This window comes from Thalia democratica, chromosome 1 (genome assembly GCF_965202585.1).
Source record: "Thalia democratica chromosome 1, ktThaDemo2.hap1.1, whole genome shotgun sequence".
Lineage (NCBI taxonomy): Eukaryota > Metazoa > Chordata > Thaliacea > Salpida > Salpidae > Thalia > Thalia democratica.
In genome coordinates, this window is record NC_139165.1 from 26,990,364 (window position 1) to 27,051,311 (window position 60,948).

The 60,948-nt window shown below is 24.9% G+C and overlaps 1 protein-coding gene across 2 annotated transcripts; it reads right to left on the bottom strand.

Moving 5' to 3' along the window:
- Positions 1 to 37,407: 37,407 nt before the first annotated feature.
- Positions 37,408 to 41,788, bottom strand: LOC145847846 (uncharacterized). Of its 2 annotated transcripts, none has more exons than XM_082953744.1 (7): positions 41,568 to 41,788; positions 41,339 to 41,443; positions 40,173 to 40,300; positions 38,916 to 39,064; positions 38,618 to 38,734; positions 38,393 to 38,497; positions 37,408 to 37,726 (listed from the first exon to the last, which is right to left on the bottom strand). In XM_082953744.1, the coding sequence occupies exons 1-7, from the start codon at positions 41,775 to 41,777 to the stop codon at positions 37,605 to 37,607; spliced, it is 936 nt and encodes a 311-aa protein (XP_082809870.1). In that variant the 5' UTR covers positions 41,778 to 41,788; the 3' UTR covers positions 37,408 to 37,604. The 2 variants fall into 2 exon arrangements, with proteins under 2 accessions (XP_082809870.1, XP_082809871.1); XM_082953745.1 differs by lacking the exon at positions 37,408 to 37,726 and adding an exon at positions 37,736 to 37,751.
- Positions 41,789 to 60,948: the final 19,160 nt, after the last annotated feature.

Sequence of the window (60,948 nt, forward strand, 5' to 3'; positions counted from 1 at the left end):
GTTAATATTTTAAAACAGGTTTTGTTACTTTTAATCGAAGTTTAAAAAACTGAACTTAAAACCACAAAGTTATTATATGGTATTGTAAACTTAAATTGCTTTTATAATTAATTTAAATAAATGTTTATTATGGTTCTAATTACCTAATAATAAAATAAAACATCAATCATATTATTTCTTTACAGTTAAACTGGTTTCAGAAATAATTTTATTTTTTTACCTTATTAAGTTGATCACTGTATTTATTAAAATAACGTAATGATTAAAATTATTTACTTTAAAATCATTTAGTTTATAAAGAAGTACAATAATAAAACTATTAAAAATACTAAAGTGGGGAAGTTTACACATTTGAAAATATACGCACCCGCGCAAAGTATTCTTTATGTTTCGAAAATAAGTTGTAATAAACTTTTGTAAAAAAACGAACTAATTAAAAATAGTAAAGTAATGGTGCTAATATTATGACTGGTGCACATAAACCAAAATTATTATTTTAAAAGTGTATTGATTTTAAACTAAACTAATATAGACCTCATAAAGATAGATAAATTTTATTTTATGTGAAAAAGTTAAAATTCGTCCCAAGGCTGTAAGGTGCGTATTTCACGTAATGTTTGTACTTTTGTCTGGATTAAAAATTTCATACCTTATTGATGTCCCTACTGTATCTACTTTATTATTACTTAAACTTACTTTTATTGACTTACTGTAGTTTACCGATCAAATAAGAACCAAGTGTAAAAATATTAACTAACAAAAGTAATAATCTATGTTAAGGTACAACAAAATAGTTTAGAGGCGATACAAAAATAAATGAACACAACATTGGTTGCAAAGTTTGTTGTGTTAAGTTTACAACCTATTGTTACCAAATTTAAATGATTGTTTAACTTTTAACTTTATATAAAAAATATAATAAATATGTAGCCCTGTTTTAGTTGTTGTTGGCTATACAAAATAAAAAACAAAATCAGTTTTGCGTATTTCATACCTCATTACTAAACGTTTTAAAACTAAAAATGTTCAAAATCTATAAAAAAATGAGCTTCAATTCATGTATGAGTAAGCATTTGGCTTTGCAAAGTAAAAGTTAAGCACAATTGACCAGGATAAAGATGGTTTACATGCAAATTTTTAGCCCTTAGCATATAATTTGCATCTTGTTTTAACTACAGGAAACGCTTTGTAGCATCACAGAAGCAATAATAAACATTTTCGACATTATTTTAAAAAGCTAATTAATTTTTGGATAAAGTTATGATGCGATATAAATGTTGTTTGGCGCTTATTTCAACCTAATGAAAGTAAACTTCTACTTAAAAAAAAATTGTGATTAGAGCATTAAAACAGTGTACAGTTAATAATGTTGAGCTGACGGTATTTTATGGGTAATTTATGACACGTTCAAGTAAGAATTTTAAATGCATTTAATTTATTAACATAGCAAGTACGATGGTAAGTAAAGAAAATACGTAATAAAAACAAGATTAAAACAAGTAAGTACTATTAAACTATAATATTTTTACTGAAAAAAAACGTATGTATCCAGAGATGGCTGTGAAAATGTTTATATATATTTCAAACTTAGTTCTACAGAATTAAAAACTAAACTGTTGTTTACCGAACTAATATTTTTCAAAAGGTTTAAACAATGCTATGGTTATAATTTCGTTGTTTTAATTTCAAACATAAAACAATGAAACGAAAAGGCTTGCACGTTTTTGGCTTGTGAAATGTTTACAAAATAACCGATTTGTATATTTTTCAGATTAAAACTTTGTTAGCAACTGTTTACTGTAGTCTTCTTATGTTAACTATATACGACTTACATATAAATTTAAAGAATGTTAAAAAGCAAAAATACCGTTTATTGACAAATTATTTCATTTAAAAATAATTTAGTTGTACTGTATTAAGAATGTCAGTACAATAAATTGTTAGTTGTAAATACTTAGAAAATAAGTGCGAGCTAAACTTACAATACACATTTACATAGAACAAAACAAGTAATAACACTTTTTTTAAAAAAAACACTTTACTCGTGTTTTGTATTCATTTCTCAATTTCTAGGCGTTTTTGTTCATTAATTTAATACACTTTAATTTTAAATAAAAGCTGTTATCAGAAACTACGAGCGTTAAAAGATCTAAATTGTTGTTACTCCTTCTTTACTACAGATTTATTTGCTTTGAATGATTCAATGAGATTTATAAAAAAAAAATCAACTTTCCCAATAAAAAAAATGTTACGTTGAATGTCATTTATAGAAAAAAAATAAAATGCTTCCCCTTACTGTTGACCTTAATATTAAAAATTCAACACATTTCAGCTACAGGATATGATTTGTTACTTCACAAAAAGTGTTTGGAACCTTGAAATTATTGAGCGTTTGCTGCTGCATTGTTTTGATAAAGTATTGGTGCAAAAAATAAACGTGTGTAAAACTAAAAATACAAATTAAAGCTTGAACAATATTAAAATTTAACGAGAACTTTTTATGTATATTAAGTAATATTAAAAAAATAACTTTTAGGGCAAACACTTTTTTTTCAAAACACAGTTGTATATTTAACCTGTTGTAATAAACATATAATCTTTATGTAAAATACGATGCTATAAAAGATACTTATTAATGTACTCAGTTTTTATATTATTTTATAGATATTTAAAATCATACTATGTTGTTAAAGTTTATAAAAAATTTATTAGTTTATAAATAAGCTAGTTTAGCATAGGTAAACTAAAAATTTAAGTAACTTTGGGGTTTATGAATAGAAAAGTAAACTTTATCAAAAAATATAAATTACAAAATCATTCTTAAGTACATAAGGACTTCATTTTGTATAACAAATATTGTGAAGTTGGCATAGAGAGTTTGTAATATTTTTAAATTAATAAAACAATTTCTAATGACTTTATTTTATTTTTAAATCAAGTTTATTGATAAAGATACCATGAAAACTTGATTTTTATTCAGTTTTATTTCAAACCTTGAACATAAACGGGCTGTTCAAAGCTCCAAAAACTTTTAAACGCTTATGTGATGTAACAAATTATATAGTGTAGCTTAATATGCAAGTAGTATAAATCTTAAAAATAGAATTTTTGTTCTGGTTATCGTTATCTACATCGTATGTAGAAAACTAGTTTTTGCAAAGCGAAAGGCTTTAAATAAATATTATTAACATTGTTAAAAAGTACTAGTTCGTTTTAATTAAAATACACAATACCAAACAGTCATTTTTTTCGTAAAAGGAAATTATTGCCAAGTTTACCATCAACTTTAAATTAAGCTCAATCATTACATTTTATTTTCATTTTATCGTAATACAAACACGGTATTTTAGCAGATAAATAAAAAACCTTGAATTTAACAACTTTATGAATTATATTCGTACGTTAAACATAAAACATTGTGTTTACTTAATATTCAATGACGTTATTCAAATTTCATAGGCCTCGTTGGTAAATACTTCTGAAGAGCCTAAGGCTTATAAAAATTTATCAACAATTAATAATTGTTTGCAAACATTTATTGTAGTTCTAAAAACAAATAAATTTCCATAATAAAAAAGAAGAAGTCATTGGTTTGTAACTTATTTTAAAATAAAGAAAATTAAGAAGTTATCTAATTTTATAAACTGTAAAAAATTATTTTATTAATTGAACTTCAGAAAACGTATTGTAATACATAAACTTACGTTACAGATAGTAAAAGCGTGAGTCAATTTAGAAAAATAATTAATAGAAAATAATAAATGAATAAAAAATATTTTATCAAACGCAGAAAGACTACGATAAAATGATTTTAAAATATAACTCAGTACTTTGTAAATTACTAATTATTTAATTCAATTTCGGGCGTTCAAATAATCTTAAAGCAGTTAAACTTCATAGTTGTATTTCTAAAGAAAGTTATAGTTTTGGTTTAATTTATAACCTCAGTAAACATACTTAAAATTACTACTTAAAAACTTTGGTCAAGTATTTGTTTTAACAATTTGTTCAAAGTTCGACATACTATGCGTTTGATCGCTGTATTGACGTAACAAAGCGTATCTTATAGCTAAAATACTTCAAAATATTACTTTACAAAATATTTTTTATATTAAAAACTTTCGTATTTATCTGATAGTTCGCTGAATTTTTGTAAAGCTTAAGGCTTTTGAAAATTTGATATATAGTTTTAAAACGGTAACTGAAAATTATTAATTGAATATAGTCAAAAATTAAAAGTAGTGCGTTTTGAGATTATTAAAAACTAATATAGTTTAAATTAAAAAAAATAAGTTTGTAAAATTTACCTAACTAAAAAAACTTAAATATTACTTGTATAACAATTTTTGGTTAAGAATCAATTTTAGCTCTCTTAAAAATTTTTAACTTGTTATAACTTTAACCACAACTTTTGAATCACTATCTTTTACTTGTTAAACTTCAAAAAAAAAACGTGTTTCTGAATGCTTTTGTGACGTAACATGGTAGCTAAAATCGTTTTGGTAAAATGAGTTGCTTGTTTAGTCTTTATGCTAAATTATAACTTTTAGATTCTGGTTGTTGAAATTAGACTGGTATTTTAAAAAGCGAAAAGCTTACTTAACTCTTATATGCTTTATTTTGTATCGGTTGCTAAAAGTGTACTGTTTAAAAAAAATGTCTATATTACTTTTTAAACAGTAATAAAAATAAATTAAGTAGTAGCTCTATGAGTTATGAATTTTTTTTTTGTATATTTCATTGTACTCGATTTAATATATAACGTACTTTATGCATTTCAACAAAGACTTGACATTTCAAAGCTGACACGTACTTAGTTAATATTTTTAAAACAGGTTTTGTTACTTTTAATCGAAGTTCAAAAAACTGAACTAAAAACGACAAAGTTATTATATGTTATTGTAAACTGAAATTGGTTTTATATATAATTTCAAAAAAAAAAATTATTATGCTTCCAATTACCTAATAATAAAATAAAACATCAATCATATTATTTCTTTACAGTTAAACTTGTTTTAGAAATAATTTTATGTTTTTAACTTATTAAGTTGATCACTGTATTACGGTCGTAATGATTAAATTTCTATACTTTCAAATCATTTAATTTATAAAGAAGTACAACAATAATTATTAAAAGTACTAAAGTAGGGAAATCGATAAGATACACATTTGAAAATATACGCACCCGCGCAAGGTACTCTTTAAGGTTTGGAATAAAGTTGTAATAAACTTTTGTAAAAAAACGAACTAATTAAAAATAGTAAAGTAATGATGCTAATATTATGACTGGTGCACATAAACAAAAATTATTATTTTAAAAATGTGTTGATTTTAAATTAAACTAGTATAGACCTTATAAAGATAAATAAATATTAGATATTATTTTGTGTGAAAAAGTTAAAACTTGTCCCAAGTCTGTAAGGTACGTATTTCACGTAATGTATGTACTTTTGTCTGGTTAAAAAATTTCATACCTTATTGATGTCCCTACTGTATCTACTTTACTATTACTTATTTTTACTTTTATTGACTTACGATCAAATAAGAAGCAAGTGTAAAAATATTAACTAATAAAAGTATTAATCTATGTTGAGGTACAACAAAATAATTTAGAGGCGTTACAAAAATAAATGAACACAACATTGGTTGCAAAGTTTGTTCTGTTAAGTTTACAACCTAATGTTACCAAATTTAAATGATTCTTTAACTTTAAGTTTTATATAAATTTTATGATAAATCTGTAGGTTTCTTTTAGTTGTTGTTGGCTATACAAGATATAAAACAAAATCAGTTTTGTGTATTTCATACCTCATTACTAAACGTTTAAAAATTAAAAAATTCAAAATCTATAAAAATTGAGCTTCAATCCATGTGTAAGTAAGCCTTTGGCTTTGCAAAGTAAAATTTAACCACAATTGACTAGGATAAAGATGGTTTACATACAAATCCATTAGCATATAATTTGCAGCATGTTTTAGCTACAGGAAAATCGTTGTAACTCACAGAAGCGATAAGAAACATTTTTGGCATTATTTTAAAAGCTAATTTATTTTTGGATAACGTTTTGATGCGGTATAAATGTTGTTTGGCGGTTATTTTAATCTAATGAAAGTAAACTTCTACTTAAAACAATAAATAAATATATTCTGATTAGAACATTAAAACAGTGTAAAGTTTATAATGTTGAGCTGACGGTATTTATGGGTCATTTATGACACGTTCAAGTAAGAACTTTAAATGCATTTAATATATTAACATATCAAGTAAGATGGTAAGTAAAAAAAAATACATAATAATAACAAGCTTAAAGTAATAAAGTACTATAAAACTATAATATTTTTTACTGAAAAACAAAAGTATGTAGCCAGATATGGCTGTGAAAATGTTAAAATATATTTCAAACTTAGTTCTACAGAACTAATAACTAAACTGTTTTTTACCGCAATAATATTATTCAAAATGTTTAAACGATGCTATGGTTATAATTTCGTTGTTTCAATTTCAAACAAAAAACAATGAAACAAAAACGCTTGCACGTTTTTGGCTTGTGAAATGTTTACATAAAAACCGATTTGTATATTTTTCAGATTAAAACTTTATCAGCCAATGCTTACTGTAGTTTTTTTATGTTAATAATATACGACTTATATATAAGTTTAAAAAAATTTAAAAAGCAAAAATACTGTTTGTTGACAAGTTATTTCATTTATAAATAATTTAGTTGTACTGTATTTTGAATGTCAGTACAATAAATTGTTAGTTGTAAATACTTAGAAAATATGTGCGAGCTAAACTTACAATACACATTTACATAAATCAAAACAAGTAATAACACTTTTTCAAAAAAACACTTTACTTGTGTTTTTTATTTATTACTCAATTTCTAGGCTTTTTTGTTTATTAATTTAACACACGTCAATCTTATATAATAGCTGTTATCAGAAACTACGAGAGTTAAAAGGTTTGAAATGTTGCTTCTCCTTGTTTTTTTGGGGTACTACAAGTTTATTTGCTTTGAATGATTCAATGAGATTTATAAAAGAATTTAACTTTCCCAATAAAAAAACGTTATGATGAATGTCATTGATACCAAGGAAAATAAAATATTTACCCTTACTGTTGCCTTAATGTTAAAAATTCAACGCGTTTCAGCTACAGGATATGATTTGTTACTTCACAAAAAGTGTTTGGAACCTTGAAGTTATTGAACGTTTGATGCTGCATTGTTTTGATAAAGTATAGGTGCAAAAAAAATTAAAACGTGTGTATTACTAAGAATAGAAATTAAAGCTTGAACAATATTAAAATGTAACGATAAGTTTTTATGTGTATTAAGTAGTATCAAAAATAACTTTTATGATAAACACTATCTTTTGTCAAAATGCCGAAGTATATTTGACCTGTTGTAAAAAACGTATAATCTTTATGTAGAATACGATGCTATAAAAGATACTTATTAATGTACTCAGTTTTTATAGTATTTTTAGATATTTAAAATCATACTCTGTTGTTAAAGTTTAAAAAAAAAGCTTTATTAGTTTATATATAAGCATAGGTAAAATAAAAATTTTAAGTAACTTAGCGGGTTTAAGAATAGAAAAGTAAACTTTATCAAAGAATTTCTAAAAAAAAAAAAAGAAAAGAAAATTACAAAACCATTTTGAAGTATATTAGGACTTAATTTTGTATAACAAATTTTGTGCAGTTGGCATAGAGAGTTTGTAATGATTTTAATTAATAAAACTATTTGTAATGACCTTAATTTGTTTTTATATCAAGTTTAATAATAAAGATACGATAAAAACTTGATTTTTATTTAGTTTTATTTTAAACCTCGAATTTAAATGGGCTGTTCGAAAATCGAAAAACGTGCTTTTAAATGCTTTTGTGACGTAACAAACCGTATAGTGTAGCTTAGCTTAATATGTAAGTAGTATAAAGCTAATGGATAAAATTTCTATTCAGATTATCGTTATCCACGTCGAATGTAGAAAACTAGTTTTTACAAAGCGAAAGGCTTTGTTAAATATAATTATTATTGTTAAAAAGTACTAGTTCGTTTTAATTAAAATACACAATACCAAACAGTCTTTTATTTCGTAAAAATAAAAACCGATGCCAAGTTTACCATCAGTTTTTATTTAAGCTCAAGCATTACATTTTATTATAATTTTATCGTAATACAAACACAGTGTTTAAGCAGATAAACAAAAAAATTTGATACCAACAACTTTGTGAATTGTTTCCGTATGTTAAACATAAAATGTTTTGTATACTTGATATTCAATGATGAAATTCAAATTGCACAGGTCTCGTTGATAAATACTTCTGAAGAGCCTAAGGCTTATAAAGATTTATCAACAGCTAAAAATTATTTGTAAAGATTTATTGTAATTCTAAAAATAATATTTTTTATAACAAAAGAACGAAGTCATTAATTTGTATTGAATTACAAGATGAATGAGATTTAGCAGCTATCTAATTTGATAAACTGTTAGTCATTAAGTAAGTAACTTCTCGTAATACTTTAATTTACGCTACTAATATTAAAAGCTTTAATAAATTTTGAAAATAAGTAATCTAGATGTTGGTATTTTGTCAAACGCAAAAACGACTAGCACACAGGATTTACTACTTCACAGCTTTTAATTTGTACTTTGCAAATTACTAAATCTTCAATTAAATTTCGAGCGTATACAAGCAACATTAAAGCAATAAAACTTCAATTTTAAATTTTAGAAAAAAAGGGTTAATAATTTTGTTTAATTTATAACCTTGGTATACATACTTATTTTTTACTGCTTTTAGAACTTTGGTAAAGTATTTATTTAAACAAAATGTTGAAATTTCGAAAAACACGCTTCTAAGCGTTGTATTGACGTAATAAATCGTATCGCGTAGCTAAAATATTTCAAACTATTACTTTCCAAAAATATTTTTTAATTAAAAACTTTCGTACTTGTCTGATAATTCGCTGAATTTTGTAAAGCTTAAGGCTTTTGAAAATTTGATGTAAAGTTTTAAAACGGTAACTGAAAACTATTAAAGGAATATAATCGAGAATTAGTGCGTTTTTAGATTATCAACAACTAATATGATTTATACTGAAAAAAAGTGTTTGTAAAATTTACCTTACTATAAAACTTATATATTGCTTGTATAACAATTTTCGGTTAGTAATCAATTTTAGCTCTCTTAAAAATTTTTAATTTGTTACAAATTTAACCACAACTTTTGAATCACTATCTTTTACTTGTTAAACTTCAAAAAAAACGTGTTTCTGAATTCTTTTGTGACGTAACATGGTAATTAAAATCGTTTTGGTAAAATGAGTTGCTTTTTTATTCTTTATGCTAAAATATTACTTTTAGATTTTGGTTGGTGAAACTAGACTGGTATTTTAAAAAGCGAAAAGCTTTATTAATTCTTATATGCTCTATTTATATATGTTACTAAAAGTGTACTGTTTTAAAAAAAGGTCTTTATTACTTTTTAAACAGTAATAAAAAATAAATTAAGTAATATCTCTATGAATTATGCATTTTTATTTGTATATTTCATTGTACTCGGTTTAATATATAACTTAACTTACTTTATTCATTTCAACAAAGACATTTCAAAGCTGACGCGTAGTCAGTTAATATTTTAAAACAGGTTTTGTTACTTTTAATCGTAGTTTAAAAAACTGAACTTAAAACCACAAAGTTATTAAATGTTATTGTAAACTGAAATTGCTTTTATATTTAATTAAAAAAAGTTTATTATGGTTCTAATTACCTAATAATAAAATAAAACTTCAATCGTATTATTTCCTTACAGTTAAACTTGTTTTAAGAATAATTTAATTTTTTTACCTTATTAAGTTGATCACTGTATTACGGTCGTAATCATTAAATTTCTTTACTTTAAAATCATTTAGTTTATAAAGAAGTACAATAATAAAACTATTAAAAATACTAAAGTAGGGAAATCGATATGTCAAATGAATTTAGCTAATATTAATGTAAAAACAATAGAAAGTAAATTACTTTGATATAAACCTAAGAGATTGCTTTTAATTGCTTTTGGAGAAGATAAATAGTTATACACACGTAAATATTAGTTTTTAATTTAAAACTAATAAATTTTACATATAATGATGTAATTTAGGTTTGAACTAGTTACGAAGTACAAAAGTTCACAGTTTTAATTAAATCTTAAGTTGCTAATTTTATTATTTTTACTTTAAATAAAGTGACTGATGGCTAAAACAATGCATTTAAAACAAAAACTTGAATTATAAACAGTAGATCTGTTAACCTCTAAAATTAATATAAATTAAATTTAAAACAGTACTCTTAAAGGTAATTGTAGGATCATCTACAGGTAAAATAAAATAGCATCCGAAAAATTGAAATATTTTGTTTAAATCTAATTTTATAACTATGATTTAGTTATAGCTTCTCCATATACTGGTTAAGTAAATTAAACAATAAGATCTAGTAACATTAAAATTTACTTTTAAAAAGTATCTAAACTACTAGCAACGTTAAAATGACGATCAGTTTAAAACTGATTTAAAATTAGTTTAGAATTTACGATGTGGACAACGACATTTAAATCATGTTTACTTTTGTTTTAAAAAACTAATTTTCCTGCCATTTCCTATGCATTAGTTTGTTACGTCAGTATTAGGTTTAGGTTACTAAATTTCAAAGTTTGTTTAGTTTTTAACAAAAAAGTCTTTATTTCGTTATGCTATGATTTAAAACTTTATTTTTTATATTTTGGAAAAATACTGATGTAAATGATTCAGAAATAACTTATTTTATGTAAATTGTTTTGTTATCTTTTTAGAGTTTATAAAACAAGTTCTGATTCTTTTACATTGCTATATAATTAACAACCTTTAAGTTTACAACAATTGAAATAAACTTTTATCAGATAATTTTCTAAACAAAAAACTTCAAATAAAGATGAAGTTTTTAAAATTCTGCTATATTTTTAGCTTAAATTTTAAAGCTTTGGATAAGTTTATCTTATAAACATAAAACAATAGTTACATGGATTAGAACTATATAAATAATGATTATTATCAAAAAAAAATACATAGTTTTTCTATTTTATTTTATCTGTGAAACTTTATATTTAAAAATTTTTAATATAAATAGTGAGTATACTAACTAAAAACTAATATGTAAATAGTTGTCTAAATACAAACTATTTAGTAAGGTTTTATATTTTTTTATTCTTTATTCAGTTTATTTGTATTGTCAGTATTGTAATTTTACGGGAATTGTAGGAAAAGTATTAGTTATTACTTTTTTTAGAGAGTTTGTTTCAGTATAACAAGCTTTGTTTTGTTTTACAAAGTTCCTTTCTCTGAAACTAAGTAGTGGCTAAGCTATTAAAAAAACTTAAATTATCAAATAAACTTTTAAGAAAAAAAATGAAATTTCAAAAAAATGAAATGATTTATAGTTGTCATGATTTGCTGCTTGATTTTTAGCAAAATATTTAAGTTCGTTTATTACCAACTTTATACTTTTTCTCTTATTACTTGTGAGGTTTATTTATTACTTAGTTTCTAGGCTTTTTTGTTCATTAGTTATAACATTTGCATTTTAAATAGAAGCCGTTTTCAGAAACTACGAGAGTTAAAAAATCTAAATTGTTGTTACTCCTTATTTACTACAAGTTGATTTGGTTTGAATGGTTAAATGAGATTTATAAAAGAATTTAACTTTCTCAAAATTTTTTTAACTTTCTTTAACTTTCTCATATCGATGAATGTCATTGATATCAAGGAAAATAAAGCATTTACCCTTACTGTTGTCCTAAATGTTGAAAATTCAACACGTACCAGCTACAGGAAATGATTTGTTACTTCACAAAAAGTGTTTGGAACTTAAAAATTTATTAAACGCTTGCTGCTGCATTGTTTTGATAAAGTATTGATGCAAAAAAAATTTAAAACGTGTTTAGTACTAAAAATACAAATTAAAGCTTGGACAATATTAAAATTTAACGATAAGTTTTTATGTATATTAAGTAGTATTAAAAAATTACTTTTATGATAAATACTGTTTTTTTCAAAACACTAAAGTATACTTGACCTGTTGTAAAAAACGGATAATCTTTATGTAAAATATGATACTATAAAAGATACTTATTAACATATTAAATTTTTATATTTTTTTATAGATATTTTAAATCATACTCTGTTTTTAAAGTTTTAAAAAAAGCTTTAATAGTTTATAAAAAAGCTATTTTAGCATAAGTAAACTAAAAATTATAAATAACTTAGCGGGATTGAGAATAAAAAGTAAACTTTATCAAAAAGTATAAGTTACATAACCATTCTTAAGTATATAAGGACTTCATTTTGTATAACAAATTTTGTGCAGTTGGCATAGAGAGTTTGTATTTTTTTAATTAATAAAACTATTTGTAATGACTTTGGTTTGTTTTTATATCAAGTTTAATAATAAAGATACGATAAAAACTTGATTTTTATTTAGTTTTATTTTAAACCTCGAATTTAAATGGGCTGTTTGAAAATCGAAAAACGTGCTTTTAAATGCTTTAGTGACGTAACAAACCGTATAGTGTAGCTTAATATGTAAGTAGTATAAAGCTAATGGATAAAATTTCTATTCAGATTATCGTTATCCACGTCGAATGTAAAAAACTAGTTTTTACAAAGCGAAAGGCTTTGTTAAATATAATTATTATTGTTAAAAAGTACTAGTTCGTTTTAACTAAAATACACAATACCAAACAGTCTTTTTTTCGTAAAAAGAAAAACCGATGCCAAGTTTACGATCAACTTTGAATTGAGCTCAATCATTACATTTTATTATTATTTTATCGTAATTCAAACACGGTATTTTAGCAGATAAATAAAAAACCTTGAGTTCGACAATTTTGTGAATTATTTGCGTAAGTTGAACATAAAATGTTGTGTAAACTTAATATTCAATGATGTAATTAAAATTTTATAGGTCTCGTTGGTAAATACTTGTAAAGAGCCTAAGGCTTCTAAAACTTTATTAACAATTAAAAACTATTTGTAACGAATTATTATAATTTTAAAAACTGTTTAATTTTCATATGAAAAGAAAAAAAACATTAATTTGTATTTTATTACAAGATCAAGGAGATTAAGCAGCTATATAATTCAATAAACTTTAAAACATTATTTAAGTAAGCAAACTTCTTACAACAGTTTAACTTACCTTAATTTAAGCTTATTGAAATAACGTCAACGCAATAAAACTTCATATTTAAATTTCAGAAACAGATTAAATGTTTTTCTTTAATTTATTACCTTGGTAAACATACTTATGTTTTACTGCTTAAGAACTTTGATAAAATATTTGTTTTAACGGAATTTTGAAATTTCTACAAACACGCTTCTAAGCGCTGTATTGACGCAATAAAGCGTATAGTGTAGCTAAATTATTTCAAAATAATACTTAACGAAAATATATTTTAATTAAATACTTTCGTACTTGTCTGATAGTTTACTGATTATTTGTAAAGCTTAAAGCTTTTGAATATTTGATGTATAGTTTCAAAAGGTCTGTAAAGGGAATATAGTCCAAAATTATAATTCGTTATCAACGTAAAAATACACAATCAAAATAACTATAATTGTCAAAAATAACTGTATATGAATTAACAGCTTTTAAGTTAGTTCTAAACACCCTATATGATTTATAATTGAACATTATTTACTCAGTATTAAGTTGTGTAACTCATTTACGATAAGTTAATAAAATTGCTTTATTTTAGACTTATTAAAACAGTATTAAATAAGTGCGTTGTTAGATTATTAGCAACTAATATAGTTTTAAGTTATTAACCAATATGATTGTAAAGTTTACTCAATTTTTAATAATATATATAATTTTAATAATAATTTTAACATACATGATAATTTTCAAAAAGTAATAAACTATAGCTGTGATAAAAGTTTTAATTTTGTCATAACTTTAAACACAACTTTTGAATCATTTTTTTTTAATTATAAAAAGCTCAAAAAAAAACGTGTTTCTGAATGCTTCTGTGATGTAACATAGTAACTAAAACCTTGTAGCTAAAATGAGTTACTTATTTAAATCTTCAGGAATAAAAAAACTATTAACTATAGTTGTTGAAACTGGAGTGGTATCTTTACAAAGCCAAAGGCTTATTTAAACTTTATTTACGTTTTTCTATTAATTACTACCTGAGTAAGAGTATAGAGATTAAAAAAAAAATTTATTTCTTTTTAAAGAGCATAAAAAGGCTCAATTGTGTAAATGTACTGTGATATCAATGTTAATAGTGTAGTAGTATTATAAAGATTTATTTTTATTTCAACAAAACATTGTACTCGGGTGTGTAATAAACTTTTTTTTTATGCATTTTAACTACGAACTTTATTTTAATGCTGACGCTTATTTTATGGAGATTTCAAAACAAGCTTGTTAATTTTACTTCAAAGTTATCAAAACTTTATTTAAAATTAGAAGGTTATTACAATTTATATAAACTAATATAGCTTTTTTAACTAGTTTCTTAAAAGGTATATTAAGATCATAAAAAAGAAAAAATAAACGACGATTAGGGACATTAGATAACATACGCACTTTAAGAGGTACGCACCCGCGTAAGTTATCCTCTAAGTTTAGAATATGAGTTAGAATAAACTTTTTGTACAAATACGAACAAGTTTTGAGTAACGAAATCATGAAGGTAGTATGGTCGGTACACAAAAACCACGGGTATTTATAAAAAATCATAGATTAATAAGTAAACTATTATTAAACCGAATATATCAAATAGGTATTAGCTATCGATTTGTAGTTAAAAATGAGCTTAGATTCATAATTTAGTAAGCGTTTGGCTTTGCAAAATAAAAGTTCACCACCATAGACAAAGACAATGATAATTTAAAAAGCACATTGTCAGCCCTTTGCATTGAAATTGCAACACGTGTTAGCTGCAGGAAACGCTTTGTTGCATCACAAAAGCACTCAGAACAATGTTTGCTAAACTTTAAAAATGTAAGTTAATGTTCAGATAAAGTTTTTATGCCATGTAAATGTTGTTTGGCGCTTATTTTAAATCGACAAACTAACTTCTACTTTAAAAATTTATTGCATACAACGTTTAGAAAATTAAAAAAAAAAGAATTAAAATTGTTAAGTTTACAGTGTTTTATGGCTTATTTTTAAGACGCTGTGTTAAAATTACAATTTATAATATACTTAACTCAAAAGTACAGCAAGTAACCTGGTAGAATAAAATCTCTAATAAATAACAATCTTAAATGTAATGCAAACATATATTACTAACTTCTAATAGTTATTAATAAAACAGGAATTGCGTAAAAACTTTAATTTTTGATAACTTTAGTTTACAGAGTTAATAATTAGCGGTCTTTTATCACATTTATATCAAAAAGAAAATTCATACTTAACACTAAAGTACAATATATATTTTGTATATGTATACTTATTTTTCCATAGACTTTGAAAAATAAAAAAGGTTAAGTTATATTTTGGTTTGTGAAAATGTTTATAGAACAACTGACTGATGTATTACACAAATAAAAGCTGTATTAACAAGTTTTAAATGAATTATACTTATGTTAAATATATACGATTTACATTTTAATGAAATAAAAAACAAATAATACTTTTTTTGACGTATCATTGTAGTTAATATAATTTAGTTTTACTGTACTAAGTATGTATGTACAGTAATTTGTTGGTTTAAATAAGTTGGAAAATCTGTGAGAACTAACCTTATATACAAACAACATTTACATAATATAAAGTATTAAAACACAATATCTCTTAATAAAAATGTTTTTAAATTTTTGATAGTTTTTAAAAACTATCATAAATCGAATAATACATAACAAGGTTTTGATCATACATCCAGCAATTGATAAAACTATAAATCATTAAATAATATTAAGACTTTTGTTATTCAATAAACATAGTCAGCCTTAAAGAGATTTTAACATAAAAAATTTTTATATTTAAGTAATTATAAATAACATAATTAATAATAAATAACTCGTAACAATTTTTATTATAAATAGTAGTAGTAATTTTTTTTTCATAATTTCAACAATAATTGTACATAAGAAGTATAGTGTTCATCTTAAGCAGTTTAAGTTGTCACATTGAGTAGTAAAACTGTTAAGTTTTATAAACTAAAAAAGTCTAAGTTTATGGTTAAAATCAAAAACTATCAAAAACTACTTAGCTTGTTTTTATACCTAAAGGTTATTATTGTGAGCATAAACTAGAGTACTTTTAAACTCCAAGAAACTTTTATAGGTGGATTATTTTTGTTGTTCTACACATTTATCAAAGATTTATTTATTTTGTTTAGTTTCTGATAATAGGCTTAAAAAAACTTTTTTGTGTACTTAATTGTCGGTAACTAACACAGTTTGAAAGAAAGACTAAAAAAATACTATTCATGTTTTGGTGATTAAAACAAATAAATTTAATGAAATGAGTTCAAGCTGACTAAAAAATTTTAAAACAAAAAAGTAAAACATATGTTAAAATTTTTTTAAACTGAATACTTATTCATAAAGTTATATGAGTCAAAAACAGTCTTAAACATTTATTAGCCTGTAGCTAATTTCAAATTATTTCAGCACTCACGACAAAGACAATGACCTGGCAATTGCTTTTGCTTTAAAAATCTTAAACAAATTTTTACCGCCAAATCCCTCATGCTTTAATTGTTACGTCACAATAGAGTTTAGATGAACTAATGTGAAATAAGTTTACAGCATTTTAAGCGTTTTTTCAACAAGTTTGTTTGTAAGTAAGTTTTAAGTGTTATTAAAGTTAATATTTATATATCAATCAACAGTTTGTACGCATCAAACTAGTTTTGCTATACTAACTCTATCCGAAAAGAGCCTACTAAAACTATTGTAGATTTTTTTATACTTAAAAAAAAACACATACCTTACGCTAGTCAAATTAAATACTATTGTTTAAAAACGTTAAGACTTCAAGTTTTTTAGATTTGTTAATTAGAATTTATTTAGTTGCTACTATGTATAAACTATATATATGCTTTGAAGCTTTTGAACTTTTAAAATACTCTAAGTTAGTTTTCTACTGTTATATATGATAATTTATATATATTTCCAGCCCTTTTGTTAAACATATACTTATGGTTTTGTGTCCTACATTTTTGAACTAGTTAATTTTAAAGCAAAACTAAAGTGTTTTAGAAATTAAACTTGTTAATAGATAATCAGACTTTTGATGTTGCTAAAACATTACTTGCATACGTTTTTGTTATCTTATTTGTAAACTAGTTTGGTCTTAAAGTTATGTAAATAAAACAGAGAATGCATGTACTATGTTTAAAAAAAATAAGATCATGTTTAGATTGTTTTTTTAAGAAGAAATGTCTGTTGCACGTATCTAATATTTTAGTATTTAGTGTAAAAATCCTTCGGACAAATAAAGTTGTTGATTATTTATTTTTAAACTATAATTTTTTTTCTTAAAAAATACCGTATCACATATAAAGTGTTTGATAGCTAACAAACATTTTTTCGAAGTCTTTTTTTATTCGTTTTAAAAAACTTTATTAGGATGTAAACACAAGTATTTCTTAATATTCATAATAACTCTTTTAGTGTTTTTTTTTTGACTTATTATTTTCTATTTATAAACTTTGTATGTAAATTTTAGCATGTTTTTAAAAGTTTGTTAAATTTTATTACTTTGACGTTGATCTTAAAAGCATAAGTAACAAAAACATAGTTAACATAGGTTATTTTTTACAACATACTACTAAACAGTTTTTAATTATCAAAATAGTCTAGCTAAACTAGTTCTATCAAAAAGCATCTTAATAAAACGACTAAACATTGCATTATAGTTTCTAAAAACATAACTTATAAGTTTAGCTGTTAAGTTTAATTATTATAAGTTTTAACATAGTTTAAACTTCACATGCTTTTGATTTGTTACTAAATGTTTCTAAAAAATTACTTATAAGTTAAGCTGTTAAGGATAATTATTATAAATTTTGATAACACATGCTTTTGATTTGCTGTTATGTGTAATTTATATATAATTATTTTCAAAATTCTCAAGTTAACTTTATCAACTTTATATGTGATAATTTATTTATTTTGACATTTGTTTTATTAAACAAAAAACATAATTTGGTATCCGACGTTTTCTGACTAAGTTAAACCATTTCTAATGAAAAACTTAAGTGTTATCAAAAATAAACTTCGTAATCAGATAATCAAACTTTCAATGTGCTAAAGAAATGAATGATTTTATTCACATAAGTTTAGTTATCTAGTTTGTTAATTAACTTATGTTTTTAAGCTTTCTAAATTAAAGAAAACAGAAAATGTACTATGTTTTATAAACTAAGAACCCAGTTTAGATTTGCTTTACAAGGAGAAAAATTGTTGTATGTTTATGAGAATTACTATTTCTCCTTTTATTAGCTTTAAAAAAATTTCTGACAGATAAAGCAACAAACAAATGTAACTCTATTTTCGTTATAATAGTTACTGCATCAAATGTCAAGTGTATGATAGCTAACAATTTTTTTTTTAAACATTATTAATATATTTGTAACTATTTTTTTCTCTAGTGATAACAATTCTTTTGATTTTTAGAAATTTTCTTAATCTTTTATTCTATGTAAATTTGTAGTATCGTTTTAGAAACTGGTTAAAACTTGTTACTTAAATTTCGGTTTAAAAGGCACAGGTAGAAAAAAGCTTCTGCTGCTTACAGAACTTGTGAAAAATGGATAATAGCATTAATTTTAAAAACTACCTTTCTGTAATTTAATTTAGTCGCATTAAAAAAACAATTAGTTTAAATGCTTATTTTTTAAAGTTGGCTTAAACAGCACGCGTAGTAGCTTATTAATCAAAAAAATCTTGCCTCTAACAATACTTATGACGTAACAATGCGATTAAAGCCGCTAATTTTAATGTGTAGTTACAAAGCGCAGTGGTTGTTTGTACTACCGTGTCCTGGTCAATGTCTTTAGTTGTGAAATTTTTTATCAGCAAATTGCTGTAGTACAAAAATAACGTGGCATTAGAAATTTTATAATGTAAGTTCGGTTGTATAAACATTAGCTTTATAAGTCATTCAAGTTGTTTCACTACTATCAAACGATTTTAATGAGATAAAACAATTAAATTAAACTAGTTTTAACAGATAATAATTACCATTAAAGCTTTAATCATAAATGTTTTCAAATAAGTTAAAGCTAAGAAACGTAAACACTAAAAGTTTTCAACAGCTAAAACTTTATCTGTTTGAAAGTAATTGTACACATGCTAAAATATTAAGAAAACTTTGATTATTTTTTAATAAGTATGAGTTTAAAACTACCCTCGTACATTATTCTAACTTTATTAAACAAATTAACTTCTGTTGGACATGTAGTGTATGACCTGGTAACTAAAAGGTTTTTTCGTTCACTAGGTCCTTGGACCAAATATTTTATGAGAACTTTTTATTTTTTCCCCTCATAAACTAATTGAATCATAATCGAGTTTATAATCGAAATCAAATTGTCTAGCCCGAAAGTCAAACTAAGTATGTGCGTATAAAATCATTTAAGTTTCATTATGTGTTTTTTAATTATCTATCATAAAAAACAGTAAAACTATGTCAAGCGTAAACAACAAGATAAAAAATCACTATCTAGAAAAATTAAATGATTGATTATTGTTGTAAGCAACAATTAAAAGAGTTTTTATTTTACTAACATTACTCTTTATACTTTTAAAAGCTTTATAAGAAGTTTTTTAGGTAAAACACCAAAATAAGGTTGAAAAGAATTTCATATATTTGTTATTTTTTATGTTATATAAGTTTAAAATTTTCTATTAAAACCCATTTTTGTTGTTTTAAATTTTTTTTATAATTCTCTTTCTTCATTTTACAAACTTTTTTTGTAATTGTTTTTTAACTATGAAATAGTGATTGAGTTTTGAGTTTATAACTTTAATTCGGGAAAATAAATATTTATAGACTTTATCTGCTTAGTATTATCATTTTTTTATAATACTACTTTATCTGCAATTTGTATAAGTAAAATTAACAAGTGAAATAAATCTTACTCCTCACAGTATTTATTTGTTTTTGTAGTTAAAATATACAATTTTAGCTGATTTTAACTAATTAAATGTTGTTTAATATCGCACACTGAAAAGTATAAACGCGAGCTTATATCAATATTTAAAAAGCAATCGTCAGATTACCAGCACTAAGCTGGTTTTAAATTGTTTCAGAACTACGGATAAGGACCAGGATGTTATTATGTTCAATGTTTGCCTAATATCAATTTAGCTTCATGTTGCAATTTTTTTAAGTGTAAACTGTTACGTCACAAACACACTCGCATGAATAATAAGAGCTATAAGAAAGTTTTTAAGTTTTAGTTAATTAAAATCTGTACAATTTCTAGCTCTGTCTAGATATCTTACTAATTATATGTATATATAAACATGCACCTGATATTGTTTGTGACGTAACAATACAACTAAAGCCGCTTAATACTATTGGTTACGCACGTGCTTCAGTGATTATTTATACTTCTGTCATTATCCCTGTCCCGGGTGCTAAATTACATTTATAACAGCTGTTTGCTGTATTACAATTATACCAAACATATTTTTAACATTAATCGATTCCGAAGAGGCTAAGCTTTAAAGTTTAAAGCGGATTAAAATCACAATTTAACATAGTCAAAGAGCATTACAATCGGTAGACCTTCAAATATTTTTTTTAACATGTTTTTATTGATATAAATAAAATATTTCAAAACATGTCATTTAAAGGCAAATTGAAAACGTCTCGTAAATCATTTTACAAACTTATGGCTTAATTGACCACTTTAAAAGCTATTTTATTTTGTGCTTTTTTAGGTTTAAACATCATTTGTACTTGTTTTTTAACTATTGAAAACTTAATGAGTTTTAAATTGTTAACTTCGGTTAAGAAAAAATAATTATATTTAAAGTTTAACTGGTTAGTATCATTAATTGTGATAATCAATCACAATAGTAAATGTAAGTTGCTTCTATACAAGATTGATTGTACATTCTTAGCTTGGTAATTTGTTTTAGTATAAAACTTAATTCAATTGTACAGTTTTAAAATTTTAGAAAAATAATAAGCAAGCCTTTGGCTTTACTAAAAATTGTTTTCAACTAAAGATCAGGATAATGACAATTTGTGTGTAAATTTTAGCATTTACAATTAAACTAGTTACATATTTTGATGCACGATACGCTCTGATACGTCACTTTGCCGTTTAGAAGTTTGTTTGTAAAATAAGTTGCTTAAGTAAGCATGAATTGCGTTCATTCCAGGTTTTATTGCATTACAAACTCAAATAAAAGTTTTTAACAGCCAAAATGATAATGTTGTATTTAGTGTAACAAGTACTGTTTATGTGTATACATTCACACCTGTACAACTAAAAGTTTTACAGGTATAGGTAACAGTTTTATTAAAAGATACAAAATAAACGGATATTTTACTTCTAAACAAAGCTTAAATAAAAAATATAATCTTTTAGCAACAAGTTCAACACAAAGTCAATAATATTTGCAAAATTGATAACAGCCCCTTTATATACTAAATTATAAAAACAAAATCCTAATGGATAGTTATTTATATTGGCTTCTTCAATGTGTAGCTCTCTGTGAACTTATTTTGAATACCTTCTCAATAAATTTGAAAATTTTTTATCTTAAAAACTTTATCAATCAAATTAAATTAGTGCATAATAAAGTTTTGTTCTAATATTTAATACCAAAATAAATCAGTAAATGATTAGCTCTTTGTGAATTTCTCAACCTTCTCAATAAAGTTCTAAAAGTTCATAATGAAGTTTTGTTGATAAAATTGACATACTTTTTTAACTAAAATTAGTTTTATAGTAAGCAGTTTTCGTTTTCATTTTTCACTCCAGTTTCTAGCTCAAACTACTTAAATTTTTATAATTTTCCAGAAGAGTTAGTGAAACTTTATTTAGTCCCTCAAACAAATAACTTCTTTTTCATATTAAAAAACTCAGAAGTCAAATGCATTGATAATGTTATTATAAATTTATAAGCCATGAGTGTCTGTTTGTTAAGCTAGTCTTGTTTATACTTTAGGTTTAAGCATAGAAAAATTATTCACTGTACCATCACTGTAAAATACATCACTGTAACCGTATTTGATGCACGATTAGAATTTTGGTAGCCTGTTGGCTTTGCAAAAATAATATTCAACAAGGGATGTAACTCAAAATTAAATAGAACCTTTAAATATAAAATTATATTAAGTTTTAACTATAAAATACGCTTTGTTACGTCACTAAAGTTTGTAGAAGCACGTTTGTAAATGTTTAATTTATCACTGTAAAGTTGTTGGAAACCACATTAGATCAACCAAAATAATATTTACTGTAAACAAACTTATTCAATTCCAAAATATTATAGCTAGTATAAAGACAATAAAAGTAAAAGTATACCACCGTAATAATTGTTTACTTAAGTATTACAAAAATTAACTAATTGCATACGCAAAGAAAAAAAATATTTGTTACAAGTCAAAACAACCGTTGGTATTTTGATAAAGCTGGTACTAAGAAAAAAAAGATTTTTTTTACCTAAAAAAAATTATCATTACTCGTTGACCTGTTTACCTGTTAAAAAATAGCTTAATTTTCTACATCATTAATTATAACATTTTAAACGATTCGCTTTGTAAAAATTTTTCAAAATTAGGCGTAGATAATGACACCAAAAAAGAAAGTGTTAATTCTAAGTAATTAATCGATGCATGTAAACTACCCTGACGTAAGGCTACTTCAACTGTTTGACTGCCGATCTTTAAAAGTTTTTTTTTTACATTTTATTGTTTTAAAGTAAACTTTGAAAAACATTTTTTGAAAATTGTGATAATAGTTTTGTATGCAAAACTTCGTGCTTAACTTTCAATCGTTCTTAATTTTGTTATAAAATCTTTTCGTCTTTAAAGTATCTGAAGTATCTACTTAAAATACTTATATAAAACACGTATTTACTTTTTTTTGTTTTCACTTTTCTAGCTATTTTTTATTGTTGGTTTGTAATTCTTTTTTAAGACTATAAAGAAATTTTATTTAATAATTTAAATTTAACTTGACTTGTATATCTATTTTAGGACTTTATTTACCAAGTTACTTGCTATATTTATGATTAGAATTACACACATTTACTAAGATTATTAATGTAATTTATACTAATATTAGTAAAAACCATAATTAAGCCACAAAATATCCCATAAGCTAACTTAAAATGTTGGTGTTATTACTTCTACATATACTTATTGTTTTAATCATTAAAAGTTTAAAAAGTTATCAACTTAAACTATTTTTTTTTCCACAAACAAATATTAAAATACAATAAGCGCTAAAAAACATTTATATTGCATCGATTGCTTATCAAAACGTTAGCTGTTCAAAAGGCTGGCAAACATGCTTCGGCGCGCTTCTGTGATGCAACAAAGCGTTTCCTGTAGCTAACATGTGCTGCAGTTTCATTGCAAAGGGCTAAAAATTTGCATTTTAAATTATCGTTATCTCTGTCTATGGTGGTGAACTTTTATTTTGCAAAGCTAAATGCTTACTAAATTATTAATCTAAGCTCGAATTTAAATAATTTTGAGGTGTTTTAAATTTTAAACACTATGCAATGAGTTACGTAAATACAAAACACAATAAAAAGCTAAAGTAATTTTGTTTTATATTTTGTATAATCAATAGTAAAAGTAAATCCATATTACTTTAACATTATTTAAAACAAGTTCTAAAGTCAAAAACCTTTAAACAACTATCTTAATTTGGCAATGATAAGTTTAAAATTTGAGAGAACAAGTTTCGCAACTACTTTTAAGTTTAAAAGTTGAAACTTTATTGCGGTAGAGATAAGTCTCTAAAATACCTTTGTATAGATCAGGGTCTCCTACTCACTTATCAGCAAGCGTTAATTAGTAAGGCGCTGAATATTAAATCGTAGCTAAACTAACAAAGGAGCGTTATCTAAAAACATTTGGGCAATTTTTTCAAAAATTTTCGCCAAGCGGAGGTTATGACAATGAGCTTAAGGATCCTCAATAAGGACACATATATTTTTCACAATTGCTACAATTAATGCTGTTATCACAATTGAAAGGCGTTTGCAAATGTTTACCTTATCATCGTAAATTCGTTTGTGTTAATAATTTTGTATAAATGACAAATATTATTTTCATAAAACAATCAAAGCACCAGTAAGCCATTGGCTATGCAAAAAAATAATTCTCCACTAACGACCGCGATAACGACATACTAAATTTAAATTGAAGCTTTAGGAAGGACCTGAAAATCTTTTTTGGTACGCAATTTGCTTTATTACGTCACAAAAGCAATCAGAAATATGTTTGCCGGACTTTAAATTGAAGTTTTGAAAAAAAAAACTTTGTACAAATAAAGTTTCATTGCAAGTTAAATATTAACTTTTAAGTACTAAAACTTCGAAAACGGTTTTGAGGGTTAACCCGTCGGTTGGGATTGGACCACAATTTACTTAAAAAATTTTAGACAAAACTACAACAGTTTCTTTGTTTTTCTAAACTTGTTTTTTTGCAGTTAATTCAACTTCAACTTAGCTATACTCCTAACTAAGTGTTCTTTATTTATTTTTTTTTGTTTTACAACCGTTGTTTACTTAGAAAAGTGTTGGCCTGCAAATTAGTTTTTAATAAAACTTACTTGCGAAAATTACAAACTTTTTCTTGATTGGCTGCTCACTTTTCAACTAAAGTAAAAATTTTAGTTTTAAGTTTTTTAATGTTTACATTTTTTTACTAAAAATTGACTAAATTTCTAAAAATTACGATCAGATATTTTATTTATATATAAGCTTAGTTGTTAATTTACTTAAGGTTTACTTTTATAAAGTTATCTGCTACTTCGGTGACCGAAATTCTATTCATAAAAATAAAGTCTGTCTAAAACCTAGCATATACAAGCCATGAAATAGCTGACTTATAATTTTAATTTCTTTACAAAAATTAAATGTTCATTTCATGAAATATTTCAAAATTATAACAACTAAATAAGCTATGAATTTCTTTTTACAAACAAAAATTAATATAAAACAAAAACTAAATGTTTTTCTATATTTAAAACTGACGAAGTTTTTATATTAATTTCATTTTAATGTGAAATGTGTTTTCTACTTTTTAAAATTGTTAAGAGTAAAAAGATATTAAACACTTAAAATAAGTTAAAATGTAGAACGCTTAAATTTAACAAAATTACTGACGAAGAAGTTAACAGCTAAAAACTAGTACTCACAACAAAACAATATAGTACTCACAAAAAACTGCATTTTCGTAAAAATCTATTGATTGAAGTATGATAATATTAAATGAAAAAATATATATTATTAGAAGGAGTTACACTTGTTTAAATTTTTTTAAAACCGCATTTTTCTTGCAATTTTGACATAGTTAAAAGTGTCTTTTTGAAGGTTGAATTCGGTTCGTTGTAAGCATAGAGTAGGGTTTCCTTGTCGTAATTTCTAAGACTGATTATTGGTTGTTATCTATTTTAATAAAACTGTTAGGACTTGTGATTTTAGTCTAGCTTTATGTATAACTAATTTAATCTTCACTTTCAAACTTTATTCGCATGTTACTTATAATTAAGATACTTTTATCCTCTTCTATCCCCTTTAAACCGTTATCAACCTCAGGTTGCGACATTACTTTCAGCATTATATAAAAAAATTGTTTAAAGCTTTTCGCTTTTTAAATTGTTACAACAACGGTTACAAACAATGTTACTAACAATTTGAAGTACAAGCATTATTAGTAAACTGGAAAGACTATTCTACCAAACAGTATTGTCGGTTACGTCACAAAAGCATTCAGAAGCATGTTTGCTTAATTGATAACAGCCCTATAGATTAAAAATTAAATTTAAACAAGAATATTTTAATATTTATCGAAACTTTTTTGTGATACTTAGCATTACATTGACACATATGATTTTTACCACAAGTTAGTTTTGAAATTTGTAGTTTGTAAAATGAAAAAACAAACCCTGATAGTGTTTCAGGAAACTTAGTTTGAATACTCAATAATAGATTGACACATGTATTTGTACTTTTTTGGTAAAAACAGAACTAGACAGAGTTATCAATCCTTGGCGGGGAGATATGAATTATATAAATTTATTGCTAAACTTTTATTGCGTTACGCCGTTTTCTTGCAGAGCAGTTCATCAGACGCTAAAAAAAGCTGAAAACAAAAGTATACAAAGCGATTAATTGGAAAATAAAAATACACACATAAAAGAAAAAGAAAGTTTACATTTAAGATATGAGTTTTAATTAATGTGTAGTTTACAAAAGTTAAGTTTTAAAGTTAAGTTAGTTTAAAATGAAATATAGGCAAGTTTCGTTTAAATAATTTATTAACTATAGTTTTATATAATTTGATAATTTATTTACTAAGCATTTAATATATTAAGCTTTGGAAAAAATGTAAATACTAAGATTTATAGGGGATTTTTAGAAAACAGAAATGGTCTTTTTTTACGGGAAGGTTGTAACTTTGAAACAAAATCTTTACACAATACAAACATAAATACAATATAACAATTAAATTAGTAGAATAAAATAAACTAAGTCAATGCCATAAAAAATAAACTAAAAGTATTCCTTAGGGTAATGAGGGCATTGCGTGATTAGTTCATTTCTCTTATTAAGGATTTTTCTTTGGTAAGCGTTTGCTATAAACAGTCTTTCAAGGTCACACGTTACAAGTTATTTGTACTTACAATACTTGTATGACGTGTGAAGCTTGCTTAATAAAACAACAAGTATAAATTTAACAGTATTAACAAGTTAGTTTGTTTCAAATTGCTTCGACTACGGATTCCAACAATGCTATATAAGACTTAAACAGACGCGTTAATAACAAGCTAGAAACATTTTTGACTAAACAATATTGATATTTACGTCACAAAAGTATTCAAATACATGTTTGTCGAACTGATTACGGACCCTTTAAAAAAAAAACTTAATAAAACAAAATTTTCTTAGTGTATATTGAATGTTTATTGTAACACCTAATATTAAAATGACATATATATTTATGCATAAGGATTTTTTTTTAATTTACAGTTTAATATAGTTTTAATTTCAAACTATCTAAATTGTTTTTTAAAGTCTGTGAGATTAGTTTATTTAAAGTTATTAAAGTAACTATAAGTTTTTGTATTTAAAGCTAATACTAACAAAATTAAACTTTTATTTAAAAAATTTAGCTTTGCAAACAGTAATTCATGAATTTTAGAAACATACAAACTCTATTATAGTCTCTAATACCGTGTTCAAAACATTAATGAAAATTTAGCAAGTCATAAGCTCTGCAAAAGTTCGTTTTAAACCAAAGATCGAGACAACAATAATTTAAATTCAAACATTAGCTGCTAAAAGACTGAATTGCCAATGTATCATAAATATACAATACGCTTTCTTACACCAAAAAAGTTTTTAGAAGCATGTTTGCATATAAACAGCATTACGTTTCCGATTTTCGAAAATATTTTATTTTCTGTTGGAAATAAAAACAATTTCCGTTTTAATTACGCGTTTTAACAATAAAGTATCAAGGTACTTAAAGTTCTGTTAAGAGTAAAATAAATGACTCTATCATATGTAATTTATGGTCTATTTTAAGGGTCAGTACAACTACTGTTATAAAGTATATGCAAAGTAAGTAGAAAATGCAATAAGTTATATAAGGTATCGGATAAATTTTTACATTTCACTTTAAATTTTTCATTTAAATAAACATGTCGAAAGTTTTTATGTTACTTTATAAAATCAACTTTTTCCCATATGTGATTTAAATTCCGCTTTTTTATCTTTGATGAACAAAAGCAAATAAAAACTAAAAAAAATTTATAAATGTAGCACCCCTATGTTAAAGCAAATTATTAAAGAAGAAGTTAGTATCTAAAAATTAATACCTAAACAAACAAAATCAGCAAAGGTCTGATTTTTTGAATACAAACAATTGATTTAATTAACTTATTAAAAAAAAAATCTAAAATAATAAAAACATATTTAAGTATAATATAAATATTTGTGTTATAAAAGATGGTCTTTTACACACAGTCAATATGTATAAAAATCTTAAAACTAGTAAATTAAACTTCGTTGTTTTTATAAAACTGGTTTAAAAAGTTGAAGTATATTTTAAGAGGTTTATTAATTTATTATATAATTTGTTGAAAATAATTAGTTGTTTGAATTGTAAACTTTATTTAACAAACAACTGGTACACTGTGCCGGGACAAAACTATGTATTATATAGATATAAAAACATACACAGATAAGCTAAAATTACTACAATTAACAAACAACGCTTTGAAGTTTTTTTAAACATATTTATGTAGAAATCAACAAAACTATTTTGTAATGAAGAGTTAAATTTGTTTCAATGCTTATAAAACAGTTTATTTTTTACAATTTTGCACACCACGGCACTTAAGTGGGTCACTATGCGTGTTGAATTCGGTTCATTTTAAGCATAAAGTATGTGTAGGGTTTCGTTGTCGTAATACCTAATAATGGTAATTAGTTGTTATCTTGTTCTTTGTATTAGCATATACTGTAGTTTTAGTCTAGAATTTATTTGACCCTTATTTTAAGTATATTTAAGAACAATAAATTTAGTTCGCATATCATTAATAATCTAATATAGTTTTTAATCTTCTTCTATTCCCTCTTACCCTGAGAGCAACTTCAACAACAGTACTAAAATTTGTTTAAAGCGTTTCACTTTTTAAATAGTATTCAATTACGGCTTCCAGCAATGGTACATAAAATATAAGCATCAAACCTTATGGTTAAGCTAGAAACTTGTTTTACCTACAGTATTGTTGATTGCGTCACAAAAGCATTCAGAAGCATGTTTGCCGGACTGATACTTTTAACCGTTTTATTAAAAACTCAATACAAACAAAACCCTGACTGTGCTTATTAAAAGGTTTTTGTAAAGCCACCTGGAAAAAAGTTATTTAAAGCTCACACAAAAATTATGAACATCTGTATTATTAGCTGTTGTTATTATTATTCTAACAATTGCGAGCTTTTTAAATATTTACTTATATTTTAAACAAGTTTGCAGATTCTAAAAAAATCATTATTGTTACAATATTCGAAAAACAGATATAAATTAGCCAAGCCCATAGGCTTTGCAAAAATCGTTTTCTACAAATGATGAAGACAACGCTGACCTCAAGTATAAAGATTAGCCATTAAAGACTTATTTATGAACACGTTTTAACCATACGATACGCTTTGTTACGTCACATAAGCGTTTAGAAGCATGTTTGCCAGACGTTGAATATTTAGATAAAACTTTGTACAAATAAAGTTTGTTGCAAATTGTTAGCTTAGTGACAATTTTATCAAGTAAATTTTCGAAAGCTTTGGGGGTGTTTTAAAATTTTATGTCATCGGTCGAAAATCTTTCGGTTTGATTTGGGTCGCAACTTTTTAAATTAAAAAGTATACTTAGAAAGTTCTTTTTTCAAATTTTTTTTTTTTGCTGTTAACTCAGCTCCGAGTTTAAATGCTGCTAATTGAGTGTTTTTTTTCTTTTTGTTAATTCACAACTGTGTTTTTTCTACAAAAAAACATGGTGATCTGCTAACTTTTTCTATATAAAGTTAACTGCAAATGACTACTGACTCTGAGTTGCTGCCGAGCTTTGAATGTTTGTATAAATACTAGTTTTTAGTTAATTTAATGCTTACATTGTACTGTTTTAGTATTAGAATTGATAAAAACTTGTAAATTTTGTGATAATGAGTTTATATACAAAACACTCTGTTTACATATTTTGAATTTCAATTAATTTTTCAAGTCATTATTGTAATTTTTTTTTTTGATGATTTTTTCTTTTTTTAACGATGGATAGTTATATAAAAGGCCAAAATAGGTTTTTCTTTTTTCGTTTTTTAGTAACTTTCTGTTAACAAGGCTAAGATGCGACTGTAAAGATATTAAGCGTAAATATTAATGGTTTAAAATTAATTTTTAGCTTAAGCTATTAAATTCTATCATCATTTGTATCAAGTTTTAATAATCTAATTATTAAATATTTTAAAATTTTTAACAAACCATACAAGCTACGAATTTGTTTTAATGAAAAAAACTTGGAATAAGGGCTAACAACGTTTTTAAAACTTTATCCAAACATCAACTTATAATTTAAAGGGATGACAAACATGCTTCTGAGCGCTTTTGTGATGCAACAAAGCGTTTCCTGTAGCTAAATTTTGCTGTAATCTAAATGCTAAGAGGTGATGAATTTCATTGTAATCATCGTTGTCTTTATCGAGCGTGGTGAACTTTTATTTTGCAAAGCCAATGGCTTGATTGTACTTATTTGTACACTTTATTCATAAATGCTACCTCTTTTGTATCGTTGTAAAAGTCCATCTAGTACACATTTACTGGTTTGAATTATTAACATGAAGTCTAAGGTTTTGAGTACATTTTCATCAAATGTATAAATTTATACATTTACCTTAAATGGTTTCAAACTTTAAAAATTTCATTCACGAATTCACGCTTAAAATAAACTTTAATTTCATAAATGTTCTGAAAGTTTGAGTAGAATAAAATATTTTTCGTTCGAAGATTTTAAACATAATTAATAATGGTAATTTTTTGTTTCTAAGATTTTATTTTTTCTGGTTGAAATATTAAGTTATAGATATTTACATTTTAACAAAATAACTTTGTTTTGGATTTTATAGTTTTAAGCTACTGAAAACATGAAATTTATGAAAACACTTTCACATTAAGAAAGTGATATATTATAAAAACTACGTTAATATCAATAGTTTTTAAATAAAGTATTAATCAACTTTTTTTGTCGGAGGAAAGACAAATTTAATTTATAAAGCAAACTTAAAAACGTCTAAAGCTGCTTCTATTGACATTTGAGGGACTTGTAAGTTTTTCAAAAAAATGTTAAATAGTAGTTTTGTTGTTTGGATTATGGCATTCAATTAGAAGAAACTAGTCTTGAAAGCTGTAAAAACTTTCAATAAAATATAACTTTACTAAAGTTATTCTTTTTTATTTTAAGTTTAACTAAATACAAAAAAAAAATACTCAAAACGTATATACATCAACTCAAGTTTGATACTAAATTTATAATAAAAAGTTAACTAATAAGTACTGTGTTCTGTTTACTGTAGTTTAAGTTTTGTAAACTAAGTCTTAAATTAACTGTACATATCAATTATTGTACCTTTTTACCTCTACAGCTTGAGTACTTTTCGCTGTTATCTTAAATAGAACTTTAGTTTTTAATTTTTTTGAAAGCCAAATTAAGTTAATAAAACAATTTTGGTTGGGCATTTCTATTAGTAACTATTTATTTATACGCATGAATTAAAACAGTAAAGCCTTTACTTACACTTTTGCTGAAATTTAAAACTTCCTGTAAGGTTTTTTTAAGTTAATTCAGTCGTTTAGCAAGTTATTTTTCTTATTATTTATTAACAAACTTGATGCTTTTTACTACAGTAAAATACAAACAATTATTTTATTTTAAAAAATCATAATTTTATTTAGTTGGAACTCCAGTATACACGATATTTAAATTTATATAACTTACCAATTGTGCAACAACCCCGTTATTTATAAGCGGTTTTTAGTTTTTACTTTTGTGATTTGACTTTACTTTGAAAACTAAAATTTTCTAAACAAAATGAACTATTAAACTTACATATCAAATAGTATTAAAAGTTTTAGCTTTTAAAGCTGTATATTCTTTTAAGTTACTGATCAACAATATAAGTATACGTTTTTCATCGAATTTAAAAAGTAGTTTAATGATGTAATAATAGATAAGCAAAACATTCAATTTTGTTAAGAAATACTAGAAACAAAATGAAATATTTGCATTGCTCGTATTCTAATATTAGTTTATAATGAGTGGATCTAATTCTAAACACGATGATATAAATACGACGTGTGACTACTTGAAAAATATCATAGATCACTCTAGTATTAAAATTGACGAGGGTTCCAAAGAAGATCTTGACCAAGAAGGTTTATTTTGTATTTGCTTACTTAGATTTAGTGTACTTTTTACTTAACAGCTCACAATAAAAATTCTCGATTGAATTATAAGGATATTAATCAGTTCAAATATTTTAAAATTAATGTCTAAACAATGTTTCTTTCGTTTGAACTAAACTAAATGAGATCCTCACTTAAAAAACAAAATTTTATTCATATAGAAACACTGTTTTGACAAGTTTTTTTTTTAATTTGAGTAACTTAAATTTAGTATAGATCTAATGATTTAATGAAGTATATACAGTGGCTATTTAAATCTAAATAAATGTAAATATTAAACAGTTTTTCGTAACTAAATAAAAAGCTTAATAGCGAACACATTTAAGTCGTAAAACTGTTTACATAATCAGTTATATAGGAATCTAAATAATTTAAATGGCTAAAACACTTTAATGTCAATTTAAAAGTCCTTAAGTGGTTTGAAAGATTGTTTTATTTATTGTTTAGTTGTTGGAGAGCACTTAATAAAACTCATTTAAAACTATAACACCAAAATAAGTTGTAAAAATTTCAGTAAACTATACAAAGCAAAAGCATAGTAATTAAAAATAGACTAGTTATAAAACGTATAAAACAGTAGTAACAGTAAAAACTATATAAAAACTCATAAAAACCAATTTCATTTAAGAAGAAAACTATGCTATCAGCAATTATATTTACAAATACTTACTTGTTTTAAATTCGTTAGTAAATATTTTTTTAAAGTCTTTTTGTCAGTCAAAAGCAAACGGTTCTACGAAATAAGTAAAGTCTATTCTTAAAACCAAACTTAAATAAAAGCACTATTTATTTCTTGCTTGTGCGAAGTATTTATTAAAGCCTCAAAGTAACAGATAGCTAAGAAACAAAACATCTATAAATTATTATGAAAAATATTAAATGCTGATTAATTTAATTCTTTAAACTTTATTCATTTAGTCATTTAAAACCTTGTTTTTTGTAATTATGTATAAATCTAAAAGTACAGCCTTTGAAAACAACAACTTTAACCATATTCAATCAGAAACTATAAAAAATGATAACAAAAATCGGTAAAAAACCTAAATCTGTTAATAAGAAATCATAATTTCTTTAAGCACAATTTTTATCTACAGAGTCAATAAAAAACTTTTATAACCCTGAGACTGACGATGGCAAGTCAACAACCAAAATAGTGCAGAATGCAGACCACAGGTACACAAAATAAATAAATATAAACTAAAAATGTATAATGTGACCACAGACACATAAGGGGATGTATTCCGAGTGTAACGCTTTAAATATTTTTCTAATTAAGGTTTTAAAAATATATACATGTACGCTTATTACAAGGGATGTGATAAAAATATATTTTTCATAAACCACGGTACGCTTTTGTTTTCTATATCATTTTTTTATAAAGTTTAATTGATATATACACGTACATACATACACAGATACACCCCATACAGGGAGTCTTATACTTAAAAAATGTGTTTGCTTTTTTTTTTACTACATTCATTCAGAGGATGTATATTTGTATTTACTTTTTTACTTTATAAATTTGCTTTATACCACAGATACGCGTCGTACAGGACATGTAATGTTTTTGTTACGTTTTTATTTTACTAATCAACTTAATATATTTTATTTCCACAGGTATGCCTCATACAGGGGATGCGTGAAGAACGGCAGAATGGAAAGTTACGGAAAGTTCACTTTCGACAACGGGGCGGTTTACGATGGACACTTCAAAGACGGGGAATTTCACGGGAAAGGTGAAAGAATTTTTAAAAACTATTATTAAAATAAGGAGAAATTTTATTTTTAGTAATTTTAGTAGTTAAATGGAAACTTTAAAGACGGGGAGTTTCACGGTTATTAATAAGAAATATTTGTTGATATAAATTCATTTTAGTTGAGTTTTTGTAGTTTTATTAGTTATGATCTTAACGGACAATGCTTTTAATTTTTACAGCTTTAAATTTTTCAGTAGCAAAAACTTTTAAATACTTTTTATGTAGACATTAATTTTATTTTATGCAAGAAAAATCTTTATATTTTCTTTAATATAAACACTTCAAACACGGAAAACTTCATGGGAACAGTTTTTAATTTTTAAAGCTTTTGTTGTATGACTTAGATAGTGTATTTATTGCTTTTCAATACTTCTTAGAGCAAAGTAAAAGACTTAACGGTAAACTGTTTAGTTGAACTCGTATGATATTTGTTATTTGTAAAGAACTATTAGTTTTTATCAGCCATGTAAAACTTATAACTGAAATAGGTCCTTTGCTAACTTTTAATTTGGTACTTACAGTACGCAAATAAAGTTTAAAAACTTATAATTCTTGTTCAAAAATTATATGTTATTTTATAATGTTAAGTTTATAAAAGCTGCTTTATATTTCTTTTTATTTTATGTTCCTGAACTTTTTATAATGCGCTGTACGAATAATAAACACTTAACGAATAAACGGAAGTTATTGTAAATAACAATGCATAATTTTTTTTTTCTAGTATTTTTAACTTATTTGCAAAGTATTCATAAAAGCTGTTCAAAAGAAAATTGTTCAAGTACTTTTTATATTTGAATGAACGAATTAATCAACTTAAGCTGAAATTTACTGCTTGAATAATTTAATAAAAATTCAGAAGTACTGGATCAAAAGTAATGACAGGAGTTTATAAATAAAGCTTTAATAACAAACTTGTTTAGCCCTATGTTAAAATTATAAAATAATTACAAAAAAGCACCAAAAAAAAAGGTAACTTAGAGAAAATAAATTTTAGAAAGCTTTCTAAAATCAGAATTCTAATAAGACTATACTTGTGCTTTTAGTTATCTTTCTTTTCTAAAAGCAAACTAACTTATGTACTCAAATTATTTATTAAGATATTTTTTCAGTTTTGTTTGTCTTTTTACCATCTTAATTAGTTTTATATACTCTCTTGGTTGTCGTAATTAATTTTTCGTAGTTTATATTTCATATATTGTTAATTATTTTAATGCTTTAAATTTTAAATTTTCAAAAGCACCTTTACTTATTCGAGTAGAACCGTTTAAGATTAAAAAATATACAGTATTTTTAGATAGTTTTCCAATTTTGAATTTTTTACTGGTTCATTGATTTAAAAATATTATCAATATTTTCAAAGGCACCCTCACCTATCCGAACGGAATGCGCTTCAGCGGTCACTGGAAACGCGGGAGGGTGGAAAAGGGGTTCCTGCAGTTCAAGGACGGTTTGCCGTTCGACCAGAACGAGGACCCGCTGACCGGGTGGAGGTACCTGAACCCCGTGTGGGACAGGAGATTTTATCCGGTTCGTTGAGTAACTAGTGTGGTTTTTATACGCTTTTTATGTTTTTTACTTATGTAAAGTCAATATTTTTGTGTTAACTGCACGGGTTTTTAAATGTAATTTTTTCGAAAAAGCAACACTGCTTACTATCGCACAAAGGAAATAGCATTGAGTTTTTGATCTTTATTTTACTACAACACATTTTACACGCAGGAAATTTGCAACGGCATCAAGTCGTCCGGTTCCACCATGCTGACGGCTCACTGTCACCACGACAACGGGACACCGATTCACCAGATACCGAGCGGTTGCTATGACACTTTGGACGGGTTCTTCCACCCCCCGTCCAGCAACGTGTACCACTACCTTAAAACCAAGTGTGGCGAGGTGGAAGTAGCAGGTTGGATTTATTTATTACAAAAAAGTTTTATTTAGCAATTACTTTAGAATAAAGTCAGCAAGCTGCTAACGTTTTTGAGGTCTGAGTGAAGTGTAAAAACCACGTTTATATTTAAATAACCAAATTATTTTTGAACACAAAGTTGTTTGAGTTTTTTTCAGGAGCTGTTTGAGATTAGTCTAACAAAGTTATTGTACTATTTTTTCTAACAAACTAGCTAAAAGAAATTAGTTGTTTTTGGTATAATTTAATATAGTGCGTATTTTTCAGTTACTTAGTAATCAAGCTCATTCTTAAGCTAATTTAAAAAAAAGACCGAAAATTTAAGTACACTTATGTAACTCAATAGCATTGGTTTTTACAACAATTTTTTTTTAATTTAAAAAGAATTTGAAATGCACTTAAAGTTGCTTGTAACGTTAGAACACGAACGGATGCTTATTGTTTAATCGTATACTGTACAAACATCTAAGAATAAGTAAGAGCAATGACAACTAAGTTTGATAAAAGTACACTTTTAAACTAGTCATTTTATATATTTTTAATTTATTAAGACGGTCGCGAAAGTGAATGGAAGTTTCTCAGGTACGCCGTCAAGGAGGAAGCCGATTGGATAACAAAGCACTGCAGGAAGGGAACCGACGAGAAAGTGGGGTATTCGAAGAAGGGAATTTCCCTCGATCAGGAGGATTTCGACGAGGTCGCGCGCGGCTGCATGCTGAAGCAGGGAACCTTCCGCGGGCAGTCGATGAATCTGAGAGATATCGCAAAGTACAAGATGGACCCGGAAAACAAGAACTCGGACATCAAACTGTGAAAGTTTGATGACGAGCAAAAAAAATTGTGGCAAAAAAAACTTTTTGAACACTAATAAAGAAAATGATTTATCATTTGTGAATTTACAATTATTTTTGTTTGTTTAAATTATTTTACACTTCTTTAAAAATTATTTTAGAATACGCAACAAAGTATTTATAAACTAATGACAAACTAGTAGCTAGTGTAGCAAACCAAACTGTATAGAATTAAAAAATATAAATAAATTTTTATCTAGTTTTTTGAATTTTTGTGTTTACTGTTAAAGTTCAAATATTATTTAAAAAAATAATTTTAAATATTTTTGCAAAACAATTAAAATAAAGCAAAAATTTATGCAAAAAGTTGAATATAGTTTAATTACTGTTTATTTGATCAAAATACTGCAATTTAAAACAAGACTGATATGATTAATAAGAGTACAGAAATTTAAAAGAAATTGTATACAGTTTAAGTTTTTCTTTTGATTAAATGTTTTTCAATAAATTAAAAAAAATTGTTTGCAATATAATAAACTGTCTAAAAATTAACTCATAACAATTAGAGAAAGAAACTTTTTTTTTACAAAATTAGTTTAGTCTTTAGACTTTTAAATTGTTTGAAAAAAAACTTATTTTGATTACAGTTTGTAATTAAAAATAGTATGAAAAAATTGATGCATGAAAAACTTTATTGTTGTTTATTGAAATTTTGTATTTATTTTATATAAAAAAATTGTTAGAAGTACAACTAATTAGACATCTGTTATGTAGTTATCAGGTTTTTAAGCAAAATCAGTAAAACGCCTAACTAAAAGCTTATTTTAGTTTCACAAATAAATAGACAAACTGCAAATTCATAAATAAAACCTAAAAGCAGCATCAATGCCTTATAAAACAATATCATTTTCAAGCAACATTTCAAAAATATAATTTGTTGTGTATCAACTTTTTTTCAAAGACGGTTTGTTTTTACTGGCTTCTAAACACGTTTTTCTCAGTCTGTCCATTGAGAAACTTGCATTTAATATAAACATTTTTCCCCGGTCTGAAGCATTTAGTAAATCTGTGACAATGTCAGCTAGTTCAAGCTGGTTAAAATTTAATTTGTTAACGTTTTAGAAGTTATAAATCTACTCGTTTTAAACGAAGCTTCCTTGTTTTTCTTTTAGCTTTAAAATCCAAAAGAAAACTAAAAATTAAATGCACAATGTTTAAAATTTTACCAACGCCTTAGGAAAAACTTATTTGTAAAGTATTAGAAACAAAAGTGTCTAATTCCATAACTTTTTAATTGTGCTACTAGCTCAACTTACAGACTTTATAACATACTGTATTCTTTGAAAATTTATTTAAACTTAAAGTTTACTAAGAGTTCGTTTGCATTCAACTTAAGGTTCAGGTTTTTATAAAAACGGTTGAGCGAAAATTCTTACTTTTGATAGAAAACATTTACAATGAATGTCAACTTATAAAACTAAATTCACAGAATTCTTCAAAGAAAAAAACGTGTTTAGTTAGATTTATTTTATTCTTAATATATTTTTTTGAATATAGCTTATTACAATATACTTAAACAGAATGTTGTGTTGTTCTATACAGCACATATTATTTAATGAGGTTTCGATTTAGTGAAACCTACCAGATAAAAAAAAATATTATACTTCTTATAGAAACAAAAAGCTTACACTAACGATATATTTTAAAATATTTAAATAAAATTAAAACTTACCAGAACTACACGAAACCAGACGTTTCGGCTGAAACACTTCGTTTTTACCGTCATGGTTTTGTTTTAATGGTGATGGCGTCGAAAATCTTTTCTCCTCATTGAGCGCTAGTTAACAAGTATAAGTGTTAACATTGTTGTATATAAACAAAATCAAAAACTTCAGTAGCTTGTTTTAATATATTTTGTTTGTTTAAACAACAACAGCATAGTCATACTAAAACCAACCGGAATTAAAAGAAACCGGACGGATACTTTGCAAGGGTATAGTTTTATCTTTGCTGTCATGGTCACTTTTATTTTTCTTCGGTGTTTTTTTAGAAGATCTGTCCTCCAAGTTTAACGCTACAAATAACCTTTGCTTACTTCTAGTGAACAAACTAAGTAATAAAAAAACTTTGAAAGCTTATTAGGACAAGTTTGGTTTTAAATTTTATTTCAACAACAGACAAGACAAACAGTCTTATAAAAACAAAATAAAGCCTTATTCATAAAGTAATGTGTTTTCATTAAATTGAAAACTAACTTGAGCTGCATGGAAAAGGTTGTGTGTTTTTTGTCACAAAACTAACATCCTTGCTGTCATCGTGTGTTATGTTGGAGTGACTATCTGCCTCACTGCTTTCTAAACTCTCGTTCACGCACGGTGCGTTGATCATTGAATAGTCACGTGATCTACAGAGGAAGAAATTTTGTAAGTTATCAGAAAAAAGTTGAGCGGTTACCATATATTATTGCTGACGTAACAAGTCAAATGACCAAAAAATTTTATCAAAGTTCCATTAAAAAAATTGAGTAATTTAAAACAAGTAAAAACTTAGAAACTTTTAGTTGATAATATTTTAAAACATCTAAAAAGTAGGTATTTTTATTTTAAAAGTATGCTTCCATATTAGTGTATATAAGTTTTTATAGTGAAAAAAGGTTTTTTCAATCATAAAATTAAATTTCAAAATAAGAACAGCTTAAAAAACTATTAAAATCTAAAACTGGTATAAAATCTTTGAAAAGTAACAAGATTTTTTATTAACGTCATTGTAAAAAGTGTTTATATTATAATCTGTAAAATATAATTACTACAAATTTAAAAAGTCTTAGTATAGATGACATTAATATACATCGCTGCAATAAAATAAAATGTACTTACAGTATTAAGAGTACTAACAATAATTTTTTAAACGTAAAAGAAGTTTGCAAAAGCAAGTTTAAAATTTTTTAAAGTTAAAGTATTATTATTACTCGTAATGAGAAAACTGCTGTGTTTAATAGTATTTAACTGCTTTAAAAAGTCTTCCTCTAGTTAACAAAAACAAAAACACTTAACGAAGTGATATTGTAGCAATTAGATTATCTAGTTTTGGCCGCTGTCATAAATAGTCAAAGCTTTTGATACGTAAAATATTTTTTCAGCAGTTTAAATTTATATCATAGTATAATAATTGTTATAAAACATACTGACAGTTGAAGAATTTCATTGGGCAGTGAAAACCATAATGACAATATAAGTACTTCTATTTACACAAAACATACGAATCGTTAACAGTTGTCATGTTAATTCAACCATAACAATAGTCTCGTTTCAGACACATAATGACAATATAAGTACAACACTCACTGTTCCTTGAATCACTTAATACCAAAAAGACAATAAAACTAACACTGTTCACAACAATCATTCTTTCCTACGACATAAAAGTAGTTATTGAGCAAAATGACGATGGTAGCAAATTGCAGTGTAAGTATCACTGTTTGCAGTATAACTTCTATATACAATTACAATAACCTCGTTTCGGCCAGCTCTCTTTTCAGCTTTAGCACTTCAAGTTCCAACGCAGAAACTTTTTCGGCTTTCTTCTCAGCTTCCATTGTTTTTTCAAGGCATTCCTTTACCATTGTGTGCGCTTTTTTCAGCTGTTTAAAAATAAATGATTAATTGTTTATAATTTGACCTCGAACATTTTTTACGACTAAAAAGTGTTTTTGTCGTAAATTGAATTTGATAGTTTATGGCAATGCTATGTATTTTTAGATTTATTTGACAAATAAAGTTCGCTTTCTTTAGCTTTAAAAATAAATGATTAATTTGTTTTAGTTTGATATGAAATTGTTTTAAAACTAAAATTTAGTTGACATAATATAAATTCAGACAACTTTGTGATTCTAACAGCTAAAAACACTATGTTACACTAAACTTAGATCTTCAATCATCTAATCTTGACAAATTAAAAGCAAAAAAGTATAACTCTTAACTTTCTCAGTTGAAATTATTTAATTTATTAGTTCTTTATCCGTCCTTGAACTTATTTTACAGCTTTACACTACAGTAAAGTTGTTATAAATTAACATTTTGTAAATCGAGCTGACAACAAGGATGTTTTTCTTCACATCCATTCACGCGTCTGGTAGTGACAAATTAAATTCGAATAAATAATTGAAGAAACGTCTAGTAATGACAAATTAAATTCGAAAATTTTAAGAATCGTTAGATTTCAGTAAACTTTATTTCGAACTACTCTACAAGCGGACTGCTTGTTGTTAAGTGGAAACTCTACTCTACTGTATAATAACAAAAATAAGTTTAGTACGCCGGTTCACTTATGCGGTGAGTCATACTTAAAAATCTTGAGTGTTTTGATAACTATCTTTTATATAATAAATGAAGTTTTATTTTAATTAAACATTTTAAACTTTGACTTATTATTATTTTGTTTTCAAAAACAACTATACATTCAACTTTCTTTAAAAGTTTCATAGTATCAATAAAAGTAGTTTGATAATATGAGTGCTCAGTTCATCTAAGTAAAAATTATAGAAACAAATTTGCTGGTATAAGATCAAGTTAAATACCATTAATAGTGTATAGTATTATTAGTGCACTTGAACAAAATTTAATTGAAGTTAAAGTAGCGTCCAGTACAAAATTTAAGATAAAAACAAAATAATACTTACTTGAGTGTCTTTAACTTGTAATAAGTTCAACAAGTTACTTGCAGCTTCATTGTTATTTTCACTTGAAGTAGATGGTAGTTCATTGTTTTCTTTTTTGAACATCAACTAAAAAATAACGACAATAAACTTCTAAGAAATAATTTAACAACATATCTGACAATTTGCTAACAATCAGAAACACTCTAAAAAAACTTTTAAAAACTAAAAACTTATTTGTACAAAATTTTACCTTCTTTCTAGTCAACTGAGAAACAACTCTGAACGCATTGGAACGCAAAACTTTTTGTTTTTTCATCGACATCTTCTTCTTTAGAGTTTTTGATTTCTTTGAAACTTTGAACTCTTCGTTGTTGATTCTCTTCGGTCTCATCAATGTCGATGACGTCATCATCCATTTGTTCTCGATGACGCAAGCAGGTTTTTGTTTTTTCACTTTCATTGCGTTTTAAATTATTTCTATTTACTTAAAAATTGAAACAGTAAGATAAGTTTAAATATAAAGTTGTTGACACAAAACTGAAATTTCCTTGTCTAGTTTTAGAAATAAAAACGAAATACTTGATCTAAAATAATTGAAACTCTTTCGTTTAAAAGTATGAAATACTTACAAAGTTAATTATAGAGATGGTATATAACCTTTTTAAAATGCTTTAAATATTACATTTAAAAATACTTGTCAATATAAACTAAAATTTTATCAAAGTTGTCAAAAATAAAACAAAAACACTGCGCTAATAGATATATATTCTAAAAAAAACTTGCAAAACTTAATAGCCACTTCTCTACTGCACACCTCAAAATAAACATCGCTACGACTGAAATATCGGTCTTGCATGAGTGGTTTTGCTCACTTGTTGGCAGTAGAAGGATTTTCTCATCACTTATCTCACTCATGATTGGCTGATATTTCCGCTTCTCATTGTTTGTTTTGCAGTGTTGGAACGAAACTGTCTGAGGCGCGACATTTGAAATTGCTTTTTGTCGCGATTGTCAATTCTTTTTTGTCACAAATACTAAGAAAAATTTAAATAAAAAACTTCCAGCATAAAAGTATGCTTTTACAATTTTAAAAAAGTTTTATTCAAATTGACTTTTATATTGACAATTACAAATGAAAATTGACTTTTATAACCAATAACCGGTGTCAATCGGTAAGTAGTTAATTAACTGTGTTTAATAAGCTTAAAATTAAAATAAAATTTAGTTTTAGATACTTAAAAACTTATTTTTTTCTTTATAGTTTAACGTTAAATTTTGTGTTACTGTTCTCGTGATAAAACCAAAAGTTTTAAAATTTTAATCATAAGATTTTATCAATATTAAAACTATAATTGTATTCAATCACTTGGAAACAAAAAATTAAATTAATAAAGTTAAACGTTTTAAAAATGTACGAAAAAAATACGGAATTATATACTTTATAATGTTATGAACTATTTTTTTAATTTAAAGAAAATAAAATTCATTGTGCTTTTTTGTGCATTTTGGAAAAAAAAACTTAAGTGTTTTGCAGTAAGACCTAATTAAATTACCATTCATCATCAAAGATTATTTTTAACCTAACTTCTAACTTGCTCTCATCTGGTGAAAGAATATTGTGTTTTTGTAATATTAAAAGGTTATTTCGTCCTCTTAACTTCAAAAGATAATGTCATTCATAACAACTGTACAGAAAAATAACACCAGTTAAGTCTCTTAATATTTGTCTACAACTACTCGTTAGACTTAGAGTGATACGTTAAGCCAATTTTTAAAATCTTATTTAGTTTTATTATTTAAAAAACTAAGGCATGTGTAAAGATTTATAATTTGAATAACTGTAAACATAAGTAAATCTAGAACGTCTTTATTTTTGTATTTAACAGCTAAATTGTTAAAGTTTACCTTATTTATTTAAAAAAAGTAATTTGTTATTTATGATGTTAAAATATATTTCGAATAGATCTTTTGAAAAAATCCGTAGCCTTTTTTAATAAAAACTTTTATTGGGGCCTCATACTTTATGTTTGCTATAGTAGATATTTTATTTTCATTTATTTTATTTTATTTATTTCCTCAAAGTTCTAGTTGAAGTATCTAATAAAAAACCGATGCGTAAAGTTAAACCGTATAATTAAATTTACGATAACTTTGAAGTAAAGATGATAATGTCGCTTCAAAATTAATTTATAAAACTTTTGATATGAAAAAATGGGTAGCTGTTTTAATTACAGGAGCGTAAAAATTTGAACAAGGGGACACAATTGCACGAGTGCACAAAATTGCACGAAGATAATTTTTCACAAGGGGATAAAATTGCACTAAGACGATCTTGCACGGATTAATTCTTTTTTTATTTATTTTTTTAATTAATATTATTGTTCTTTTTAAATTTGTTCTTTTTTATCAGTTTTATCCCTAATTCTTACCCTCGGTCGGTATGTGCTTTTTTTTAATTTTATTTATTTCATTATTTATTTGTTTTATTTTTTTATTACTATCACAGTTACCCCTAACCCTTACCCTCGGTCAGTAACTTCTTTTTTTTAAGTTTTTTTTTTCCTGTATGTTTTTACTTTCGAGCAAAATTGACCCTTGGTGCAAAATTGTCTTCGTGCAGTTTTGTGCCCTCGTGCAAATTTAGCTTCATGAAATTTTGTGCTTTCGTGCAATTTACTAGCCTCGTGCAATTTATTTTTGTTCAATTTAGACCCGTTCCCGAAATCAAGGTATAATCGTTTCAAATCTGCTTTCATGTTTATCAAATTATATTTAGTTTTTAAAAGTCTGACTGCAAAGTATCAAATATATTTTTTTTTAGTTTATTAAATAATAAATGTTGTTTAAATCTTTAATTGTAAAACAAACTAAAGTCTTAACTTAAGCATTAATGTTTTTTGTTTTTTGGTTATTTAATTTGTTTAATTCAGTTTAGAAACAAATTAAGCTGTGTAATACTAATTACTTAAGCTTTAAAAATACGTTTGCTCGTGTTTGTTTTTGTACTATAAAACTGAATAAATTCGAATAAACTTAAAAAAAAATTTAATATCTAAGAGAAGTTTACCTAGATTTACAACGACTTTAGCTGTTTAATGAAGTTTTGTTAAAACTAAACATTAGTACGATGTAATGGTTTCTAAAAAACTTAGGGAAAAATGTTTGTGGTTTATTTAATCTTTTAATCCTCTCTGTTACTACTGGTGTACTACTAACGCTTATGCTAGCGCAACGCGTTTAAAGTTTTAGTTCAGTTTTACTTTTAAAACAACTGGAGAAAATCTTTTTAGTGCTAATAAGTTTATTTTAACTAGGTAAAATTTTATTTCAAAATTATTTTTTCAAAAATTGCGGAACTTAACATTAATTTAGTTCACTAGAAACAAAAACCAAACAGAATTCTTTTTTTTTTAACTTATATTTAAGCAAAACGTAAGCTATAAATTTCATTTATGATATATATAATAACACATATACTTTTAGGGTGTACTTACTTAAATACTATGTATTGATCGAACTTTAGAATATGTTATAAGTTTTAATATGTGTATTATTCGCTAAAGAAGTACTTTAACATTGTGGAAGATTAAAACATTTTTCTTTGTTTAATAAATTGGTATTAGTCTTCAAACTAATTTGAGCTTTAGTTTATACATATTTAATAATTAATTTTTTTTATCTGTTTAGTCGTTGTACTATTTAGAAATTAACCGAGTTTAGAGTCAGATTAGTCATTAGTCTATTAATTACGTTCTATCTAGAAAAAAATCTATAATTACCGATCACCTAAGTTTAAAACTTTTTTTAATTTATTTAACTTTTTTTTGGTCAGATTAGTCATTAGTCTATAAATTATGTTCTAGCTAGAGAAAGTCTATAATTACCAATCACCTAAGTTTAAAAATTTTTTCAATTTATTAAACTTTTTTTTGTATATTTAACCTTTTCATAGTATATAACAGAATTGTCTTTTATGCCAAGGTTTGAAATGTAAGTAGCTATTAACGAAAAATCTTATAAAATTTATAACGTTTTTTTACAATTTTTAAAAAGTAAACTATTTCAATCTTTAGCTTAATGTAGCTTTCATACTTCTGCAAAGGTTTATATTGTTACATAAAATTTAAAAAAAAAAATTTTAAAAGGTTAACATAACTATAATAGTTGTATAAATTGTAAAGTTTTGTTCAAATTTCAAAAAAAAAGATTTAATTAATAGACATTTTATCGTCAGTACCTTGACAATGTACATACTCCTAGAATTTGAGTAATTTTTATGCCACGCGAAGATTTAATGATACTTAAAAGTTGCAGTGCCAAGTTTTAATTATTTATTTATTTGTTTTTTTTTTATATTAAGCTGAATAAAATATATGCATTTATTAGAAACAACTTTTAATAAACGCTTAAATGTCCGAACACCTTATATCAAAAATATATTAGAAAAATTTGCTAAGTTCATTTCTTTATTATTATAAATTTACAAGTATTATAAATAACAGTTACAAATAATTTTTCCTTTAAAGACTAGTATTTAAAGCTCCAAATACTAGCTAGAACATTAATAAACTAGTTTTTTACTTTTTATAAGATACCGGTTTATTTAGTTGTATTTACTCTAAATATAAAAGATAGAAAGAACAAATTTTAAGTTTAATTAAGTATGAATACAGTTTTCGTAAAAATGTTTGCTGAAAATTTTATACTAAATCTGTTTTAAGTTTGTCACAGAAAATTTTAGAACTGCTTTGACTGTAAACAAGATCATCTAAAACTTTGCTATATGTAAAGAGTTTTAATAGTATTCAAAAATTTTACGGATAAAACTGTTTCACGCGTAAATATTATGTTAAAAAATATTTTATCCTATGGGTGGCGCTACTAAAAGAGAAATGCAAAAGTAAAACTTTACTGCACTTTTGCATTTATTTTACAAGTGTATTAGCTTTTACTTTTGTTTTTATTATGGTGCAGACAACAGTGTGTTGTTTTAAAATTTACTTTTATTTTTGCATTTTGACTTACTATGATTCAGCATTTGTTTTGTTTTTAGTTTAGCATTTTTATAAAGAGACAATGTTTTAAAACTTGTTTTTCTACTTTTGTTAGTTTCAGCATTTTTCAGTAAGTACGATTTTCATATAAACTTTTGTGATATACGTTTTTTTTTCCGATTTAAACAAATTTAATGTATTTTTTTAGTATTTGAATGTTATTCTTGACAACAAAGTTAATAAGTATTTAAATGTAGTAGTTAAAACTTATTATATCATATTAAAAAAACTTTTCAGGATCATTATGAATATGAACGTTTCTATTTTTATATTATAACTTGACTTAGTTTTATAAAATTAACTAGAACTAAACAGTGACTTTAGTGATAGTTGATAGGTAGCCTATTTGAAGAAAAGTATTAATATATCATTTTAATTTTATTAAAATTATATTAAATGTATCAAATATTTTTAACAGATATATTCATGTATCAGAAAATAAGTCATTACGACAGTCACCATCATTCAAAAATGACTGCCAACCGAAACTCACCCATCTACGGAACATCCCCGACCTCATCCCAGAGACCATCTATGACGCCACAAAGAATAATGACGTCATACACCACCGTCAGAAGCATGCGCCTGAGGATGAAGGACAAACTGGACTTTACCGAGAGCGGCCGGAAAATGAAGCATCACATAATGAACGACATGTCACTAGACGAGTTTCTGTCTTTCATGATGGAGGTGTTTCCCCGCAGCGAGTACCATAAACTGACGCACCTGAGGGACAGCAGGGGCGAGTGCAGGGCGATCGAGGGGCTGCTGGAGGCGGTGTTCAGGTACGACGGGGCTATGATGAGGTTTTACGAAGCGCTGGGGAAAACCGGGCATCGAAACACGAGGGACTTCTACAAACAGTTGTTGAGAAAGTGCAACGAGGAGTATAAAAATGACGTCATAAAGCTGGAACAGGACAGGAGAAAAGAAGAAGAAAGGAGGTTAAGGGCTGAGGCAAGGAGGAGGAGAAATAATAGAAGGTCGAGAAGCGAGGAGTCGCAAAGCGGGGGAATCCCAGTTAATGATACAACCCCAACTGTGAGGAGCGACCCAGATGTTGGTAGTATCGTTGAAATTTCGCTGGGTAATAGAAGTAATAACAATGAACGTTCCAATAATCAGAATAATGTTAACAGAAACCAGCTAGATTTCAGGACTCGAAATAATAGGGTTTTCTTTGATTGAGAATTTAAATTAAATCAATTTATTACCTATGCGGTGTTTTTAAGTTGTTTTGTTATTTTTAACTGTTAACAAAGTTGATATAATTTGCTTTACTAAACATTGATAATAAATGATCAACATCACTTTTCTATAAACATGAACTAATAACATTTTTAATCTAAAGAAATATTAGTTCTAAATGGCTAAGTACGCGAAGTACTTATATTTTACACAGTAAAGAACTTTAAATATTTCCAGCTTTAATGTTTTTTTAAGCCAAAATAATTTTTTATCTAACACTTTTAGAATAACCGAAATTTCATTCTTTCTTATAAATTGCTTCAAACTTCGGGACTTTAAATGATAAGGTTTTTTTGATTAAAAACTTATAAATAAAAATGTTATTTATTTTAAGTTGTTCAATATTTTTATTTTATATCAAATTGCTTACATTTGTTTATTTAAATACTGAAGAATAAGATTTTAATAATGTTAAATTATTAAAACTTAATTTTTCTTGACTGAAGTTGTAAATGTTAATACATCTCTAATAAGTTTTCATATTTCTAATATATAGATCAATAATAACTTTTAGTGTTTTTAAACTTTAGTTCAGTTGATAACATTTGTTTTAATCAACTTTGATATACAATCATATAAGTTACGATACATTTGTTAAATTTGCTTCTAAAATCAAGAGTTTATGAAGTTTATTAAAACTTTTATATTACTAAAACTAAAAATTTTCGAATTTAAATGGAAACTCAAAATTTTAGAATTAGTTAACTTTAGTTAAACATAGCTTAAAAAAAATATAACTAAGTACTTTTTATTGACAGCACTATCTAAAAGTTTAAATAAATAACATGTTTTTTGACAAATAGTTCAGCAATTTGAATAAAATTTGAAGAAAAATAACTTTTACTTTAAACTGTTTTTTAGTAGCTGCTTTTTAACTTTACTTAATCGTTTTTGCATAAATATGAATAGTTTTTTAACATTTAAAAATATTTTATTTCTAAAATATGTGTATACTGTTTTTACAATTTTAAATATTGCTTATATTCATAATTTGTGTCAGATTTATTTTCAATGTTTGAAAACTACTTTTTAATATTTTTTTGTTTGGAACTTAAAGTTTTAAACTTTCATTAATTAATTTTTTGTAAATACAGTCTAATTTTTACCTATTTTAATAAACTAAAAGTAAAAACATTCAAGGCTAATCGAATATTATCAGACTTAGTAAACAAAAGCAGTATTTGTAAAGCATGACTTGATTTGTTTGTAATGTATTTAAAACCTTTACAGTCGAAAAGTTTTGGTTTTGGCAAGTTCAAGTTTTTTATTCGTGTTTGCACTGTATGTAAAAACCAGCTGTTGTGTAACTTATCTTTACAGTTTTTTGTATTCGTCTCAATAAATATTTATAAACACTAATGCATATAATAAATTTTTATTTTAGTAGTTAATAAATTCTGAATAAAAATTCAAGTATTTTATTTTAAAACTTTAATAACCGGTATGGTACATAGTTTATGCAGTTAGCATTTAAATGAACAAGGTAAAACTATTTATGGCTAAGTGTTTACAAGACGAGACTCAAACTTAGTTTAATTAAAAATATATTACACCTGAAAAATAGTGAAGTTAAAACTTAGCAATATTCAATTTAATTTAACTTAACATCATATAAACTAAATATATAGTTTATCACACGAAAAAAAACAGCATATTTTAAATGTATAAACATTATTTTTTTAATACATAATTCAATAAATAATATTGTATCTGTGATTTAAGTAAAATTACAAATGATCAATTTTAGAAATATCGAAGTTTTATTCAACAGCTTGAAAATTTTCTAAAAAAAAACTTAACGTAGTTTTTACCTTTTAACTGATACGATAAGCTATCATATATAGATGTTTGAGTATTATTGCTTATTGTATAATAAAATTATTTTGGAGTTTATTTTCCTGGGAAAAATTAATACAAGAGCCACTTAACTTGTATACAAATGAACAAAACAACAATTAAGAAAATAAATTCTAAACTTTAAAACTGTTTATAAACCTCTAAGTAAATCAATTTTAGTTTTAAACGACAACTTACCGAATAAAAATGTTTTACTTTAAATACCAGATAGAGTATTGGTTTTTTATAAGTATATAAATTATGTTTTACAATTGTATAAAAATTTTGCAACTTTTTAGCAACTTCTTAACATTATTAATACTACTTATTTGAACAGAAAAATATAAATCTAAAAAAAAACATAATACATATCACAAAAACAAAGTGTATTAAACCTTTATCATGATTATTAGAATAACTTACTTTAAAGCTTTTAAATAGTCTGATACACTTTCAATTAGTACAGCAATACAGCAATAAAAAAAAATTAAATAAAGTAGTGTAACAATTTTTGTTTATATTTATTAAAATATAAACGAGACTTAATTGATTATATTTTTTCGTCTTTCCGAACTTTATTAGAAAGCACCCTGTTTGAAAGTTACCTATTTAGTGAACTTTGAAATGTTTTCAAATTAGTTTGTTACATGCCATTACCGCTGATTTTTTCAAAAGTTATAAATATTACTAAATATTTATATACTAAAATAAACTCATAATGCGAACAGATTTAACCTTATTTTTACAAACTGTTTATTACTAAACATGCTAGGTATGGTACAAAGGTTACAAATCGATGTACTGTTCTTGAAAAAAAGTTAAAGAAAGCTAAAATATATGAATTTTAAGGCACTATATTGGTGAGTTAGTAAACTGTAATCAAATAAAAACGTTAAACAAAAACAATGTTTTTAAGTTAGTATTACAATTATTAATAGTTCTAAGTTTACTAAATTTGTACTTAATGTAAATTAATAAGTCTCATTATGTGATGATTCTTATAGAATTTTTCAGAAGTTTAGATGAAGTGCGTGAAAATCCAAGTTTTAAATAAAACTTTATACTATATATTGGACTACTAGTGGACTTAGTTCAGATTTTTTAATCCAAAAGTATTTTTCTACTGACCTACAACTCTACAAACTTTTAAAACATGTTTACTAAAGGAATAAGTGAAAATAAAAACATTTAAAATTTAATTTTTTTTATAAAAAGTATCAGAAGTTTGTAGCGTGAAAATGAATATTGGTAGGATAATACTTTATACATTTTCGAAAAATAAATTAGTACCACTTTAGTTTTATCTAGCATATTATAAGTCAGTTTAAAACTAAGTTTATTAAACAACGCCTTAAAAAAAATCTAATAAAAATTACTCAAAAAATAACTTATTTAACGAAAACAACACTTAATTAATTTAAAGTTGGTTGCTTTTCAAAAAACATCGTAAAAACAACTTAAAACATTTTAATTTCTTAATATTTACGTTGTTCACTATTTAAGGTGTACCATCTTTTGTTAGTTTCAGTTAAAAATGTTTTTTTTTTATCCTTAGGCTTTATACCATAAATTAAATTAACTATTTTATACTAATTTTCAGCATAATACATTACCTTCACTGAGATTTGCAAAATAAAAATACTCTAGATTTTAATGAAAAATGGAAAAAAATATCTTGGTTTACTTTGTATTGTTATTCTGCTTTGTAGTATATAACACTTTCTATTAAAATTATATCGTTTTCTATAAACTTTCTATTAAAACATTTGTTTTCTTTTCTATTTGTCCTTAAGTATTCTTTTATATAAGAACTAAGATTAGTCTATTGTTGACTATAAAAATCGTTGCAATAAGTGTAGTGAATCGGCTACTATATAGTTTCTTTTAAGTACTTTTCTGTTTAATAAGTTTTATGTCTTTTTTTTTATTTTATCAAATGTTCATGTATATATAAACATTTCCTTAATTTTATAGTTAGAACGCAGTACTGTTCAAAACTTTGAATTTGCGAAAATTAGTTACATATGTTAGTTTGAAATTCTTTTTTTTTATTATCTTTACTTTTTAAAGATATTGTTTAATTATATTCACTTATGTATTTTACATTGTATACATTAATATATAATAAAAACTATAGATTAAAAAGTTCTTGCCTAAATCCGTAATAATATGGTGTTTAAGTTTTAATAAGTCATGGTCCAAAGTTTTAGTTTTTTCTGTTTTATATGCTTACTCATAACAGTTGACAAACGAAAAAGATAGTATTAATTATCAACCGGTTATTTACAGATTTCGTTTTTGTTATAAATTGATTGTTTTGTGTAATTCTTACTTTAAAGATGACAATCAAAGATCTCAGCTTAAATATAAGAAGAACGATGATTTTTAATTTTATAAACAATACAATATTTCACTCGCTTGAACCTAGTCAAACGAGATTATCAGTTGAATAAAATCTGTAAAAATTTGTATCATTAAATGCAGGAAGACAATTAAACAAAAAACTAAATAAAATCTAAATAAAACTTATAGTTTAAAGGTATTAACATAGGATAACCAGTTCTTTGTTAGTTCTTTGTTAGTTGTTCACAAGTTTTACAAGGCTGCTAAATGTTAGTGTACTTGTTTATTTATTTGTTTGAGTGTTAAGATTATAATATTATTAAGTAGCTTACACTTTCAAAATTTAAGATAAAGTAAGCTAATAACATTATTATTTTACTGTATTAATAACTTTAAACTATAAGTTTTATTTAGATTTTTTTTTGTTTTAGTTTTTTATTTTAAGTTTAGCCTATTGTCTTCGTGCATGTTATTATAAAAATTTACAGATTTTGTTCAACTGATGATCTCGTTTGACTAGGTTTAAGCGAGTGAACATTGTATTGTTAATAAAATTCAAAATCTTAGATATTGAACTTTTTAGTCAATAATAACAAAGTTTAAGATTTGTAAGTATTTAAAACAATACATAAGTACTGTTATAACTTTTGAGAGTATTAAATCTTTGTGTCGTTATAAGACAGGGGTCGATCCTCGGAAGCCGTTTTTATTTATATAACGGGCCAACTTTCCAAAACTAATGCTGCTCGCTGGCCGCACTGTATAGATAAGATTTTTCGGTAGGCTATTTTAATAAAACGCATTAATTAGTAATAATAGTACTAATTTAGACCAAAGTTGTGATAAGATATGTATTTTTTTTATTAAAGTATGTTGGTACTTACTAACTAAATTAGCAGCCTATTTGAAAGCTTACATTTTTTGTAGTTATGTGTATTGCGTTAAACTTAAGAATTTATGTTTTAGCAGTTTTCGCAGTTCTCCATCCCTGAAAATAGTAAGTACATTAATTTTAGCTTGAAAACTTTTTAAGTTTTATTTTAAATACTATTATGATTGTTTATTATATCGTTTTTTTATCAACCAGTGTCCAAAACTAGTGTGTACTGTTGTTCAGACAAGAAAAAATATTTTCAATAAAAAAAATCTCGAAAGAAATTAAGAACAATCTAAGAACCATTTTATTTTTATGTTTTTTTCAAATATGAACAACTTCACGCTTGTTTCACTGGTCCTTTCATTTAGTTTTATTTTAACTCTTCTTAAAATTTATACTTTATAATTATAAAAACAAGTAACATCCTACTACCTAGTTTTTATGTTTAAAAATATTAAAAGTAAAAGATTTTTGAAAATTCACAGTTTTCTATTTAATTATAAGTGTGACATTTTTAAAACTAGAAAAATGTTTTAAGTTTTGTAAAGTTCTTGCAATATTAAAAATAAAACAATATAAACTAATATAAATCTTCATAAAGCAATTAATTACACTCTCAAGTGTCAATTATATATCTAGTTTTACTTATAATTCCTTGTGAAATATAAATAACTAAAACACCAAGTAAAAAAAAGTGTACTTGAAAGAATAGTTGAAACAAGTACATTTGATATTTTGATTAATTTTTTTATATAACCGCGAAGATATAAACTGTAAATTAGATATATTTTTGTTTAAATGATACTAATGTTTTTTTACTTAAACAACATTTATGGTAGCTTACATTTATTACTAAAACAAAATACTTGCATATGGATCACTATTTTTTTTAATGCATTGTTTAAAAATAGATTGTTCTTTTTAATTGTTTATCTATTTTATTTACCCTAATTATATACCGTCTTAAGTCAATTTTTTTTTTCAAAATTCTTATATTAACCATTAATTTTTGTTCTTTTTCAGACCTTTGTTATTAAAATTGTTCATATAAAAGCTGTAGCATGCGCGCGTATTTACTTTGTTTGAGCGCTAACCTTTGTTTACTGACTTGAGTTGAGAAAATTGAAAAGTAAAACGAAAATTAAAACTTGGGTTTATTCAAAGTGTAACAAAAGTAAATACAAAACAGTTGTAAAAGTTCAGCGATTACAAAATTGAATAAAAATCTTAATTTTAAGGTCCCAAGTCTAAGAATTAAGAAAATAATTTAAAATTTTTTAAGTAAATTTATAAGGCTTTATATGTTACTTTAGCCTTTTTTTAAGTTTATATTAGAGCTACAATAAACCCATTAAGGATTCAAAACAAAATATTTCATTAAACAAAAGATCAAAAAAGTATTATTAAAATTTAAATGCATAACACAAAAATATTTTTGGTCAAAAGTCTAAGAAATATTTAAAACTTTATTAAATTAGCACTCGGCCAGTGAAGCTCAAAGCTGAAATGATTGTTTTAATACAAGCAATCTGAATGTATTTGCTTTTTTTTTCTTTTTCCTCAATTTCCAGTTTCCTGCACGGGAGCCGACACGTTCCCTGAAAGGGATTCATTCTCTGTAAAATACCTGCTTCCAGAACTTGGACCGTTTTCAGGAGTGGGTTCGTTTTCAGGAATCGGAAGGTTTTCAGCAATCGGACCATTTTCAGGAATCGGACCATTTTCAGGAGTTAGAGCATTTTCAGTAATTGGAGCATTTTCAGCAGTTGGAGAATTGTCTGGAGTGGGCTCAGGTTGACCCATTTCACCTTGATCAATCGAAATAAAAATTTCATCTTTCTTTTGATCTATGAGAGGATTTTCTTCGACGTCAGCTGCGTCATTTGCATCTTTGTTTTCAAGATCTTTCTCGTTTGTTTCCTTTCTTTTCAGCTGCTTTGTCTGTAGCATTGACATAACCCTCTTCCAAACCGGGCCTACGCATTTTTTGTACACAAACATGACAAACTGGACCAAGACCAACACGTAAAGGAGACCTACTAATCCAGACAAAATGTAAAAATACGCTTTGTAGTTGGCAGCCTCTTCGTTTGTCACGAACTGCTCCGAAAATTTCTCAAAGTTTGATGTTGTAAGGACTTCAGCGGCGTACACTGAAATTAAATAAAGTTTTAAAAAGGTAATAAAAGCCTAATAGATATGTTTCAATTTGAACACATGAGTTTTACTGAAAATAATAATAAATACTTATTACTTTATTAGTAAAACATTATACGCACTCAAACCTCGCAATTTACGTAACGCGTTTGCAATAATTATCAATTACCAAAAACTATTCTCACCTGGACACGCTTTAGTGCACAAGGTTGATTTCAAATCTCTGCAAACATCTTCACAATTTTCGCAATCCTCTCCGCTCCAGTAACTACCATACTCACAAGCCATCTCATCGGCCGCTCTGTCTTCTTCCATCATTCTCCAGTTACTGGCGAACATCATTTCGAACCAATCAGAAGCCTCCTTTCTCGATTTGAAAACGAATGGGGCGCCTTGGCAGAAAGTGATAACTGATAGTAGTAGGAGTGAAGTAAGGTTTTTTGAAGCCATTTTTACGTGTAACTATTTTAACATAAATCTATTTAAAAAAGTTGATGAAATTCAACTCAGATTTGAAAAAAATAATTTTTACTAACTATAAAATACAGACTGTTTGTGAAAAAAATAAGTTTTTTTTATTTTTGGGTGTATGCTAATTGTGCATTTTGTTCATTTTCAAACAAATTGTCCAAGTCTATTAGCATTTTTCAATCAATCTAACTACAATCAAATAAACAATATGAAAAGTAGTGTTACATATTCACTTTGATTTTATAAATCATACATATTCACTTTTTTTAATAACAATAAGCAAACAAGCAAATTGCTAGATTTATATAAACTAGAAAGCTTGCGTGTATATATAGATTAAAATATTTATAAAAGTAAAACTACTAGTAAAACTGTAAGTTAACGTTACCACGTGTTTAGTTTGTACAAAAGCGCTATTATTTGTTTTGTAATGAGAATTTAACTTCACGCAGAAGTAAAATTAAGTTTCAAGTGGAATGCAGACAGAAAGTATCATTACGAAATTTGCAAAACTAAAAGCAAATTTATAATAAGTAGTTGTCGTTTTTAAAGTTTGTTTTCCTAAATTTAACAAAGTATGTATCTTATAAAAGACAATAAAATGTTTAACATTGTTTAAATATTATGGTTTTTATTTTTTTATAAAATTAAAATTTAAGTTTCATTTTGCTGTAACGGGATGCCGTAAACAATTAAATAATCAAAAAAGAAAATTACTTTGTTTGAAGTTTTTTTTTTCCTTGGTTGAAAGCAAAAAAAACAAAAAAATATAATAAGTATAACTATCTAATTTAAAACAAATACTTCTTTTTGGCTAATATTAGACGGTGTATAAATTTTGTTATTACAAACAAAAACAAAAACTAACTTGATTTTATAAAAAGTTTTAGATAACTTTATTATATTATTTCTTTAATACGAAAAAAATTTAGTTTTTTTATTTTGTTTCTGTTTCCTAAACTAGAACAAATTTATACAATTATTTAAACTAAAGCTAAAACTGACAAGTATTTTTTAAAATATACAAACTAAAACATAAAGACACTCTAACTTAAAATCATATTGAAAATAAAAACAACTAAACTGTTTACTTGACTTAGTTACAACAAGTAGCATATACTAATCATGTTGTTTCAAATGAATATAAACGAAAACCAGTTTGATTATATGTATAGATTTAAAGTTTATAAAAGTAAAACTGTAAAGTTTCGCACATGTTTGGTTTGTATGAAAGCGCTTTTATTTGTTTTGTAATGAGAATTTCATTTTTTATAAAAGTAAAATTAAATTTCAAGTAAAATGCAGTCGAAATTTATCGTTACGAGTTTATAAAACTAAAAGCAAATTTTATTCTAAGTTAATAGTTTTAAAATACTTAGGTGTTGAAATAACCATTTAAGACTTTTTGTTATAGATATAACAATACTTTAAAGCTCTAAAATATCTCATTTATATTTAACATTTGTCGCTACTATGATTTTTTTAATTTGAGCATTCCATATATAAAGTTTACATATTTTTATCGTTTATACTATAACTAGTACTATTTTTGAAAAATTCAAATTTTAACTACAATTTTTTTTTTTTTTTCATCTAAAAGTCTTATAAATATATTGTTTAATAAAGTATATTCAAGTTTAAATCTTTTTAGAGTACAAAATTTAAACAATTTTTTTATTAATTTAGGTAAACAAAAATAATTTCTTAAAAAATTAAGAAAATTGAAAGTTTAGTTTAGATAAAACAATGCATATAGTATCAGTTTGGTAAAGACATTAGTTAGATTATGCTTTAATATTTTTATTAATACAACTACAAACAAGTAACTTTTTTCACTTTGTTTTTCTATTTTTTCTTTTGTAACTGTCAACAAACTTTAATGTTTTATCATTATTTTTTTAGACACTGACATATTTAAATTAATAAATAAACAGAGTAAAACTTTAACTAATTTAAACTACAAAGAAAACTAGAGCTTGCAGTTTTTAAATATAGAAACATTAAAAATTCTAAATATACAACAATAATCTTAACTTTTTGTTTTCTTAGCTACTACAGACACACAGTCTAACTTATATCTAACAACACTACAAACGACAGTTCAGCTCTTGTATATATAATAAAAATTTTTTAAAAGTCAAACCATAAACACTAACACGTGTTTGGTTTGTGCAAAAGCGGGATTATTTGTTATGTAATGAGAACCTCTCCTTTTGTAAAAGAAAAACTTCAAGTGAAATGCAGACAGAAGCTGTCATTACGAAATTAACAAAACTAAAAACTCAATTACTAGAAGACTTGATTTAAGTAAAAGAAGTATTTAGATTTCATTAAGAAATATTTCATTGGAGCTGAAAAACTGTTTAAATTTAAAAAAGGCATGTTGATTTATAATATATTTTTGATTTTTTTTTGAATTAACGTTCAGTACTACCAATCCAAAATTAATATATTTTTAAGCAAATCGTAAACGATTATGAAATAAAGTTTAGTATGTGAAAAGAGTAACAATCTGTATAAAATTGTTTTACACATCAGTTGGTATAATCTTATTGTTAACATAAAAAATGTTTTTGAAGTGATCAATTTGAGTGTTTTTAATGTAGAATTTTTATCCAGCATAATTGTAAATAATAACTTGAGTTAAAAGTAAAAGTATAAAAAACTTCTATTTAATAAATAATTGACTCTACTTTTTATTTCAAGCAAAAAAACACATCGGTATTTCTTAGATAAAAGCAATTTTATGTTTTTATAGTTTAAATAGCATCACTACTTATAAACATTCTAAATTTTGATTTATTAAACTTTTTATATTTGTAAATTAAAATGCATATTTTATAAAAATTTTTAAACCACTGACTTGTTTCTAGAAACATTTTAATAAAGCGTAAATAAAATAATATAAAGTATAAAGAATATTTGTTCTTAAAAGTTTAAATTGAAGTAATCCGACTTAAAAATTCACTAAAAAACAAATAAAACTGTAGTTGTATATTACTTTTAGTTACAACAAGAAACATACACTATTTATTTAAAACTTATATACTTATACTAAAAAAATTAAAAGTAAAACTTTAAAGGTTAAAACGTGTTTAGTTTGTGCAAAAGCGCTATTATTTGTTTTGTTTTGATAATTTCATTTAATGTAAAAGTAAAATTAAGCTTCAAGTAAAATGCAACCAAAAGATTTCATTACGAAATTTACAAAACTAAAAGTAAATTTTACAAAATATTCTTTAAAGTTAAGAAGGTGTATACATGTAACAAAAACATTTTAAGATCTATTTATTATAAGTAAATTAATATATATCTTTTAAAAGTTCATTTTTGTTTATTTCGTCGTAAAATTGATGTTTTCAACTTTTGACTTACGTTTCAAAACAGAGTTTGTATCTAAAAGATTTTAAACTTTAAACATTGTAAAAATTTACTGTACAGCTTTTTTAGTCAGACTAATTTATAAATGTAGTTTCTTAAAAAGCTAAATACATTTATATTTGTTTAAAAATTTATTGGTTTTAAACTTTATTAGTTATTTGTCAGAAACAAGCTTTTGATTTATTTATTGTTTTATTCCTTTAATTGTAGACATACCTTATATGTTTTATCATTACTTTATATATTGACTTATTTTAACGTTGTACAAATAAATAGATAACTAAACATCCTGCCTAAAAACTTTTCAACAAAGATAAGATTATGAATTTTAAAAGTTTAAAAATACTTTAATTGTTTAGTTTGAATAAAAATAAACTTATTACGTGCTTCGAATGATTATGAACGGCAACGTAGCTTATTTATATTGAAAGATTTATACAAGTTAAAAATTTAAATTTTAGCACATTTTTAGTTTCTGAAAAGCGCGGTTACTTGTTTTGTAACGTGAGTTTCACTTATATAAAAGTTAAACTTTAAATAAAATGCAGACAAAAGCATCACGAAAGTTGTGAAACTAAAACAAATTTCACATTAGGTTTATTTAAAAAAAGTTTTTATTACCTAGTAATACTCAAAAAAAGTATTTAAAAATATAAAAACATTTAGATTAATAATTTTATTTTGAGTGAGATTGGTGTTTGTAAAGCTTAAAAAATGTTTATATAACAAAAAACTAAAAACAATTTAGAATTATAAGTCTTTTAAGTACAACATAGTACAACACGCCTTTTTTAATTAAAAAATTTTTGTTAGCAAAAATATAAATCACTGAACAAACAAAGTCAAGTTTACTTTTGCTTTAAGTAAACAAAATCACAGCTAGTTATTGTTGTAAGATTTTAGTATTTTGTTAGCAACTAAGCATGCTTATTTGAGTCGTAATAGTCTTTAAACTTTTTATAAATTAATAAGCACATTTTATTTTAAACAAAGCAGCTAGAGTACTTTGTTATATTGGTAAAACTGCGGATCTTTATTCTTTTTTTGAATTTTTAAATACAATTATTTTTCACAACTGTAAATTTTTATACGCAAATAAGTAACTATTAAAGTATTAATGATATAACAAGTACGTCCTAATGAAAGCAAAAAAAAAATTTAAGTATCACAAAAAACATTATACGTTAAACTTAAATAGCCTTACATAAATCAAGTATCTTAAAACGATAACAACTTTTTAATATAAAAGCAGCTCATATATTTATTTTAAGTTGTTTATTTTGAATGAAAATAGTTTTAAAACGACTACAACTACCACTTTAAACATTTTTTTTTTGTATAAAGTTAACTTTTAATTTCAAGTTACATTCTACATTATAATATTAATAATAAACTTAATTGAAGTTTATGTAAGTAAAAGTTTTTTAATATAATTTTTTTTTATATCTCAAGCCAAACACAACAAAAACAACACAATTGTACATAAACTCACCTTTTTAATAAGTATATATAACAAATAAAACATAAACTTACAGAGCTTTAGCAATTCAATTCTATAATGTATTAATTTTCAAACTGTTTTGTACAAAAATAGCATAGAAATTCTACAAAGTTATGAAAAACTGATTATGCAAAAAAAAAAATAATCATCTTACTTAAACATAAATTTTCAAAAGTAAAACCTGCATTATTTAATCGTGTTTGTTTTAGTTTATTTAAAGCGGCGCACGTATTTGTTTAGTATGAGTAAGTGCAAAAGTAAAAAAAAAAACTTAAGGAAAATCAAAAATATTGTTAATAAACTTCTAAAACTAAAACCAAACACAACTTCACCTTTTTTTGTAATTTTTGAAAATTATAGAAACACTAACTAACTTTGATTTAATGTTTTAATAAAGATTACTTATAATTAGAAGTTGAATATTTAGCACTTATTAAAAATTTGCCGTTAATTTGTGTAATTATTCATCTATAAGCTTTTATAAAGTATGCACCTTGTGCAAGGCTAAAGGTGACCCCTATGGGTTTTGAAAATTGTGTAAAAGTGCTTGTAAGCTAGTTCGTGTTATGTCACTAAATAAAAAATATTAATAGCCAATAGTAAAATTTTAGGTCAAATCAAATACCTCTTCGTTCGTATTTTACTGAAGTTGTGTTTTAAAGTTTGCTAAAGTAAAAGCAAATAAGGACAATCTTCTAATATATATAAAACGAAAACTAATCGAAGTTTTATTTGTACTATATTAAACATCTCAGGCAGTTGT

What these genes read in the sequence shown, in the direction of transcription:
- LOC145847846 (XM_082953744.1), bottom strand. Translation starts at nt 41,777, where the DNA reads ATGAAAGTGAAAAAACAAAAACCTGCTTGCGTCATCGAGAACAAATGG. An exon ending in CTCAGTTGACTAGAAAGAAG is followed by an intron (nt 41,444 to 41,567) that starts GTAAAATTTTGT and finishes GTTATTTTTTAG; the next exon opens with TTGATGTTCAAAAAAGAAAA. An exon ending in TCTGGTTTCGTGTAGTTCTG is followed by an intron (nt 37,727 to 38,392) that starts GTAAGTTTTAAT and finishes ACATTGTCACAG; the next exon opens with ATTTACTAAATGCTTCAGAC.